A 72,089-nucleotide genomic window follows, 5' to 3' on the forward strand; every position below is an offset into this window, starting at 1 on the left:
TGAGGCCACAAAAACAATCATCTTTTAATTGCAAAACTGCTTGTAAGGTGTTTAGCAAATAGACCTTTTTTAGTAGCTAAAAACCGAACGCAGGTGAACTACTCAGCTGCTAATTTCTGGGTCATACAATCAATTAGCTAACAATTTTTTTGGGGGGGGCTTTTAAAATATTTGTGTTTCTTTTTAAGGGAAACAATATTGTACGCCTTTTTTTTGTTTTCTTAATTTTTGGGGGGACAAGAAACCAATCGTCCTTTTGTTTTTGGCTAAGTGTTAATTAAAACTCATAAATTGTTTTTAACCCTTTTTTTTTCCAAAAATGAAATGTTTCTATTTCCGTTGTATTGTTTCTAAGTTTGTTTGAGGGATTACCTTTTATCCCGTTTTTGAATAAATCAACAATAGAATTTTGCAGATTTTTTTCTGAATTTTATTAAATGATTGTGTCCATTTTTTTATTTTTAATTTTTAATTTTTTCCATAAACATATTTTTTATAAGGTAAAAAATTTTAAAAATAGTATTTTCCTCCAGGGCGTCCGCCACCCGTTGCAGATTGGCCTCCATCATCAGCAGAATCTCGGTGTGCTGATCCATTTTAACATTGAGATCAGTGAGGAGGGCCACTGCCTGCAAGGGGGAATGGCCTGGACTGTCTGCCACAGGGTCCCCAGCCGGATCTACTGCTTCCTCCCCTGCAGAGCCAGAAGAAATTCTGCGGCTAAAGCTCACCTCTGGAGCAGACTCATCCACCTGTGTCTCTGTGAGAAAAAAGAGAAAAGATTAAATTTCTAATCGAGATATTTTACAAAACACATTTCTGAGTTGTTAACATTACAACATTTACCTGGGGCAACATGAGGAGCCGCAAAGTCTGGCATGTCGGTATCCATGTTCGACACGCCAAACACCTCCTCATCCTGCACACACCCCTGGGCCAGCTCCTCCAAATCCGTGAGCTCAAGTGACACAGGGGTGGGACCCCCACCTGTTCCCCCTGCATGCCTAGCCCTATCAGCCAGTTTTTGTTTAAGCTGATATTTGAAGTCGCTCCATCTGTTGGTTAAAAAGTTGGCATTATTACTGCAGTATTTGGAGCTGTAAACACTTTTTAGTCAAATGTAGTTTTTACGTTCCGGCGTTTGACCTCCAGGGTTGAGCGTTCAAACTCACCCACCCCATTGACAGCACTGGCTATGTCGTCCCACAGTTTCCATCTCTGGGTTGCACCCATATTCCTTGGTGCCTGTGCCAGATTGTCGTTGCACATTTGCACCAAAACCTCCATCTCCTTCCTTGTGAATTGTGGCTGCCTTTTTTTTTGGCCCTAGTTTGCCTACTAGGCCCAGCAGCCACTTCCAAGGCATCCTCCACACCTTTTTTTAAAATGGTATAAAAATGTTTAAAGTTAAATGTTTCAAAATGTAATGTTAAACATAAGCATTTTCACATAATTTAACAAATAATTACATGGCGCCTCTTGGCTAGTACTTTGCTGCTCTGTACTCATTGTCTTTTCTCAATGTAGCAGACCGATTTGGTCCTTCAGTGACGTTTTTATACATGCGTCAGCATTATTCGGCTGCATGATTCCTTGTGCGCTCCTATTGTCCGTCCTTAATTTGAGCGGGAAAATAAAGACTATTTATGGCTTGGTGTGACTCCATTCGAGGTGGCATTTTTGGATTGTTGGAGGTTTCTCGGTGTAGTGGTTGGTTCTTTGTTTGTTGGTTCGTGAAGGAGTAGTTGGTATTTTTTTGAAGGAGCATTTTTTTATTACTTTCTTTGTTTACGTTAGCATTTTTTTTTTTTGTATTTTTGAGTATTTCAATAATTCCCATATATATTTATTATTACATTTTTTTACAAAATTTTATCTTATAAATTTATTTTTGTTTAACAGTTATTTTGGCTGTGACCAAGTCACCTTTTCGAACTTTGGGATATTTGTCTGTTTTTGGTAAGTGTTTTTGGTTTGATTAATGAACAAATTAGATGTGTTGGTCTTAGCATATGTTTCGCTAAGTAATGTGTGCTTGTTCTGTGTAAAATCCTGTCTTAACTCTAAATGTAGCGTACTATTTTCGAACTAATGTGTGCTTATTCTGTGTAAAATCCTGTCTTAACTCTAAATGTAGCGTACTATTTTGCGAACTAATGTGTGCTTGTTCTGTGTAAAATCATGTCTTAACTCTAAATGTAGTGTACTATTTTGCGAATTAATGTGTGCTCCCTTCTCTAAATTTTCGACAACTATATTTGGCTTAATTCCTAGTTTATTAAATTAATCTTAAAAATATTTTCTACTTATGAAATGTAGGTGGATTTTCACATGACACGACCCAGGCCTGTAAGAATCTTTGGTTTTCTTTGAAAAGATAAGTATATTTTTCTTAACACATTTGTCTAAAACAATAACTACCTGGCTTAACATTTCAGGTTGATGTTGGTCGTATTATATTGGCCCTGGTTCCAGAACCCGACCAACCTCAACTTTGTCCCAGGCATAGGCCTTGTAGACGTGCAAGGCCCCAGATATATAGAACACATGTCACCCTTTTTGGAATGCCAGATGATGAGGTGTTAAGGCGCTACCATCTTCCGCCACAAATCATCATAGACACTCTCATTAATAGAGAGTGATCTTGAACAGCAAATTGACAGTCCTACAGCAATACCACCACTTACGCAATTAATGTCGGTGTTACATTTTTGTGCCTCAGGATCCTTTCAAACCACAGTGGGAATAGTGGCAGGAATCTCCCAATCCTCCTTTTCAAGGATCCTGAGGGCAGTGATGGATGCACATTTTTAAACACCTCCATCATTTTATTAAAATGCCATTGGATATGGGTTCCCTTAATGTGGTGAAGGCTAATTTTTACCAAATTGCTGGCTTCCCACACATCATAGGGGTTGTGGATGGCACTCACATACCACTTCAGCCTCCAGCAAGTTTGGAGGCAATATTTAGGAACCGCAAGCACTTTCATTCGAAGAATGTAATGGTGGTATGTGATGCCTCCCTCCAGATCCTGTCCCTGAATGCCAAATTCCCAGGCAGTGCACATGAGTCCTTCATCATCCGGCAATCAGGGATTTGGCACAAATTAAACAACCTACAAGTTGGTGATGCGTGGCTTCTGGGTAAGTTGACACCTTCTGTTGAAACCAATGCAAAGCTTGGTACACAATGGTCCTGATGTTGTTTTTTATATTTTCACAGGAGACAGTGGTTACCCTTGTACGCCCTGGCTGCTCACTCCTTATTTGGTTCCCACACCAGGGCCACAAAGTATAATTCCACACTTACAGCCACCAGGCAGGTGGTGGAATGCTGTATTGGCCTTTTAAAAGGCCGAATCAGATGCCTCCACCGCTCTGGTGGCGACCTCATGTATTTGCCGGCTATGGTTTTGAAAATTGTGGTCCTGTGTGGGATATTTCACAACATCGCCATAAGGAGTGGTGTCCCAATGCAGCCAGAGGATGCCTTGCCTGAGGACGGCCCCCCCCGAGGTTGGTCAGTATGTGGGGGGGCCATACGTGATGAAGTTGTTGCAAGATTTATTAGGTAATTATTTCCACAAATTAATTTAATTTACACAATGTAGACATGTAATATTTTAATGTAAACTTTTAATTTTTTTTTTGTTTGTTTTTGTTTTATTCCCTAAAATGACCATAAAAATCCATGCATACTACCTGGTCAACCCAAATGACTTTATGTGGACACATTGGATATAACTTCGGGAACAATGATTTCTTCTCCTCATTTGTGGATTCATGTTGGCATGCTACTTCTTCAAACAGTTCCTGATTTATTTTTATTTTGGGTGGATTTTGGTGTTGTTTGGACTTTTGTGTGTGTTTTCAATGTGTGAATTTATTGTGTCAATTCACTTGGTGTTTATTATTTGTGTGCATTAATTTTTTTTTTTACATTAACCAACCATTTCCTTCGTAAATTACAACCAAGTGTAACCTGTTCCAAAAAATGAAAACTTGCTTAATGCCTAATACTGTAATTTCTAAATTTGTAAACTTTTGTACCCTGCTTTGTTGCTAAAACCAAACACCAAAGGTATTATGGTGAATCAGTATGTTTTCAATTCTAGGCCTAAGCAGGCTTCTTTAATTTTTGCATTACCCCTACCCCCCCAAAAAAAAGAGTTTGGAGGTTAATTCTACAAACCTAATGGTATTGTTATGTGTTTAATGTGCAAGCTTACATACTTACTTGAGCTTTCTACAAACAAATTTACATTACTTAAAAACTCAGGGACAAATAGTAGACTTATGTAAGGTTCAGCAATCTAAGATTTACAGATAAGGAATGAGACTTAAATAACTCTTACAAAACTTTATTTTTGTTTTGGGTTTTTTTGGATAGTAAAAAACGTAGTGGTGCAGGATCGCCAAAAGGTGGTCCAATGCCACCAGCATGGCAAGGACATGTCCCCTGAGATCCAGCAATACACCAGCAATTGCCTCATTACGCCTCTGGTCCTCTGTGGGTTTAAAAAATGTGCGGATTACTAAAATTACACCTTCATTTAGATTTTAAAAAACATCAAAAAATTCTGACTAGCCCCAAAAAAAACATCAGTTACCAAAACATGTCCAAAACAAAAGGAATGCAAAACAAAAAGATTTAAAACAAATAAGGGTCCAAAATGAAGAAATAAAATCGAAAAATAAAACAAAAAAACTAAGCCAAACTACGACATTTGTTGGTACCGTAAAAAAAAGAAAAACACAAGTGTGAGTGTTTGGACATGTGTCATATGTGTAAGGGGAAAGCATCCTTGACATTGTTTCCCACAGATATAGATAAAAAACATTTGAACTACTTTACTATTTTGAACTGCACAGGCAAAAGGACAACATCAACCAAAATATAAAAAAATTTCAAAAAAGCATAGTTTAAAATGTAAACATACCGGGCACACTGCAGACTGGCCCTGGAACCCAGAATTCCTCCTCATCTGACGTGGGCCAGTGGATCATGGTGAGGAAAAGAGAGGGGGGGTTTGAGGGGAGGGGGAAGTTGGAGGGATGGTAATGTGAGGAGAGGGAGGGGACTGACGGTTGGCAAGGTCTGGGGTGGAGGGGGAATTTGGGTAAGAGTGGGCAGAGGATGTTTGGGTGGGAGTGGGGGATAGGGGATGAGCCACCCGTCGGTGATGTCGGTGTCTCCGCTCTGCCCCTAAATGATGGTGAAAATAATTTTTAATTATAAAATACCTTTTTTTTAGGTTTTAATCCAAAAAAAAAAACAGGGCTATACTGTAAACATGCACATGCAGGTATGTTCAAAATAAACCAACAGGGATATACTGTAAACATGCACATGCAGGTATGTCCACAATAAACCAACAGGGTTATACTGTAAACATGCACACGCAGGTATGTCCAAAATAAACCAACAGGGATATACTGTAAACATGCACACGCAGGTATGTCCAAAATAAACCAACAGGGCTATACTGTAAACATGCACACGCAGGTATGTCCAAAATAAACCAACAGGGCTATACTGTAAACATGCACACGCAGGTATGTCCAAAAAAAACCAACAGGGATATACTGTAAACATGCACACGCAGGTATGTCCAAAATAAACCAACAGGGATATACTGTAAACATGCACACGCAGGTATGTCCAAAATAAACCAACAGGGCTATACTGTAAACATGCACACGCAGGTATGTCCAAAATAAACCAACAGGGATATACTGTAAACATGCATACGCAGTTATGAGCCAAAAAAAAAAAAAAATGAAACTTAAAAAGATACACAGAAAGACTTACTTTGGGCAATCCGGAGATGCAAAAGGGCCAGCAGGCGTGGTGATCTGCACCGCAGATCCGACCACCTGCGTTCCAATTGGCTTATATTTCGGCGATAGCCGAGGGAACGCAGGTGGCGGCGCACCTCCGCGTAGGCCCTCTGCTTCAGGAGGTTGGTGATGGGGGGCGGATGGTCCGTTATTCAGTGGTCCATCACCTCAGTGAGGACCAGTAGCTCACGCCTACAAAAAGCGGTGGCTCTCATGATGGCAATGATTTTTTTTACACAAAACAGTTTTAATAAAGGTCCTAGAAAAAATATGATTGGCTAATGTACTTTGTAAATTAACAGGAACAATTCTATTGGTTATTGTATGAGTCATGTGACCTACACCCTCACAAATATAATGTGAGTTATGATAGGCTTGATGCAGTGACATGCATAAGCTAATTTAAATATAAAAATTAAAGAAGTAAAATCTGCCTATAAAAAAAATGCAAAACAACAGTAGCATTCAAACCAACTTTTAATTTAGAAAAACCATCCCATTGGTCAAACCGTATGTATTCTGCGGAAAAAATGACACACACTAACAAGAATAAAGTTTATTGACATTGAAAAAAAAAACAGGATTGCAAACATGTGAATAACAATTAAGGTAATTAATATAGTGATTGCCAGTAATCGATTCAAGTATGTTTGCAGAATTAAATAGAAGGCAATCGAAAACTGACAGGGCCACTTCCGGAAATGACTTGTGCGAGCGCTCAATGCAACCAAAGAGGAGACGGACGCTCGCTATTTTGAACGTTCGCTAGCTAGAGGAGGGGTTGGGAGAATATGGGGCGGAAGGTTAGCTACGAGCGAACATGTGAGCGAGCGCTTGAATTTAAATTTTTCCGCTCGTACGGCGGACAAGCGAACGGCCACTTGCGTCCGGGTCTGAATCAGGCCCCCAGTCCTCAGGACCCCAAACAGTGCATGTTTTCCAGGTCTCCTCATTGAATCACAAGTGAAATAATTAACTCCACCTGTGGACCTTTTAAAATGTGTCAGTGAGAATGACTACAACTGTGCACCTGCTGGATGACCTGGAAACCGTGACCAGTGTGGGGTTCTGGGGACAGAGTTTGAGATCTAACCAGGCGAGTGCAATCCTCTAACCAATCTCACAGCGAGCCTAGGCATGTGCAATCACTAACCAATCTCACAGCGAGCCTAGGCGAGTGCAATCTCTAACCAATCTCACAGCGAGCCCAGGCGTGTGCAATCTCTAACCAATCTCACACCGAGCCCATGCGAGTGCAATCTCTAACCAATCACACAGCGAGTCTAGACATGTGCAATCTCTAACCAATCTCACAATGAGCCTAGGCGTGTGCAATCTGTAACTAATCTCACAACGAGCCTAGGCGAGTGCAATCTCTAACCAATCTCACAGCAAGCCTAGGCGTGTGCAATCTCTAACCAATCTCACAGCGAGCCCAGGCGAGTGCAATCTCTAACCAATCTCACAGCGAGCCCAGGCGAGTGCAATCTCTAACCAATCTCACAGCGAGCCCAGGCGAGTGCAATCTCTAACCAATCTCACAGGGAGCCCAGGCGTGTGCAATCTCTAACCAATCTCACAGCGAGCCTAGGCGTGTGCAATCTCTAACCAATCCCACAGCGAGCCTAGGCGTGTGCAAGCTCTAACCAATCTCACAGCGAGCCTAGGTGTGTGCAATCTCTAACCAATCTCACAGCGAGCCTAGGCGAGTCCAATCTCTAACCAATCTCACAGCGAGCCTAGGCGAGTGCAATCTCTAACCAATCTCACAGCGAGCCTAGGCGTGTGCAATCTCTAACCAATCTCACAGCGAGCCCAGGCGAGTGCAATCTCTAACCAATCTCACAGCGAGCCCAGGCGAGTGCAATCTCTAACCAATCTCACAGCGAGCCCAGGCGTGTGCAATCTCTAACCAATCTCACAGCGAGCCTAGGCGTGTGCAATCTCTAACCAATCTCACAGCGAGCCTAGGCGTGTGCAATCTCTAACCAATCTCACAGCGAGCCTAGGCGTGTGCAATCCTCTAACCAATCTCACAGCGAGCCTAGGCGAGTGCAAACTCTAACCAATCTCACAGCGAGCCTAGGCGAGTGCAAACTCTAACCAATTTCACAGCGAGCCTAGGCGTGTGCAATCTCTAACCAATCTCACAGCGAGCCTAGGCGAGTGCAATCTCTAACCAATCTCACAGCGAGCCTAGGCGATTGCAATCTCTAACCAATCTCACAGCGAGCCTAGGCAAGTGCAATCTCTTACCAATCTCACAGCGAGCCTAGACAAGTGCAATCTCTAACCAATCTCACAGCGAGCCTAGGCGTGTGCAATCTCTAATAAATCTCACAGCGAGCCTAGGCGTGTGCAATCTCTAACCAATCTCACAGCGAGCCTAGGCAAGTGCAATCTCTAACCAATCTCACAGCGAGCCTAGGCGAGTGCAATCTCTAACCAATCTCGCAGCGAACCTAGGCGTGTGCAATCTCTAACCAATCTCACAGCGAGCCTAGGCGTGTGCAATCTCTAACCAATCTCACTGCGAGCCTAGGCGTGTGCAATCTCTAACCAATCTCACAGCAAGCCTAGGCGTGTGCAATCTCTAACCAATCTCACAGCGAGCCTAGGCGTGTGCAATCTCTAACCAATCTCACAGCGAGCCTAGGCGTGTGCAATCTCTAACCAATCTCACAGCGAGCCTAGGCGAGTGCAATCTCTAACCAATCTCACGGCGAGCCTAGGCGAGTGCAATCTCTAACCAATCTCACAGCGAGCCTAGGCGAGTGCAATCTCTAACCAATCTCAGAGCGAGCCTAGGCGTGTGCTATCTCTAACCAATCTCACAGCGAGCCTAGGCGTGTGCAATCTCTAACCAATCTCACAGCGAGCCTAGACAAGTGCAATCTCTAACCAATCTCACAGCGAGCCTAGACGAGTGCAATCTCTAACCAATCTCACGGCGAGTGCAATCTATAACCAATCTCACAGCGAGCCTAGGCGAGTGCAATCTCTAACCAATCTCACAGCGAGCCTAGGCGTGTGCAATCTCTTATTATCAGAAGCGCAGTGCTTAGCATTACTGACCAAGTGCCTGATTCACTACCAATCGCAACTGCGATTACGCACGCAATCGGCCAGTTGTTGCGTTCTTCGCATGTGTATGCATCACAGTGTATGTGCGAACACTCCACTGCGATCAGCACTGCAAATGCAGTGACTACGCAGACCCATCACAGAGTGATTGACAGGAAGTACCATTTGGGGTTGGTGACATGGGGGCATGGTCGGTGAGTCGCAGGCGAGCCAGTGTATTTGAACGCCGTTACAGGTGAGTGCATAAATTAGCCACTACGATGCCATACACAGTTTGTGTACTCAGGGCCTGATTCAGACCTGGACGCTATTTGCGTTTGCTCGCTGGCTAAATGGGGCCGGCTATTTAAATCATGAGTTCGCACTGCGTCATGTAAAGCCGCCCACTAAGTAATAGTGAGCGGCCGCACTATGCATTCACACCTGTATAAAGACGCCCTTTTGCCACTCACAACACACGTCATCTCCGGCAGTTGTAGGATTAATCGGGAACAACGAGAGCCATCGGAGCTGCTCGCAGCGCTTGTGGCAGCCTTTTCACACCACAACATTGCGAACAGTTCAGGCTAAAATACAACCCAGTCACGTGTGTAATGACGCAACTTTGCTAATTATGCACACCCATTAAACGCCGTTCTGACGGTCGGGCACGCCTGCGTTCACACATCCTCACCCCCGTTTACACGCACCTTCCCCTGTCAACACTCACAAACAGCACTGTCACTCACAATAGCGGGCCGACTGCGGGCACTTTCCCATCGCAATGAGTGGTTCGTACATGCGCATTGCGAATCATGCGCAGATTGCGAAAAATCGCTCAATGTGAGCGGGCGCAGCATAGCATGCGGGTCTGAATCTGGCTCTCAGTGCGTGCAAGGAAGTTAGCAATTCCTGAGTAAGGTCAGAGCCTGTGTAAGTGTGTGTGAGGCTGTGATGGTACTCCATGTTACTGATGGTCTCTCAGTCTTGTGTAATCACTGCCTGTGATGAGGTTAGTAATTCCTGAGTAAGGTCAGAGCCTGTGTGAGTGTGTGTGAGGCTGTGATGGTACTCCATGTTACTGATGGTATCTCAGTCTTGTGTAATCACTGTGTGTGATGAGGTTAGTAATTCCAGAGTAAGGTCAGAGCCTGTGTAAGTGTGTGTGAGGATGTGATGGTACTCCATGTTACTGATGGTGTCTCAGTCTTGTGTAATCACTGCATGCACTGAGGTTAGTAATTCCTGAGTAAGGTCAGAGCCTGTGTGAGTGTGTGTGAGGCTGTGATGGTACTCTATTTTACTGATGGTTTCTCAGTCTTGTGTAATCACTGCGTGTGATGAGGTTAGTAATTCCTGAGTAAGGTCAGAGCCTGTGTAAGTGTGTGTGAGGCTGTGATGGTACTCCATGTTACTGATGGTATCTCAGTCTTGTGTAATCACTGCCTGTGATGAGGTTAGTAATTCCTGAGAAAGGTCAGAGCCTGTGTCAGTGTGTGTGAGGCTGTGATGGTACTCCATGTTACTGATGGTTTCTCAGTCTTGTGTAATCACTGCGTGTGATGAGGTTAGTAATTCCTGAGTAAGGTCAGAGCCTGTGTAAGTGTGTGTGAGGCTGTGATGGTACTCCATGTTACTGATGGTATCTCAGTCTTGTGTAATCACTGTGTGTGATGAGGTTAGTAATTCCAGAGTAAGGTCAGAGCCTGTGTAAGTGTGTGTGAGGATGTGATGGTACTCCATGTTTCTGATGGTGTCTCAGTCTTGTGTAATCACTACGTGTGATGAGGTTAGTAATTCCTGAGTAAGGTCAGAGCCTGTGTAAGTGTGTGTGAGGATGTGATGGTGCTCCATGGTACTGATGGTATCTTAGTCTTGTGTAATCACTGTGTGTGATGAGGTTAGTAATTCCTGAGTAAGGTCAGAGCCTGTGTAAGTGTGTGTCAGGCTGTGATGGTACTCCATGTTACTGATGGTTTGTCAGTTTTGTGTAATCACTGCGTGTGATGAGGTTAGTTATTCCTGAGTAAGGTCAGAGCCTGTGTAAGTGTGTGTGAGGCTGTGATGGTACTCCATGTTACTGATGGTATCTCAGTCTTGTGTAATCACTGCCTGTGATGAGGTTAGTAATTCCTGAGTAAGGTCAGAGCCTGTGTGAGTGTGTGTGAGGCTGTGATGGTACTCCATGTTACTGATGGTATCTCAGTCTTGTGTAATCACTGTGTGTGATGAGGTTAGTAATTCCAGAGTAAGGTCAGAGCCTGTGTAAGTGTGTGTGAGGATGTGATGGTACTCCATGTTACTGATGGTATCTCAGTCTTGTGTAATCACTGCATGCGCTGAGGTTAGTAATTCCTGTGTAAGGTCAGAGCCTGTGTAAGTGTGTGTGAGGCTGTGATGGTACTCTATTTTACTGATGGTTTCTCAGTCTTGTGTAATCACTGCGTGTGATGAGGTTAGTAATTCCTGAGTAAGGTCAGAGCCTGTGTAAGTGTGTGTGAGGCTGTGATGGTTCTCCATGTTACTGATGGTATCTCAGTCTTGTGTAATCACTGCCTGTGATGAGGTTAGTAATTCCTGAGTAAGGTCAGAGCCTGTGTCAGTGTGTGTGAGGCTGTGATGGTACTCCATGTTACTGATGGTTTCTCAGTCTTGTGTAATCACTGCGTGTGATGAGGTTAGTAATTCCAGAGTAAGGTCAGAGCCTGTGTAAGTGTGTGTGAGGCTGTGATGGTACTCCATGTTACTGATGGTATCTCAGTCTTGTGTAATCACTGCGTGTGATGAGGTTAGTAATTCCTGTGTAAGGTCAGAGCCTGTGTAAGTGTGTGTGAGGCTGTGATGGTACTCCATGTTACTGATGGTTTCTCAGTCTTGTGTAATCACTGTGTGTGATGAGGTTAGTAATTCCTGAGTAAGGTCAGAGCCTGTGTAAGTGTGTGTGTGTGGCTGTGATGGTACTCCATGTTACTGATGGACTCTCAGTCTTGTGTAATCACTGTGTGTGATGAGGTTAGTAATTCCTGTGTAAGGTCAGAGCCTGTGTAAGTGTGTGTGAGGTTGTGATGGTGCTCCATGTTACTGATGGTATCTTAGACTTGTGTAATCACTGCGTGTGATGAGGTTAGTAATTCCTGTGTAAGGTCAGAGCCTGTGTAAGTGTGTGTGAGGTTGTGATGGTGCTCCATGTTACTGATGGTATCTTAGTCTTGTGTAATCACTGCGTGTGATGAGGTTAGTAATTCCTGTGTAAGGTCAGAGCCTGTGTAAGTGTGTGTGAGGATGTGATGGTGCTCCATGTTACTGATGGTATCTTAGTCTTGTGTAATCACTGTGTGTGATGAGGTTAGTAATTCCTGAGTAAGGTCAGAGCCTGTGTGAGGCTGTGATGGTACTCCATGTTACTGATGGTATCTCAGTCTTGTGTAATCACTGTGTGTGATGAGGTTAGTAATTCCAGAGTAAGGTCAGAGCCTGTGTAAGTGTGTGTGAGGATGTGATGGTACTCCATGTTTCTGATGGTGTCTCAGTCTTGTGTAATCACTACGTGTGATGAGGTTAGTAATTCCTGAGTAAGGTCAGAGCCTGTGTAAGTGTGTGTGAGGATGTAATGGTGCTCCATGTTACTGATGGTATCTTAGTCTTGTGTAATCACTGTGTGTGATGAGGTTAGTAATTCCTGAGTAAGGTCAGAGCCTGTGTAAGTGTGTGTCAGGCTGTGATGGTACTCCATGTTACTGATGGTTTGTCAGTTTTGTGTAATCACTGCGTGTGATGAGGTTAGTTATTCCTGAGTAAGGTCAGAGCCTGTGTAAGTGTGTGTGAGGCTGTGATGGTTCTCCATGTTACTGATGGTATCTCAGTCTTGTGTAATCACTGCCTGTGATGAGGTTAGTAATTCCTGAGTAAGGTCAGAGCCTGTGTGAGTGTGTGTGAGGCTGTGATGGTACTCCATGTTACTGATGGTATCTCAGTCTTGTGTAATCACTGTGTGTGATGAGGTTAGTAATTCCAGAGTAAGGTCAGAGCCTGTGTAAGTGTGTGTGAGGATGTGATGGTACTCCATGTTACTGATGGTATCTCAGTCTTGTGTAATCACTGCATGCGCTGAGGTTAGTAATTCCTGAGTAAGGTCAGAGCCTGTGTAAGTGTGTGTGAGGCTGTGATGGTACTCTATTTTACTGATGGTTTCTCAGTCTTGTGTAATCACTGCGTGTGATGAGGTTAGTAATTCCTGAGTAAGGTCAGAGCCTGTGTAAGTGTGTGTGAGGCTGTGATGGTTCTCCATGTTACTGATGGTATCTCAGTCTTGTGTAATCACTGCCTGTGATGAGGTTAGTAATTCCTGAGTAAGGTCAGAGCCTGTGTCAGTGTGTGTGAGGCTGTGATGGTACTCCATGTTACTGATGGTTTCTCAGTCTTGTGTAATCACTGCGTGTGATGAGGTTAGTAATTGCAGAGTAAGGTCAGAGCCTGTGTAAGTGTGTGTGAGGCTGTGATGGTACTCCATGTTACTGATGGTATCTCAGTCTTGTGTAATCACTGCGTGTGATGAGGTTAGTAATTCCTGTGTAAGGTCAGAGCCTGTGTAAGTGTGTGAGGATGTGATGGTGCTCCATGTTACTGATGGTATCTTAGTCTTGTGTAATCACTGCGTGTGATGAGGTTAGTAATTCCTGTGTAAGGTCAGAGCCTGTGTAAGTGTGTGTGAGGATGTGATGGTGCTCCATGTTACTGATGGTCTCTCAGTCTTGTGTAATCACTGTGTGTGATGAGGTTAGTAATTCCTGAGTAAGGTCAGAGCCTGTGTAAGTGTGTGTGAGGCTGTGATGGTACTCCATGTTACTGATGGTTTCTCAGTCTTGTGTAATCACTGCGTGTGATGAGGTTAGTTATTCCTGAGTAAGGTCAGAGCCTGTGTAAGTGTGTGTGAGGCTGTGATGGTTCTCCATGTTACTGATGGTATCTCAGTCTTGTGTAATCACTGCCTGTGATGAGGTTAGTAATTCCTGAGTAAGGTCAGAGCCTGTGTGAGTGTGTGTGAGGCTGTGATGGTACTCCATGTTACTGATGGTTTCTCAGTCTTGTGTAATCACTGTGTGTGATGAGGTTAGTAATTCCAGAGTAAGGTCAGAGCCTGTGTAAGTGTGTGTGAGGATGTGATGGTACTCCATGTTACTGATGGTATCTCAGTCTTGTGTAATCACTGCATGCGCTGAGGTTAGTAATTCCTGTGTAAGGTCAGAGCCTGTGTAAGTGTGTGTGAGGCTGTGATGGTACTCTATTTTACTGATGGTTTCTCAGTCTTGTGTAATCACTGCGTGTGATGAGGTTAGTAATTCCTGAGTAAGGTCAGAGCCTGTGTAAGTGTGTGTGAGGCTGTGATGGTTCTCCATGTTACTGATGGTATCTCAGTCTTGTGTAATCACTGCCTGTGATGAGGTTAGTAATTCCTGAGTAAGGTCAGAGCCTGTGTCAGTGTGTGTGAGGCTGTGATGGTACTCCATGTTACTGATGGTTTCTCAGTCTTGTGTAATCACTGCGTGTGATGAGGTTAGTAATTCCAGAGTAAGGTCAGAGCCTGTGTAAGTGTGTGTGAGGCTGTGATGGTACTCCATGTTACTGATGGTATCTCAGTCTTGTGTAATCACTGCGTGTGATGAGGTTAGTAATTCCTGTGTAAGGTCAGAGCCTGTGTAAGTGTGTGTGAGGCTGTGATGGTACTCCATGTTACTGATGGTTTCTCAGTCTTGTGTAATCACTGTGTGTGATGAGGTTAGTAATTCCTGAGTAAGGTCAGAGCCTGTGTAAGTGTGTGTGTGTGGCTGTGATGGTACTCCATGTTACTGATGGACTCTCAGTCTTGTGTAATCACTGTGTGTGATGAGGTTAGTAATTCCTGTGTAAGGTCAGAGCCTGTGTAAGTGTGTGTGAGGTTGTGATGGTGCTCCATGTTACTGATGGTATCTTAGTCTTGTGTAATCACTGTGTGTGATGAGGTTAGTAATTCCTGTGTAAGGTCAGAGCCTGTGTAAGTGTGTGTGAGGTTGTGATGGTGCTCCATGTTACTGATGGTATCTTAGTCTTGTGTAATCACTGCGTGTGATGAGGTTAGTAATTCCTGTGTAAGGTCAGAGCCTGTGTAAGTGTGTGTGAGGATGTGATGGTGCTCCATGTTACTGATGGTATCTTAGTCTTGTGTAATCACTGTGTGTGATGAGGTTAGTAATTCCTGAGTAAGGTCAGAGCCTGTGTAAGTGTGTGTGAGGCTGTGATGGTACTCCATGTTACTGATGGTGTCTCAGTCTTGTGTAGTCACTGCATGTGATGAGGTTAGTAATTCCTGAGTAAGGTCAGAGCCTGTGTAAGTGTGTGAGGCTGTGATGGTACTCCATGTTAATGATGGTTTCTCAGTCTTGTGTAATCACTGTGTGTGTGATGAGGTTAGTAATTCCTGAGTAAGGTCAGAGCCTGTGTAAGTGTGTGTGAGGATGTGATGGTACTCCATGTTACTGATGGTTTCTCAGTCTTGTGTAATCACTGTGTGTGATGAGGTTAGTTATTCCTGAGTAAGGTCAGAGCCTGTGTAAGTGTGTGTGAGGCTGTGATGGTACTCCATGTTACTGATGGTATCTCAGTCTTGTGTAATCACTGCCTGTGATGAGGTTAGTAATTCCTGAGTAAGGTCAGAGCCTGTGTGAGTGTGTGTGAGGCTGTGATGGTACTCCATGTTACTGATGGTATCTCAGTCTTGTGTAATCACTGTGTGTGATGAGGTTAGTAATTCCAGAGTAAGGTCAGAGCCTGTGTAAGTGTGTGTGAGGATGTGATGGTACTCCATGTTTCTGATGGTGTCTCAGTCTTGTGTAATCACTACGTGTGATGAGGTTAGTAATTCCTGAGAAAGGTCAGAGCCTGTGTAAGTGTGTGTGAGGATGTGATGGTGCTCCATGTTACTGATGGTATCTTAGTCTTGTGTAATCACTGTGTGTGATGAGGTTAGTAATTCCTGAGTAAGGTCAGAGCCTGTGTAAGTGTGTGTCAGGCTGTGATGGTACTCCATGTTACTGATGGTTTGTCAGTTTTGTGTAATCACTGCGAGTGATGAGGTTAGTTATTCCTGAGTAAGGTCAGAGCCTGTGTAAGTGTGTGTGAGGCTGTGATGGTTCTCCATGTTACTGATGGTATCTCAGTCTTGTGTAATCACTGCCTGTGATGAGGTTAGTAATTCCTGAGTAAGGTCAGAGCCTGTGTGAGTGTGTGTGAGGCTGTGATGGTACTCCATGTTACTGATGGTATCTCAGTCTTGTGTAATCACTGTGTGTGATGAGGTTAGTAATTCCTGAGTAAGGTCAGAGCCTGTGTAAGTGTGTGTGAGGATGTGATGGTACTCCATGTTACTGATGGTATCTCAGTCTTGTGTAATCACTGCATGCGCTGAGGTTAGTAATTCCTGAGTAAGGTCAGAGCCTGTGTAAGTGTGTGTGAGGCTGTGATGGTACTCTATTTTACTGATGGTTTCTCAGTCTTGTGTAATCACTGCGTGTGATGAGGTTAGTAATTCCTGAGTAAGGTCAGAGCCTGTGTAAGTGTGTGTGAGGCTGTGATGGTTCTCCATGTTACTGATGGTATCTCAGTCTTGTGTAATCACTGCCTGTGATGAGGTTAGTAATTCCTGAGTAAGGTCAGAGCCTGTGTCAGTGTGTGTGAGGCTGTGATGGTACTCCATGTTACTGATGGTTTCTCAGTCTTGTGTAATCACTGCGTGTGATGAGGTTAGTAATTCCAGAGTAAGGTCAGAGCCTGTGTAAGTGTGTGTGAGGCTGTGATGGTACTCCATGTTACTGATGGTATCTCAGTCTTGTGTAATCACTGCGTGTGATGAGGTTAGTAATTCCTGTGTAAGGTCAGAGCCTGTGTAAGTGTGTGAGGATGTGATGGTGCTCCATGTTACTGATGGTATCTTAGTCTTGTGTAATCACTGCGTGTGATGAGGTTAGTAATTCCTGTGTAAGGTCAGAGCCTGTGTAAGAGTGTGTGAGGTTGTGATGGTGCTCCATGTTACTGATGGTATCTTAGTCTTGTGTAATCACTGCGTGTGATGAGGTTAGTAATTCCTGTGTTAGGTCAGAGCCTGTGTAAGTGTGTGTGAGGATGTGATGGTGCTCCATGTTACTGATGGTCTCTCAGTCTTGTGTAATCACTGTGTGTGATGAGGTTAGTAATTCCTGAGTAAGGTCAGAGCCTGTGTAAGTGTGTGTGAGGCTGTGATGGTACTCCATGTTACTGATGGTTTCTCAGTCTTGTGTAATCACTGCGTGTGATGAGGTTAGTTATTCCTGAGTAAGGTCAGAGCCTGTGTAAGTGTGTGTGAGGCTGTGATGGTTCTCCATGTTACTGATGGTATCTCAGTCTTGTGTAATCACTGCCTGTGATGAGGTTAGTAATTCCTGAGTAAGGTCAGAGCCTGTGTGAGTGTGTGTGAGGCTGTGATGGTACTCCATGTTACTGATGGTATCTCAGTCTTGTGTAATCACTGTGTGTGATGAGGTTAGTAATTCCAGAGTAAGGTCAGAGCCTGTGTAAGTGTGTGTGAGGATGTGATGGTACTCCATGTTACTGATGGTATCTCAGTCTTGTGTAATCACTGCATGCGCTGAGGTTAGTAATTCCTGAGTAAGGTCAGAGCCTGTGTAAGTGTGTGTGAGGCTGTGATGGTACTCTATTTTACTGATGGTTTCTCAGTCTTGTGTAATCACTGCGTGTGATGAGGTTAGTAATTCCTGAGTGAGGTCAGAGCCTGTGTAAGTGTGTGTGAGGCTGTGATGGTACTCCATGTTACTGATGGTATCTCAGTCTTGTGTAATCACTGCCTGTGATGAGGTTAGTAATTCCTGAGTAAGGTCAGAGCCTGTGTCAGTGTGTTTGAGGCTGTGATGGTACTCCATGTTACTGATGGTTTCTCAGTCTTGTGTAATCACTGCGTGTGATGAGGTTAGTAATTCCTGAGTAAGGTCAGAGCCTGTGTAAGTGTGTGTGAGACTGTGATGGTACTCCATGTTACTGATGGTATCTCAGTCTTGTGTAATCACTGTGTGTGATGAGGTTAGTAATTCCTGTGTAAGGTCAGAGCCTGTGTAAGTGTGTGTGAGGTTGTGATGGTGCTCCATGTTACTGATGGTATTTCTGTCTTGTGTAATCACTGCGTGTGATGAGGTTAGTAATTCCTGTGTAAGGTCAGAGCCTGTGTAAGTGTGTGTGAGGATGTGATGGTACTCCATGTTACTGATGGTCTCTCAGTCTTGTGTAATCACTGTGTGTGATGAGGTTAGTAATTCCTGTGTAAGGTCAGAGCCTGTGTAAGTGTGTGTGAGGATGTGATGGTGCTCCATGTTACTGATGGTATCTTAGTCTTGTGTAATCACTGTGTGTGATGAGGTTAGTAATTCCTGAGTAAGGTCAGAGCCTGTGTAAGTGTGTGTGAGGCTGTGATGGTACTCCATGTTACTGATGGTTTCTCAGTCTTGTGTAATCACTGTGTGTGATGAGGTTAGTAATTCCTGAGTAAGGTCAGAGCCTGTGTAAGTGTGTGTGTGTGGCTGTGATGGTACTCCATGTTACTGATGGACTCTCAGTCTTGTGTAATCACTGTGTGTGATGAGGTTAGTAATTCCTGTGTAAGGTCAGAGCCTGTGTAAGTGTGTGTGAGGTTGTGATGGTGCTCCATGTTACTGATGGTATCTTAGTCTTGTGTAATCACTGCGTGTGATGAGGTTAGTAATTCCTGTGTAAGGTCAGAGCCTGTGTAAGTGTGTGTGAGGTTGTGATGGTGCTCCATGTTACTGATGGTATCTTAGTCTTGTGTAATCACTGCGTGTGATGAGGTTAGTAATTCCTGTGTAAGGTCAGAGCCTGTGTAAGTGTGTGTGAGGATGTGATGGTGCTCCATGTTACTGATGGTATCTTAGTCTTGTGTAATCACTGTGTGTGATGAGGTTAGTAATTCCTGAGTAAGGTCAGAGCCTGTGTAAGTGTGTGTGAGGCTGTGATGGTACTCCATGTTACTGATGGTGTCTCAGTCTTGTGTAGTCACTGCATGTGATGAGGTTAGTAATTCCTGAGTAAGGTCAGAGCCTGTGTAAGTGTGTGAGGCTGTGATGGTACTCCATGTTACTGATGGTTTCTCAGTCTTGTGTAATCACTGTGTGTGTGATGAGGTTAGTAATTCCTGAGTAAGGTCAGAGCCTGTGTAAGTGTGTGTGAGGATGTGATGGTACTCCATTTTACTGATGGTTTCTCAGTCTTGTGTAATCACTGCGTGTGATGAGGTTAGTTATTCCTGAGTAAGGTCAGAGCCTGTGTAAGTGTGTGTGAGGCTGTGATGGTACTCCATGTTACTGATGGTATCTCAGTCTTGTGTAATCACTGCCTGTGATGAGGTTAGTAATTCCTGAGTAAGGTCAGAGCCTGTGTGAGTGTGTGTGAGGCTGTGATGGTACTCCATGTTACTGATGGTATCTCAGTCTTGTGTAATCACTGTGTGTGATGAGGTTAGTAATTCCAGAGTAAGGTCAGAGCCTGTGTAAGTGTGTGTGAGGATGTGATGGTACTCCATGTTTCTGATGGTGTCTCAGTCTTGTGTAATCACTACGTGTGATGAGGTTAGTAATTCCTGAGTAAGGTCAGAGCCTGTGTAAGTGTGTGTGAGGATGTGATGGTGCTCCATGTTACTGATGGTATCTTAGTCTTGTGTAATCACTGTGTGTGATGAGGTTAGTAATTCCTGAGTAAGGTCAGAGCCTGTGTAAGTGTGTGTCAGGCTGTGATGGTACTCCATGTTACTGATTGTTTGTCAGTTTTGTGTAATCACTGCGTGTGATGAGGTTAGTTATTCCTGAGTAAGGTCAGAGCCTGTGTAAGTGTGTGTGAGGCTGTGATGGTTCTCCATGTTACTGATGGTATCTCAGTCTTGTGTAATCACTGCCTGTGATGAGGTTAGTAATTCCTGAGTAAGGTCAGAGCCTGTGTGAGTGTGTGTGAGGCTGTGATGGTACTCCATGTTACTGATGGTATCTCAGTCTTGTGTAATCACTGTGTGTGATGAGGTTAATAATTCCAGAGTAAGGTCAGAGCCTGTGTAAGTGTGTGTGAGGATGTGATGGTACTCCATGTTACTGATGGTATCTCAGTCTTGTGTAATCACTGCATGCGCTGAGGTTAGTAATTCCTGAGTAAGGTCAGAGCCTGTGTAAGTGTGTGTGAGGCTGTGATGGTACTCTATTTTACTGATGGTTTCTCAGTCTTGTGTAATCACTGCATGTGATGAGGTTAGTAATTCCTGAGTAAGGTCAGAGCCTGTGTAAGTGTGTGTGAGGCTGTGATGGTTCTCCATGTTACTGATGGTATCTCAGTCTTGTGTAATCACTGCCTGTGATGAGGTTAGTAATTCCTGAGTAAGGTCAGAGCCTGTGTCAGTGTGTGTGAGGCTGTGATGGTACTCCATGTTACTGATGGTTTCTCAGTCTTGTGTAATCACTGCGTGTGATGAGGTTAGTAATTCCAGAGTAAGGTCAGAGCCTGTGTAAGTGTGTGTGAGGCTGTGATGGTACTCCATGTTACTGATGGTATCTCAGTATTGTGTAATCACTGCGTGTGATGAGGTTAGTAATTCCTGTGTAAGGTCAGAGCCTGTGTAAGTGTGTGAGGATGTGATGGTGCTCCATGTTACTGATGGTATCTTAGTCTTGTGTAATCACTGCGTGTGATGAGGTTAGTAATTCCTGTGTAAGGTCAGAGCCTGTGTAAGAGTGTGTGAGGTTGTGATGGTGCTCCATGTTACTGATGGTATCTTAGTCTTGTGTAATCACTGCGTGTGATGAGGTTAGTAATTCCTGTGTAAGGTCAGAGCCTGTGTAAGTGTGTGTGAGGATGTGATGGTGCTCCATGTTACTGATGGTCTCTCAGTCTTGTGTAATCACTGTGTGTGATGAGGTTAGTAATTCCTGAGTAAGGTCAGAGCCTGTGTAAGTGTGTGTGAGGCTGTGATGGTACTCCATGTTACTGATGGTTTCTCAGTCTTGTGTAATCACTGCGTGTGATGAGGTTAGTTATTCCTGAGTAAGGTCAGAGCCTGTGTAAGTGTGTGTGAGGCTGTGATGGTTCTCCATGTTACTGATGGTATCTCAGTCTTGTGTAATCACTGCCTGTGATGAGGTTAGTAATTCCTGAGTAAGGTCAGAGCCTGTGTGAGTGTGTGTGAGGCTGTGATGGTACTCCATGTTACTGATGGTATCTCAGTCTTGTGTAATCACTGTGTGTGATGAGGTTAGTAATTCCAGAGTAAGGTCAGAGCCTGTGTAAGTGTGTGTGAGGATGTGATGGTACTCCATGTTACTGATGGTATCTCAGTCTTGTGTAATCACTGCATGCGCTGAGGTTAGTAATTCCTGAGTAAGGTCAGAGCCTGTGTAAGTGTGTGTGAGGCTGTGACGGTACTCTATTTTACTGATGGTTTCTCAGTCTTGTGTAATCACTGCGTGTGATGAGGTTAGTAATTCCTGAGTAAGGTCAGAGCCTGTGTAAGTGTGTGTGAGGCTGTGATGGTACTCCATGTTACTGATGGTATCTCAGTCTTGTGTAATCACTGCCTGTGATGAGGTTAGTAATTCCTGAGTAAGGTCAGAGCCTGTGTCAGTGTGTTTGAGGCTGTGATGGTACTCCATGTTACTGATGGTTTCTCAGTCTTGTGTAATCACTGCGTGTGATGAGGTTAGTAATTCCTGAGTAAGGTCAGAGCCTGTGTAAGTGTGTGTGAGGCTGTGATGGTACTCCATGTTACTGATGGTTTCTCAGTCTTGTGTAATCACTGCGTGTGATGAGGTTAGTTATTCCTGAGTAAGTTCAGAGCCTGTGTAAGTGTGTGTGTGGCTGTGATGGTTCTCCAAGTTACTGATGGTATCTCAGTCTTGTGTAATCACTGCCTGTGATGAGGTTAGTAATTCCTGAGTAAGGTCAGAGCCTGTGTGAGTGTGTGTGAGGCTGTGATGGTACTCCATGTTACTGATGGTATCTCAGTCTTGTGTAATCACTTTGTGTGATGAGGTTAGAAATTCCAGAGTAAGGTCAGAGCCTGTGTCAGTGTGTGTGAGGATGTGATGGTACTCCATATTACTGATGGTATCTCAGTCTTGTGTAATCACTGCATGCGCTGAGTTTAGTAATTCCTGAGTAAGGTCAGAGCCTGTGTAAGTGTGTGTGAGGCTGTGATGGTACTCTATTTTACTGATGGTTTCTCAGTCTTGTGTTATCACTGCGTGTGATGAGGTTAGTAATTCCTGAGTAAGGTCAGAGCCTGTGTAAGTGTGTGTGAGGCTGTGATGGTTCTCCATGTTACTGATGGTATCTCAGTCTTGTGTAATCACTGCCTGTGATGAGGTTAGTAATTCCTGAGTAAGGTCAGAGCCTGTGTCAGTGTGTGTGAGGCTGTGATGGTACTCCATGTTACTGATGGTTTCTCAGTCTTGTGTAATCACTGCGTGTGATGAGGTTAGTAATTCCAGAGTAAGGTCAGAGCCTGTGTAAGTGTGTGTGAGGCTGTGATGGTACTCCATGTTACTGATGGTATCTCAGTATTGTGTAATCACTGCGTGTGATGAGGTTAGTAATTCCTGTGTAAGGTCAGAGCCTGTGTAAGTGTGTGAGGATGTGATGGTGCTCCATGTTACTGATGGTATCTTAGTCTTGTGTAATCACTGCGTGTGATGAGGTTAGTAATTCCTGTGTAAGGTCAGAGCCTGTGTAAGAGTGTGTGAGGTTGTGATGGTGCTCCATGTTACTGATGGTATCTTAGTCTTGTGTAATCACTGCGTGTGATGAGGTTAGTAATTCCTGTGTAAGGTCAGAGCCTGTGTAAGTGTGTGTGAGGATGTGATGGTGCTCCATGTTACTGATGGTCTCTCAGTCTTGTGTAATCACTGTGTGTGATGAGGTTAGTAATTCCTGAGTAAGGTCAGAGCCTGTGTAAGTGTGTGTGAGGCTGTGATGGTACTCCATGTTACTGATGGTTTCTCAGTCTTGTGTAATCACTGCGTGTGATGAGGTTAGTTATTCCTGAGTAAGGTCAGAGCCTGTGTAAGTGTGTGTGAGGCTGTGATGGTTCTCCATGTTACTGATGGTATCTCAGTCTTGTGTAATCACTGCCTGTGATGAGGTTAGTAATTCCTGAGTAAGGTCAGAGCCTGTGTGAGTGTGTGTGAGGCTGTGATGGTACTCCATGTTACTGATGGTATCTCAGTCTTGTGTAATCACTGTGTGTGATGAGGTTAGTAATTCCAGAGTAAGGTCAGAGCCTGTGTAAGTGTGTGTGAGGATGTGATGGTACTCCATGTTACTGATGGTATCTCAGTCTTGTGTAATCACTGCATGCGCTGAGGTTAGTAATTCCTGAGTAAGGTCAGAGCCTGTGTAAGTGTGTGTGAGGCTGTGACGGTACTCTATTTTACTGATGGTTTCTCAGTCTTGTGTAATCACTGCGTGTGATGAGGTTAGTAATTCCTGAGTAAGGTCAGAGCCTGTGTAAGTGTGTGTGAGGCTGTGATGGTACTCCATGTTACTGATGGTATCTCAGTCTTGTGTAATCACTGCCTGTGATGAGGTTAGTAATTCCTGAGTAAGGTCAGAGCCTGTGTCAGTGTGTTTGAGGCTGTGATGGTACTCCATGTTACTGATGGTTTCTCAGTCTTGTGTAATCACTGCGTGTGATGAGGTTAGTAATTCCTGAGTAAGGTCAGAGCCTGTGTAAGTGTGTGTGAGGCTGTGATGGTACTCCATGTTACTGATGGTTTCTCAGTCTTGTGTAATCACTGCGTGTGATGAGGTTAGTTATTCCTGAGTAAGTTCAGAGCCTGTGTAAGTGTGTGTGTGGCTGTGATGGTTCTCCAAGTTACTGATGGTATCTCAGTCTTGTGTAATCACTGCCTGTGATGAGGTTAGTAATTCCTGAGTAAGGTCAGAGCCTGTGTGAGTGTGTGTGAGGCTGTGATGGTACTCCATGTTACTGATGGTATCTCAGTCTTGTGTAATCACTTTGTGTGATGAGGTTAGAAATTCCAGAGTAAGGTCAGAGCCTGTGTCAGTGTGTGTGAGGATGTGATGGTACTCCATATTACTGATGGTATCTCAGTCTTGTGTAATCACTGCATGCGCTGAGTTTAGTAATTCCTGAGTAAGGTCAGAGCCTGTGTAAGTGTGTGTGAGGCTGTGATGGTACTCTATTTTACTGATGGTTTCTCAGTCTTGTGTTATCACTGCGTGTGATGAGGTTAGTAATTCCTGAGTAAGGTCAGAGCCTGTGTAAGTGTGTGTGAGGCTGTGATGGTACTCCTTGTTACTGATGGTATCTCAGTCTTGTGTAATCACTGCCTGTGATGAGGTTAGTAATTCCTGAGTAAGGTCAGAGCCTGTGTCAGTGTGTGTGAGGCTGTGATGGTACTCCATGTTACTGATGGTTTCTCAGTCTTGTGTAATCACTGCGTGTGATGAGGTTAGTAATTCCTGAGTAAGGTCAGAGTCTGTGTAAGTGTGTGTGAGGCTGTGATGGTACTCCATGTTACTGATGGTATCTCAGTCTTGTGTAATCACTGTGTGTGATGAGGTTAGTAATTCCTGTGTAAGGTCAGAGCCTGTGTAAGTGTGTGTGAGGATGTGATGGTGCTCCATGTTACTGATGGTATCTTAGTCTTGTGTAATCACTGCGTGTGATGAGGTTAGTAATTCCTGTGTAAGGTCAGAGCCTGTGTAAGTGTGTGTGAGGTTGTGATGGTGCTCCATGTTACTGATGGTATCTTAGTCTTGTGTAATCACTGCGTGTGATGAGGTTAGTAATTCCTGTGTAAGGTCAGAGCCTGTGTAAGTGTGTGTGAGGATGTGATGGTACTCCATGTTACTGAAGGTCTCTCAGTCTTGTGTAATTACTGTGTGTGATGAGGTTAGTAATTCCTGTGTAAGGTCAGAGCCTGTGTAAGTGTGTGTGAGGATGTGATGGTGCTCCATGTTACTGATGGTATCTTAGTCTTGTGTAATCACTGTGTGTGATGAGGTTAGTAAATCCTGAGTAAGGTCAGAGCCTGTGTAAGTGTGTGTGAGGCTGTTATGGTACTCCATGTTACTGATGGTTTCTCAGTCTTGTGTAATCACTGCGTGTGATGAGGTTAGTTATTCCTGAGTAAGGTCAGAGCCTGTGTAAGTGTGTGTGAGGCTGTGATGGTACTCCATGTTACTGATGGTATCTCAGTCTTGTGTAATCACTGCCTGTGATGAGGTTAGTAATTCCTGAGTAAGGTCAGAGCCTGTGTGAGTGTGTGTGAGGCTGTGATGGTACTCCATGTTACTGATGGTATCTCAGTCTTGTGTAATCACTGTGTGTGATGAGGTTAGTAATTCCAGAGTAAGGTCAGAGCCTGTGTAAGTGTGTGTGAGGATGTGATGGTACTCCATGTTACTGATGGTGTCTCAGTCTTGTGTAATCACTACGTGTGATGAGGTTAGTAATTCCTGAGTAAGGTCAGAGCCTGTGTAAGTGTGTGTGAGGATGTGATGGTGCTCCATGTTACTGATGGTATCCTAGTCTTGTGTAATGACTGTGTGTGATGAGGTTAGTTATTCCTGAGTAAGGTCAGAGCCTGTGTAAGTGTGTGTGAGGCTGTGATGGTTCTCCATGTTACTGATGGTATCTCAGTCTTGTGTAATCACTGCCTGTGATGAGGTTAGTAATTCCTGAGTAAGGTCAGAGCCTGTGTGAGTGTGTGTGAGGCTGTGATGGTACACCATGTTACTGATGGTATCTCAGTCTTGTGTAGTCACTGTGTGTGATGAGGTTAGTAATTCCAGAATAAGGTCAGAGCTGTGTAAGTGTGTGTGAGGATGTGATCGTACTCCATGTTACTGATGGTATCTCAGTCTTGTGTAGTCACTGTGTGTGATGAGGTTAGTAATTCCTGAGTTAGGTCAGAGCCTGTGTAAGTGTGTGTGAGGCTGTGATGGTACTCCATGTTACTGATGGTATCTCAGTCTTGTGTAATCACTGTGTGTGATGAGGTTAGTAATTCCTGAGTAAGGTCAGAGCCTGTGTAAGTGTGTGTGAGGCTGTGATGGTACTCCATGTTACTGATGGTTTCTCAGTCTTGTGTAATCACTCTGTGTGATGAGGTTAGTAATTCCTGAGTAAGGTCAGAGCTCTGTAAGTGTGTGTGAGGATGTGATCGTACTCCATGTTACTGATGGTATCTCAGTCTTGTGTAGTCACTGTGTGTGATGAGGTTAGTAATTCCTGAGTTAGGTCAGAGCCTGTGTAAGTGTGTGTGAGGCTGTGATGGTACTCCATCTTACTGATGGTATCTCAGTCTTGTGTAATCACTGTGTGTGATGAGGTTAGTAATTCCTGAGTAAGGTCAGAGCCTGTGTAAGTGTGTGTGAGGCTGTGATGGTACTCCATGTTACTGATGGTTTCTCAGTCTTGTGTAATCACTCTGTGTGATGAGGTTAGTAATTCCTGAGTAAGGTCATAGCCTGTGTAAGTGTGTGTGAGGCTGCGATGGTACTCCATGTTACTGATGGTTTCTCAGTCTTGTGTAATCACTGTGTGTGATGAGGTTAGTAATTCCTGAGTAAAGTCAGTGCCTGTGTAAGTGTGTGTGAGGCTGCGATGGTACTCCATGTTACCGATGGTATCGCAGTCTTCCTAAGTATTACGGATGTGTGTAAGGTAATGGGGGCATCCTTATGTTAGGCTGCATGTGGCATTGCGATTGCAATCATTAGCATGTCTTCGTAGTGAGACTGCGTGCGTAATCGTTTTTGCAATCGCATTAGCGATCCTTTCTGAATCAGGCCCCAAGGCCCTATCTGTGTGGAATTTAATTGGCTTTTGGCAAAAAATATGTTTTTGAGTCCATGCAACAAGGAAAATAGGGCCCGATTCAGACCCGCTCGCTAAGATGCATACTCTCGCTGCTGCCGATGGTATGGGTTGTGCGCATGTGCATACCTTAGCGAAAGCTCACAATGCATTTGCTCGCTGCGCATAGACAGCCCAGCAGAGTGAGTGACAGGAGAGGCCGTTTGTAGGTGGTAACAGGGGCTGGCCATTAAAAATGGGGGAGAGGAGGTGTAAACGCAGGCGTGCCTGAGCATCTCAACGGCGTATTAGAGGTGTGCATAATTATAAGATAGCATCACAGTACACGTCACCTGGCTTGTTTTTACACTGAAGTGCTCGCAATGCTTGCGGCAGGGTATGGTCACCCTCAAGCGCTGTGATCACATCCGATGTTACCCGATGTGCCGATGGTTGCATACACTTCCTGGAGATGACGTGCACAAGTGGGCGTCTTAAGACCGGCTGGTGGGCATCTGCATACACAATGTGATCACGCTCTAAGAAATACTGGGTGTGCTAATGCATTGCTGTGTGGTAGCAGTACTTACGCAATTTGCATACACATCGTGCGAGCGATCGCATCTAGCAAGTGGCTCTGGATCAGGCCCATAGAGTGTAAGCTCCACTGGGACAGGGACTGATGGCGATGAATGAAAGTTTCTTTGTACAGCACTGCAGAAACTGTGGGCCTGATTCAGACCCACTCGCGAGCGCTGAGCGCTCACAAGCGGGTCGATGTTGCCCTAGTGCGCATGCGCACGACGGAGGGAGCTTCGTCGTGCGCATGCGCGAGACCCGATAGAGCCAAAAGCACTCCTGGGCTTGCAGCAGCGAGACCCTACCGAAGTTTCTCGTCGCAAGCCCTATGGTCGCGATGGTCTTGACCATCGCGACCATCTTCTTGGGCGATCGCATAAGCTGTGGGTGGGGCCAAGAGGCCGCTCCAATAATAGGTAGGACGGCCGTGATTCAGAGCGAGCGCTCTTGTCAGAGCCTCCGGCTCTGAATCAGGCCCAGTATGCGCTATATATATATATATATATATATATATGTAACTAGTAATAAACACATAGATACATTTTATGTTTCTTATACATTTTTCAGTTTCACCTCTGAACACATCCGACTTTCCCCCAATAAACCTCTGACTAGTACATACTTGTATCGTGGTGGACGAGTCTGGCTGTGTCCTGTCAGGAGCATCTACGGTCACAGCTTCTTGGAAGCAAATAACGACTCTACATGGTTCAGTTATTATAACGCGGCTTATAATGGGCATTCCTCATAAAGTAGCTTATTCCGCACAGCTGTCCTCCATTAAATAATCGTTTCATCATGTGTAAAGTGTTTAACGTGACATCTTCAGGGTTTCATGTATCTTAAATGTAATAACCCTTTATGCAGTCTGCTCTGATGAAGAGACAGAAGTCTCACATCCGTACATATGAGATGTCTCTATGGGTGATAACAATAACAGCGGTGTTTGTCCTTCTTCCTCAGTATTAGTAATGTGGCTCCTGTTGTGTGTTCATGTCTCTTTGTAATGATGCAGACGCGATAATTAGCACAATCCAGGCCTCGCTTTATTTCTCCAACATAATGACTATATTGCAGTACTTATACGATACAGGAATCATTATAGTGACTGATGTACAATACAGGGAGCATTCTAAGAACCAATATAGAATATAGGAACCAATGTACAATACAAGAAACATTCAAATGACTGATATACAATAAAGTGGCCAAAATACATTACGATACAGAGACTAATCTAGTTATCAATATACTGTACAGGGACTATTCTAGTGATCAATATACTGTACAGGGACCATTCTAGTGATCAATATACTGTACAGGGACCATTCTAGTGATCGATATACAGTACAGGGACCATGCTAGTGATCGATATACAGTACAGGGACCATGCTAGTGATCGATATACAATACTGGAAGCAATCTACTGGCCAATAAACAATTCTGGGGCCACACTAATGACCAACATATATTACAGAGAGCATTATAGTGACCTCGCATTCTGGTGCTTTGTACATATGGGGAATGCTGTAGAAAACCCACAATAACTGCATTTTCAGGGGTATTACTGCATTAACTATTTAGTACATCGCGGCCAAAATGTCTTTCAGACTGACACACATTTTATTGGACAAGCTTAAGTTGGGTATACAGTGGGCGATATATCAGACTTTCGTTCGAACAGCTGATAGATCATGAGTGCGTGGTCAGGTGTGTGCCCCCTTTGGGATGCCACTGTTGGTGTCGTGACCATCAGCATTCTGGCGGTCGGGATCCTGACTACATCCTCCTCAGTAGGGTGCGAGCAGAAATACCGGCACCAGTGGCTATCGTGACACTTGCCCGACATCTTCTAGTGTGTATCCGGCTTTAAAGTAGAGAACAGGTGACAGCGGGGAGGAGAGCGGCTCTGTATAATGTTACATTTATCAAAGTTTATAGTCCACAATATTCAATAGGGTTCTTGTTGCCGAAGAGCTCAGTACTAAGCTTGAATCCGAGTTTAATTCATTACTGACAGCTGCTACATTGATATAAAGTTACTGTTACAGTGTTACAGCTGTCTCCCAGCCTTTATACAATGTAATAGGCTTCAGCAAACAACTGTACAAGAGCAGTTTAATTACCCCACTGTGATGACGGGTTAGGTATGGGATGCCGGCAGTCGGGATTCCGGCAGTAACGACAGGGTTAGCATACCGGCGCTTGTTGGTCAGTATGCTAACTCTCCCCCTCTCCCTAACCTAACCCTCACTATTTGGTGCCTAACCCTAACCTCCCCCTCTAGTGCGTGAACCTAACCTCCCCCTCCCCACACCCCTACCCCTCTCCCTAGTGCCTAACCCTAACCCCTAAAACTAACCATCCGACTGGATCCCTCCCAAGGAAGTACGTCCCGATAAGAGGTTCATAGGCTTCTATAGGGTAACGCCACCTGTATGCATCACATTCTGGTGCTTTGTACATATGGGGAAAGCAGTAAAACACCCAAAAATGCAATTTTCGGGGATTTTACCGCATTTTCGCCCTTAGTACATCCCGTCCACAGCCTGGAAAGTGACATTTAGGAGCTGATCGGTTGGTACTTTATCGCTCTCCACTTTTTCTCTCTCCAAGGCTTAGTACATATAATCTCCCACATCTGACTCTATAATGGATCTGGCTGGTGGCCAGGAGGTAGGTAGGTAGAGGATGCTGCCTGGCTGCTAAAACAAAAATCAGAGTGGCCATGGAGCGTTCTCCGCCTGCCATCTGGCCACCAGGCATGCAAATGTATAGTATCCTGCGGCCCCAAATGTCAGAATTCTAGCGGCTGGGGGGGGGGGGGGTAAATGCCACCCTGCCCCCGGCTAACCCTGCCCCTGATTTTCTAACCCATGCCTAATCTGAACCCTGCCTTTAAGTTCTTAATAACCTATATCTGCCCTTACCTTAATCTCCAGTCCAGCATGAGATCAGAGTATGACCTCCCCTGCCCCCCGACACTACACAAAGTCTGCAGTTGTACAGTAGGTATATTCTTGCGCACTCTTTCCCCCATTACACACATTGGGCCCCTTATATTGAATTGCTGAGAATCAGCCTATTCTACATGATTAATGTAAACCTGCAGTCCCACCTGTCCCATCACATCACACATGTTGTTCTTGGAACAGAATATGCCTTCTATGCATCACTGTACATTCAGTCTTATGGAACAAACTGAACTGATAAATTACCATCGAGCTCAGATTAATCATGAAAGAAAAAAATATATTCTGTTTACAATGAGTTTATTTACTATTTCCAAGCACAAGCTTATGGGGACCCGGCTGAAAGTTCGACAATGTTTAGGTCGATAGTCAATAGGTTGACACCAGATTGTCAATGGCAAAAGGTCAACAGGTACACAAGGTTGTCCGATAAAAAAGGGCGAAAGGTACAAATGGTTGACAACAAATGTTCAACACAAAAATGGTGAACCTGTTGACCCTTTAACTATGTCGCCCTTTTGCACCGTCGACCTTTGTCCATGTCGACAAACTGATGTCAATCTTTTGACTGCCGACCCTCTTACTGTTGATCCTTTATATTACACCCAAGTTTATGGACAAAAAGCATAAGAGAATGGTGAAAATGGTTTAAATCACATACAATATAAGACATACAACTGCGTAGACTTACACCTCACTATAGCACAGAGGCACAGCCTGACAGTATCAGTGATAAAGGCAAAAGTTGAGCATTTTGTTACACAATTTATATAGCGTAATGGAATGTCATGTATAAGGGATATAGTCACAACTTTGTGGGCCATGGCGCAAAGTAACATTTTGAAGGGGCCCCTCCCCAATGCATCTCAAGAGACCCCTCTGTCCACAGCTGTTGTTAATTTTGTACTCCATAGTAGTGCCTTAGTTATTGTTACAGTATGCCCATAGTAGTGCCTTAGTTAATGTTACAGTATGCCCATAGTAGTGCCTTAGCTATTGTTACAGTATGCCCATAGTAGTGCCTTAGTTAATGTTACAGTATGCCCATAGTAGTGCCTTAGTTATTGTTACAGTATACCCATAGTAGTGCCTTAGTTAATGTTACAGTATGCCCATAGTAGTGCCTTAGTTAATGTTACAGTATGCCCATAGTAGTGCCTTAGTTATTATTACAGTGTGCCCATAGTAGTGCCTTAGTTATTGTTACAGTATGCCCATAGTAGTGCCTTAGTTAATGTTACAGTATGCCCATAGTAGTGCCTTAGTTAATGTTACAGTATGCCCATAGTAGTGCCTTAGTTATTGTTACAGTATGCCGATAGTAGTGCCTTAGTTAATGTTACAGTATGGCCATAGTAGTGCCTTAGTTATTGTTACAGTATACCCATAGTAGTGCCTTAGTTAATGTTACAGTATGCCCATAGTAGTGCCTTAGTTAATGTTACAGTATGCCCATAGTAGTGCCTTAGTTATTGTTACAGTATGCCCATAGTAGTGCCTTAGTTATTGTTACAGTATGGCCATAGTAGTGCCTTAGTTATTGTTACAGTATACCCATAGTAGTGCCTTAGTTAATGTTACAGTATGCCCATAGTAGTGCCTTAGTTAATGTTACAGTATGCCCATAGTAGTGCCTTAGTTATTGTTACAGTATGCCCATAGTAGTGCCTTAGTTATTGTTACAGTATGCCCATAGTAGTGCCTTAGTTATTGTTACAGTATGCCCATAGTAGTGCCTTAGTTAATGTTACAGTATGCCCATAGTAGTGCCTTAGTTATTGTTACAGTATGCCCATAGTAGTGCCTTAGTTAATGTTACAGTATGGCCATAGTAGTGCCTTAGTTATTGTTACAGTATACCCATAGTAGTGCCTTAGTTAATGTTACAGTATGCCCATAGTAGTACCTTAGTTAATGTTACAGTATGCCCATAGTAGTGCCTTAGTTATTATTACAGTGTGCCCATAGTAGTGCCTTAGTTATTGTTACAGTATGCCCATAGTAGTGCCTTAGTTAATGTTACAGTATGCCCATAGTAGTGCCTTAGTTAATGTTACAGTATGCCCATAGTAGTGCCTTAGTTATTGTTACAGTATGCCCATAGTAGTGCCTTAGTTAATGTTACAGTATGGCCATAGTAGTGCCTTAGTTATTGTTACAGTATACCCATAGTAGTGCCTTAGTTAATGTTACAGTATGCCCATAGTAGTGCCTTAGTTAATGTTACAGTATGCCCATAGTAGTGCCTTAGTTATTGTTACAGTATGCCCATAGTAGTGCCTTAGTTATTTTTACAGTATGGCCATAGTAGTGCCTTAGTTATTGTTACAGTATACCCATAGTAGTGCCTTAGTTAATGTTACAGTATGCCCATAGTAGTGCCTTAGTTAATGTTACAGTATGCCCATAGTAGTGCCTTAGTTATTGTTACAGTATGCCCATAGTAGTGCCTTAGTTAATGTTACAGTATGCCCATAGTAGTGCCTTAGTTATTGTTACAGTATGGCCATAGTAGTGCCTTAGTTATTGTTACAGTATACCCATAGTAGTGCCTTAGTTAATGTTACAGTATGCCCATAGTAGTGCCTTAGTTATTGTTACAGTATGCCCATAGTAGTGCCTTAGTTAATGTTACAGTATGCCCATAGTAGTGCCTTAGTTATTGTTACAGTATGCCCATAGTAGTGCCTTAGTTATTATTACAGTATGCCCATAGTAGTGCCTTAGTTATTGTTACAGTATGCCCATAGTAGTGCCTTAGTTATTGTTACAGTATGCCCATAGTAGTGCCTTAGTTATTGTTACAGTGTGCCCATAGTAGTGCCTTAGTTATTGTTACAGTATGCCCATAGTAGTGCCTTAGTTAATGTTACAGTATGCCCATAGTAGTGCCTTAGTTATTGTTACAGTATGCCCATAGTAGTGCCTTAGTTAATGTTACAGTATGCCCATAGTAGTGCCTTAGTTATTGTTACAGTATACCCATAGTAGTGCCTTAGTTAATGTTACAGTATACCCATAGTAGTGCCTTAGTTATTGTTACAGTATACCCATAGTAGTGCCTTAGTTAATGTTACAGTATGCCCATAGTAGTGCCTTAGTTAATGTTACAGTATACCCATAGTAGTGCCTTAGTTAATGTTACAGTATGCCCATAGTAGTGCCTTAGTTAATGTTACAGTGTGCCCATAGTAGTGCCTTAGTTATTATTACAGTATGCCCATAGTAGTGCCTTAGTTATTATTACAGTATGCCCATAGTAGTGCCTTAGTTATTATTACAGTATGCCCATAGTAGTGCCTTAGTTAATGTTACAGTATGCCCATAGTAGTGCCTTAGTTATTGTTACAGTATGCCCATAGTAGTGCCTTAGTTATTATTACAGTGTGCCCATAGTAGTGCCTTAGTTATTGTTACAGTATGCCCATAGTAGTGCCTTAGTTATTGTTACAGTATGCCCATAGTAGTGCCTTAGTTAATGTTACAGTATGCCCATAGTAGTGCCTTAGTTAATGTTACAGTATGCCCATAGTAGTGCCTTAGTTAATGTTACAGTATGGCCATAGTAGTGCCTTAGTTAATGTTACAGTATGCCCATAGTAGTGCCTTAGTTAATGTTACAGTATGCCCATAGTAGTGCCTTAGTTAATGTTACAGTGTGCCCATAGTAGTGCCTTAGTTAATGTTACAGTGTGCCCATAGTAGTGCCTTAGTTAATGTTACAGTATGCCCATAGTAGTGCCTTAGTTAATGTTACAGTATGGCCATAGTAGTGCCTTAGTTAATGTTACAGTATGCCCATAGTAGTGCCTTAGTTATTATTACAGTATGCCCATAGTAGTGCCTTAGTTATTATTACAGTATGCCCATAGTAGTGCCTTAGTTAATGTTACAGTGTGCCCATAGTAGTGCCTTAGTTATTATTACAGTATGCCCATAGTAGTGCCTTAGTTATTGTTACAGTATGCCCATAGTAGTGCCTTAGTTAATGTTACAGTATGCCCATAGTAGTGCCTTAGTTATTGTTACAGTATGCCCATAGTAGTGCCTTAGTTAATGTTACAGTATGCCCATAGTAGTGCCTTAGTTAATGTTACAGTATGCCCATAGTAGTGCCTTAGTTATTATTACAGTATGCCCATAGTAGTGCCTTAGTTATTGTTACAGTATGCCCATAGTAGTGCCTTAGTTATTGTTACAGTATGCCCATAGTAGTGCCTTAGTTATTGTTACAGTGTGCCCATAGTAGTGCCTTAGTTATTGTTACAGTGTGCCCATAGTAGTGCCTTAGTTAATGTTACAGTATGCCCATAGTAGTGCCTTAGTTATTGTTACAGTATGCCCATAGTAGTGCCTTAGTTAATGTTACAGTATGCCCATAGTAGTGCCTTAGTTATTGTTACAGTATACCCATAGTAGTGCCTTAGTTAATGTTACAGTATACCCATAGTAGTGCCTTAGTTATTGTTACAGTATACCCATAGTAGTGCCTTAGTTAATGTTACAGTATGCCCATAGTAGTGCCTTAGTTAATGTTACAGTATACCCATAGTAGTGCCTTAGTTAATGTTACAGTATGCCCATAGTAGTGCCTTAGTTAATGTTACAGTGTGCCCATAGTAGTGCCTTAGTTATTGTTACAGTATGCCCATAGTAGTGCCTTAGTTATTATTACAGTATGCCCATAGTAGTGCCTTAGTTATTGTTACAGTATGCCCATAGTAGTGCCTTAGTTATTGTTACAGTATGCCCATAGTAGTGCCTTAGTTAATGTTACAGTATGCCCATAGTAGTGCCTTAGTTATTGTTACAGTATGGCCATAGTAGTGCCTTAGTTATTGTTACAGTATACCCATAGTAGTGCCTTAGTTAATGTTACAGTATGCCCATAGTAGTGCCTTAGTTATTGTTACAGTATGCCCATAGTAGTGCCTTAGTTAATGTTACAGTATGCCCATAGTAGTGCCTTAGTTATTGTTACAGTATGCCCATAGTAGTGCCTTAGTTATTATTACAGTATGCCCATAGTAGTGCCTTAGTTATTGTTACAGTATGCCCATAGTAGTGCCTTAGTTATTGTTACAGTATGTCCATAGTAGTGCCTTAGTTATTGTTACAGTGTGCACATAGTAGTGCCTTAGTTATTGTTACAGTATGCCCATAGTAGTGCCTTAGTTAATGTTACAGTATGCCCATAGTAGTGCCTTAGTTATTGTTACAGTATGCCCATAGTAGTGCCTTAGTTAATGTTACAGTATGCCCATAGTAGTGCCTTAGTTATTGTTACAGTATACCCATAGTAGTGCCTTAGTTAATGTTACAGTATACCCATAGTAGTGCCTTAGTTATTGTTACAGTATACCCATAGTAGTGCCTTAGTTAATGTTACAGTATGCCCATAGTAGTGCCTTAGTTAATGTTACAGTATACCAATAGTAGTGCCTTAGTTAATGTTACAGTATGCCCATAGTAGTGCCTTAGTTAATGTTACAGTGTGCCCATAGTAGTGCCTTAGTTATTATTACAGTATGCCCATAGTAGTGCCTTAGTTATTATTACAGTATGCCCATAGTAGTGCCTTAGTTATTATTACAGTATGCCCATAGTAGTGCCTTAGTTATTATTACAGTATGCCCATAGTAGTGCCTTAGTTAATGTTACAGTATGCCCATAGTAGTGCCTTAGTTATTGTTACAGTATACCCATAGTAGTGCCTTAGTTATTATTACAGTGTGCCCATAGTAGTGCCTTAGTTATTGTTACAGTATGCCCATAGTAGTGCCTTAGTTAATGTTACAGTATGCCCATAGTAGTGCCTTAGTTAATGTTACAGTATGCCCATAGTAGTGCCTTAGTTAATGTTACAGTATGCCCATAGTAGTGCCTTAGTTAATGTTACAGTATGGCCATAGTAGTGCCTTAGTTAATGTTACAGTATGCCCATAGTAGTGCCTTAGTTAATGTTACAGTATGCCCATAGTAGTGCCTTAGTTAATGTTACAGTATGCCCATAGTAGTGCCTTAGTTAATGTTACAGTGTGCCCATAGTAGTGCCTTAGTTAATGTTACAGTGTGCCCATAGTAGTGCCTTAGTTAATGTTACAGTATGCCCATAGTAGTGCCTTAGTTAATGTTACAGTATGGCCATAGTAGTGCCTTAGTTAATGTTACAGTATGCCCATAGTAGTGCCTTAGTTATTATTACAGTATGCCCATAGTAGTGCCTTAGTTATTATTACAGTATGCCCATAGTAGTGCCTTAGTTAATGTTACAGTGTGCCCATAGTAGTGCCTTAGTTATTATTACAGTATGCCCATAGTAGTGCCTTAGTTATTGTTACAGTATGCCCATAGTAGTGCCTTAGTTAATGTTACAGTATGCCCATAGTAGTGCCTTAGTTATTGTTACAGTATGCCCATAGTAGTGCCTTAGTTAATGTTACAGTATGCCCATAGTAGTGCCTTAGTTAATGTTACAGTATGCCCATAGTAGTGCCTTAGTTATTGTTACAGTATGCCCATAGTAGTGCCTTAGTTATTGTTACAGTATGCCCATAGTAGTGCCTTAGTTATTGTTACAGTATGCCCATAGTAGTGCCTTAGTTATTGTTACAGTGTGCCCATAGTAGTGCCTTAGTTATTGTTACAGTATGCCCATAGTAGTGCCTTAGTTAATGTTACAGTATGCCCATAGTAGTGCCTTAGTTATTGTTACAGTATGCCCATAGTAGTGCCTTAGTTAATGTTACAGTATGCCCATAGTAGTGCCTTAGTTATTGTTACAGTATACCCATAGTAGTGCCTTAGTTAATGTTACAGTATACCCATAGTAGTGCCTTAGTTATTGTTACAGTATACCCATAGTAGTGCCTTATTTAATGTTACAGTATGCCCATAGTAGTGCCTTAGTTAATGTTACAGTATACCCATAGTAGTGCCTTAGTTAATGTTACAGTATGCCCATAGTAGTGCCTTAGTTAATGTTACAGTGTGCCCATAGTAGTGCCTTAGTTATTGTTACAGTATGCCCATAGTAGTGCCTTAGTTATTATTACAGTATGCCCATAGTAGTGCCTTAGTTATTGTTACAGTATGCCCATAGTAGTGCCTTAGTTATTGTTACAGTATGCCCATAGTAGTGCCTTAGTTAATGTTACAGTATGCCCATAGTAGTGCCTTAGTTATTGTTACAGTATGGCCATAGTAGTGCCTTAGTTATTGTTACAGTATACCCATAGTAGTGCCTTAGTTAATGTTACAGTATGCCCATAGTAGTGCCTTAGTTATTGTTACAGTATGCCCATAGTAGTGCCTTAGTTAATGTTACAGTATGCCCATAGTAGTGCCTTAGTTATTGTTACAGTATGCCCATAGTAGTGCCTTAGTTATTATTACAGTATGCCCATAGTAGTGCCTTAGTTATTGTTACAGTATGCCCATAGTAGTGCCTTAGTTATTGTTACAGTATGCCCATAGTAGTGCCTTAGTTATTGTTACAGTGTGCCCATAGTAGTGCCTTAGTTATTGTTACAGTATGCCCATAGTAGTGCCTTAGTTATTGTTACAGTATGCCCATAGTAGTGCCTTAGTTAATGTTACAGTATGCCCATAGTAGTGCCTTAGTTATTGTTACAGTATGCCCATAGTAGTGCCTTAGTTAATGTTACAGTATGCCCATAGTAGTGCCTTAGTTATTGTTACAGTATACCCATAGTAGTGCCTTAGTTAATGTTACAGTATACCCATAGTAGTGCCTTAGTTATTGTTACAGTATACCCATAGTAGTGCCTTAGTTAATGTTACAGTATGCCCATAGTAGTGCCTTAGTTAATGTTACAGTATACCCATAGTAGTGCCTTAGTTAATGTTACAGTATGCCCATAGTAGTGCCTTAGTTAATGTTACAGTGTGCCCATAGTAGTGCCTTAGTTATTATTACAGTATGCCCATAGTAGTGCCTTAGTTATTATTACAGTATGCCCATAGTAGTGCCTTAGTTATTATTACAGTATGCCCATAGTAGTGCCTTAGTTATTATTACAGTATGCCCATAGTAGTGCCTTAGTTAATGTTACAGTATGCCCATAGTAGTGCCTTAGTTATTGTTACAGTATACCCATAGTAGTGCCTTAGTTAATGTTACAGTATACCCATAGTAGTGCCTTAGTTATTGTTACAGTATACCCATAGTAGTGCCTTAGTTAATGTTACAGTATGCCCATAGTAGTGCCTTAGTTAATGTTACAGTATACCCATAGTAGTGCCTTAGTTAATGTTACAGTATGCCCATAGTAGTGCCTTAGTTAATGTTACAGTGTGCCCATAGTAGTGCCTTAGTTATTATTACAGTATGCCCATAGTAGTGCCTTAGTTATTATTACAGTATGCCCATAGTAGTGCCTTAGTTAATGTTACAGTATACCCATAGTAGTGCCTTAGTTAATGTTACAGTATACCCATAGTAGTGCCTTAGTTAATGTTACAGTATGCCCATAGTAGTGCCTTACTTAATGTTACAGTATGCCCATAGTAGTGCCTTAGTTATTATTACAGTATGCCCATAGTAGTGCCTTAGTTATTATTACAGTATGCCCATAGTAGTGCCTTAGTTATTATTACAGTATGCCCATAGTAGTGCCTTAGTTATTATTACAGTATGCCCATAGTAGTGCCTTAGTTAATGTTACAGTATGCCCATAGTAGTGCCTTAGTTATTATTACAGTATGCCCATAGTAGTGCCTTAGTTATTATTACAGTATGCCCATAGTAGTGCCTTAGTTATTATTACAGTATGCCCATAGTAGTGCCTTAGTTATTGTTACAGTATGCCCATAGTAGTGCCTTAGTTATTGTTACAGTATGCCCATAGTAGTGCCTTAGTTAATGTTACAGTATGCCCATAGTAGTGCCTTAGTTATTATTACAGTATACCCATAGTAGTGCCTTAGTTATTATTACAGTATGCCCATAGTAGTGCCTTAGTTATTATTACAGTATGCCCATAGTAGTGCCTTAGTTAATGTTACAGTATGCCCATAGTAGTGCCTTAGTTATTGTTACAGTATGCCCATAGTAGTGCCTTAGTTAATGTTACAGTATGCCCATAGTAGTGCCTTAGTTATTATTACAGTATGCCCATAGTAGTGCCTTAGTTAATGTTACAGTATGCCCATAGTAGTGCCTTAGTTATTGTTACAGTATGGCCATAGTAGTGCCTTAGTTAATGTTACAGTATGCCCATAGTAGTGCCTTAGTTATTATTACAGTATACCCATAGTAGTGCCTTAGTTATTATTACAGTATGCCCATAGTAGTGCCTTAGTTATTATTACAGTATGCCCATAGTAGTGCATTAGTTAATGTTACAGTATGCCCATAGTAGTGCCTTAGTTATTGTTACAGTATGCCCATAGTAGTGCCTTAGTTATTATTACAGTGTGCCCATAGTAGTGCCTTAGTTATTGTTACAGTATGCCCATAGTAGTGCCTTAGTTATTGTTACAGTATGCCCATAGTAGTGCCTTAGTTAATGTTACAGTATGCCCATAGTAGTGCCTTAGTTAATGTTACAGTATGCCCATAGTAGTGCCTTAGTTATTGTTACAGTATGGCCATAGTAGTGCCTTAGTTAATGTTACAGTATGCCCATAGTAGTGCCTTAGTTAATGTTACAGTATGGCCATAGTAGTGCCTTAGTTAATGTTACAGTATGGCCATAGTAGTGCCTTAGTTAATGTTACAGTATGCCCATAGTAGTGCCTTAGTTATTATTACAGTATGCCCATAGTAGTGCCTTAGTTATTATTACAGTATGCCCATAGTAGTGCCTTAGTTAATGTTACAGTGTGCCCATAGTAGTGCCTTAGTTATTGTTACAGTATGCCCATAGTAGTGCCTTAGTTATTGTTACAGTATGCCCATAGTAGTGCCTTAGTTAATGTTACAGTATGCCCATAGTAGTGCCTTAGTTATTGTTACAGTATGCCCATAGTAGTGCCTTAGTTAATGTTACAGTATGCCCATAGTATTGCCTTAGTTATTGTTACAGTATGCCCATAGTAGTGCCTTAGTTATTGTTACAGTATGCCCATAGTAGTGCCTTAGTTATTGTTACAGTATGCCCATAGTAGTGCCTTAGTTATTGTTACAGTATGCCCATAGTAGTGCCTTAGTTATTGTTACAGTATGCCCATAGTAGTGCCTTAGTTAATGTTACAGTATGGCCATAGTAGTGCCTTAGTTAATGTTACAGTATGCCCATAGTAGTGCCTTAGTTAATGTTACAGTATGCCCATAGTAGTGCCTTAGTTAATGTTACAGTATGCCCATAGTAGTGCCTTAGTTATTGTTACAGTATGCCCATAGTAGTGCCTTAGTTAATGTTACAGTATGCCCATAGTAGTGCCTTAGTTATTGTTACAGTATGCCCATAGTAGTGCCTTAGTTAATGTTACAGTATGGCCATAGTAGTGCCTTAGTTATTGTTACAGTATGCCCATAGTAGTGCCTTAGTTAATGTTACAGTGTGCCCATAGTAGTGCCTTAGTTATTATTACAGTATGCCCATAGTAGTGCCTTAGTTATTATTACAGTATGCCCATAGTAGTGCCTTAGTTAATGTTACAGTATGCCCATAGTAGTGCCTTAGTTATTGTTACAGTATGCCCATAGTAGTGCCTTAGTTAATGTTACAGTATGCCCATAGTAGTGCCTTAGTTATTGTTACAGTATGCCCATAGTTGTGCCTTAGTTATTGTTACAGTATGCCCATAGTAGTGCCTTAGTTAATGTTACAGTATGGCCATAGTAGTGCCTTAGTTATTGTTACCGTATGCCCATAGTAGTGCCTTAGTTAATGTTACAGTGTGCCCATAGTAGTGCCTTAGTTATTATTACAGTATGCCCATAGTAGTGCCTTAGTTATTATTACAGTATGCCCATAGTAGTGCCTTAGTTAATGTTACAGTATGGCCATAGTAGTGCCTTAGTTATTGTTACAGTATGCCCATAGTAGTGCCTTAGTTAATGTTACAGTATGCCCATAGTAGTGCCTTAGTTATTATTACAGTATGCCCATAGTAGTGCCTTAGTTATTGTTACAGTATACCCATAGTAGTGCCTTAGTTATTGTTACAGTATGCCCATAGTAGTGCCTTAGTTAATGTTACAGTATGCCCATAGTAGTGCCTTAGTTATTGTTACAGTGTGCCCATAGTAGTGCCTTAGTTATTGTTACAGTATGCCCATAGTAGTGCCTTAGTTAATGTTACAGTATGCCCATAGTAGTGCCTTAGTTATTGTTACAGTATGCCCATAGTAGTGCCTTAGTTAATGTTACAGTATGCCCATAGTAGTGCCTTAGTTATTGTTACAGTATACCCATAGTAGTGCCTTAGTTAATGTTACAGTATACCCATAGTAGTGCCTTAGTTATTGTTACAGTATACCCATAGTAGTGCCTTAGTTAATGTTACAGTATGCCCATAGTAGTGCCTTAGTTAATGTTACAGTATACCCATAGTAGTGCCTTAGTTAATGTTACAGTATGCCCATAGTAGTGCCTTAGTTAATGTTACAGTGTGCCCATAGTAGTGCCTTAGTTATTATTACAGTATGCCCATAGTAGTGCCTTAGTTATTATTACAGTATGCCCATAGTAGTGCCTTAGTTATTATTACAGTATGCCCATAGTAGTGCCTTAGTTAATGTTACAGTATACCCATAGTAGTGCCTTAGTTAATGTTACAGTATACCCATAGTAGTGCCTTAGTTAATGTTACAGTATGCCCATAGTAGTGCCTTAGTTAATGTTACAGTATGCCCATAGTAGTGCCTTAGTTATTATTACAGTATGCCCATAGTAGTGCCTTAGTTATTATTACAGTATGCCCATAGTAGTGCCTTAGTTATTATTACAGTATGCCCATAGTAGTGCCTTAGTTATTATTACAGTATGCCCATAGTAGTGCCTTAGTTAATGTTACAGTATGCCCATAGTAGTGCCTTAGTTAATGTTACAGTATGCCCATAGTAGTGCCTTAGTTATTATTACAGTATGCCCATAGTAGTGCCTTAGTTATTATTACAGTATGCCCATAGTAGTGCCTTAGTTATTATTACAGTATGCCCATAGTAGTGCCTTAGTTATTGTTACAGTATGCCCATAGTAGTGCCTTAGTTATTGTTACAGTATGCCCATAGTAGTGCCTTAGTTAATGTTACAGTATGCCCATAGTAGTGCCTTAGTTATTATTACAGTATACCCATAGTAGTGCCTTAGTTATTATTACAGTATGCCCATAGTAGTGCCTTAGTTATTATTACAGTATGCCCATAGTAGTGCCTTAGTTAATGTTACAGTATGCCCATAGTAGTGCCTTAGTTATTGTTACAGTATGCCCATAGTAGTGCCTTAGTTAATGTTACAGTATGCCCATAGTAGTGCCTTAGTTATTATTACAGTATGCCCATAGTAGTGCCTTAGTTAATGTTACAGTATGCCCATAGTAGTGCCTTAGTTATTGTTACAGTATGGCCATAGTAGTGCCTTAGTTAATGTTACAGTATGCCCATAGTAGTGCCTTAGTTATTATTACAGTATGCCCATAGTAGTGCCTTAGTTATTATTACAGTATGCCCATAGTAGTGCCTTAGTTATTATTACAGTATGCCCATAGTAGTGCCTTAGTTAATGTTACAGTATGCCCATAGTAGTGCCTTAGTTATTGTTACAGTATGCCCATAGTAGTGCCTTAGTTATTGTTACAGTGTGCCCATAGTAGTGCCTTAGTTATTGTTACAGTATGCCCATAGTAGTGCCTTAGTTATTGTTACAGTATGCCCATAGTAGTGCCTTAGTTAATGTTACAATATGCCCATAGTAGTGCCTTAGTTAATGTTACAGTATGCCCATAGTAGTGCCTTAGTTAATGTTACAGTATGGCCATAGTAGTGCCTTAGTTAATGTTACAGTATGCCCATAGTAGTGCCTTAGTTAATGTTACAGTATGCCCATAGTAGTGCCTTAGTTAATGTTACAGTGTGCCCATAGTAGTGCCTTAGTTAATGTTACATTGTGCCCATAGTAGTGCCTTAGTTAATGTTACAGTGTGCCCATAGTAGTGCCTTAGTTATTGTTACAGTGTGCCCATAGTAGTGCCTTAGTTATTATTACAGTATGCCCATAGTAGTGCCTTAGTTATTATTACAGTATGCCCATAGTAGTGCCTTAGTTAATGTTACAGTATACCCATAGTAGTGCCTTAGTTCATGTTACAGTATACCCATAGTAGTGCCTTAGTTCATGTTACAGTATGCCCATAGTAGTGCCTTAGTTAATGTTACAGTATGCCCATAGTAGTGCCTTAGTTATTGTTACAGTATGCCCATAGTAGTGCCTTAGTTATTATTACAGTATGCCCATAGTAGTGCCTTAGTTATTATTACAGTATGCCCATAGTAGTGCCTTAGTTATTATTACAGTATGCCCATAGTAGTGCCTTAGTTAATGTTACAGTATGCCCATAGTAGTGCCTTAGTTAATGTTACAGTATGCCCATAGTAGTGCCTTAGTTAATGTTACAGTGTGCCCATAGTAGTGCCTTAGTTAATGTTACATTGTGCCCATAGTAGTGCCTTAGTTAATGTTACAGTGTGCCCATAGTAGTGCCTTAGTTATTATTACAGTATGCCCATAGTAGTGCCTTAGTTATTATTACAGTATGCCCATAGTAGTGCCTTAGTTAATGTTACAGTATACCCATAGTAGTGCCTTAGTTAATGTTACAGTATACCCATAGTAGTGCCTTAGTTAATGTTACAGTATGCCCATAGTAGTGCCTTAGTTAATGTTACAGTATGCCCATAGTAGTGCCTTAGTTATTGTTACAGTATGCCCATAGTAGTGCCTTAGTTATTATTACAGTATGCCCATAGTAGTGCCTTAGTTATTATTACAGTATGCCCATAGTAGTGCCTTAGTTATTATTACAGTATGCCCATAGTAGTGCCTTAGTTAATGTTACAGTATGCCCATAGTAGTGCCTTAGTTAATGTTACAGTATGCCCATAGTAGTGCCTTAGTTATTATTACAGTATGCCCATAGTAGTGCCTTAGTTATTATTACAGTATGCCCATAGTAGTGCCTTAGTTATTATTACAGTATGCCCATAGTAGTGCCTTAGTTATTGTTACAGTATGCCCATAGTAGTGCCTTAGTTATTGTTACAGTATGCCCATAGTAGTGCCTTAGTTATTGTTACAGTATACCCATAGTAGTGCCTTAGTTATTATTACAGTATGCCCATAGTAGTGCCTTAGTTATTATTACAGTATGCCCATAGTAGTGCCTTAGTTATTATTACAGTATGCCCATAGTAGTGCCTTAGTTAATGTTACAGTATGCCCATAGTAGTGCCTTAGTTATTATTACAGTGTGCCCATAGTAGTGCCTTAGTTATTGTTACAGTATGCCCATAGTAGTGCCTTAGTTATTGTTACAGTATGCCCATAGTAGTGCCTTAGTTAATGTTACAGTATGCCCATAGTAGTGCCTTAGTTAATGTTACAGTATGCCCATAGTAGTGCCTTAGTTAATGTTACAGTATGGCCATAGTAGTGCCTTAGTTAATGTTACAGTATGGCCATAGTAGTGCCTTAGTTAATGTTACAGTATGCCCATAGTAGTGCCTTAGTTAATGTTACAGTATGCCCATAGTAGTGCCTTAGTTAATGTTACAGTGTGCCCATAGTAGTGCCTTAGTTAATGTTACAGTGTGCCCATAGTAGTGCCTTAGTTAATGTTACAGTGTGCCCATAGTAGTGCCTTAGTTAATGTTACAGTATGCCCATAGTAGTGCCTTAGTTATTGTTACAGTATGCCCATAGTAGTGCCTTAGGTATTGTTACAGTATGCCCATAGTAGTGCCTTAGTTATTGTTACAGTATGCCCATAGTAGTGCCTTAGTTATTGTTACAGTATGCCCATAGTAGTGCCTTAGTTATTGTTACAGTATGCCCATAGTAGTGCCTTAGTTAATGTTACAGTATGCCCATAGTAGTGCCTTAGTTAATGTTACAGTATGGCCATAGTAGTGCCTTAGTTAATGTTACAGTATGCCCATAGTAGTGCCTTAGTTAATGTTACAGTATGCCCATAGTAGTGCCTTAGTTAATGTTACAGTATGCCCATAGTAGTGCCTTAGTTATTGTTACAGTATGCCCATAGTAGTGCCTTAGTTAATGTTACAGTATGCCCATAGTAGTGCCTTAGTTATTGTTACAGTATGCCCATAGTAGTGCCTTAGTTAATGTTACAGTATGCCCATAGTAGTGCCTTAGTTATTGTTACAGTATGCCCATAGTAGTGCCTTAGTTAATGTTACAGTGTGCCCATAGTAGTGCCTTAGTTATTATTACAGTATGCCCATAGTAGTGCCTTAGTTATTATTACAGTATGCCCATAGTAGTGCCTTAGTTAATGTTACAGTATGCCCATAGTAGTGCCTTAGTTATTGTTACAGTATGCCCATAGTAGTGCCTTAGTTAATGTTACAGTATGCCCATAGTAGTGCCTTAGTTATTATTACAGTATGCCCATAGTAGTACCTTAGTTATTGTTACAGTATGCCCATAGTAGTGCCTTAGTTAATGTTACTGTATGGCCATAGTAGTGCCTTAGTTATTGTTACAGTATGCCCATAGTAGTGCCTTAGTTAATGTTACAGTGTGCCCATAGTAGTGCCTTAGTTATTATTACAGTATGCCCATAGCAGTGCCTTAGTTATTATTACAGTATGCCCATAGTAGTGCCTTAGTTAATGTTACAGTATGGCCATAGTAGTGCCTTAGTTATTGTTACAGTATGCCCATAGTAGTGCCTTAGTTAATGTTACAGTATGCCCATAGTAGTGCCTTAGTTATTATTACAGTATGCCCATAGTAGTGCCTTAGTTATTGTTACAGTATACCCATAGTAGTGCCTTAGTTATTATTACAGTATGCCCATAGTAGTGCCTTAGTTAATGTTACAGTATGCCCATAGTAGTGCCTTAGTTATTGTTACAGTGTGCCCATAGTAGTGCCTTAGTTATTGTTACAGTATGCCCATAGTAGTGCCTTAGTTAATGTTACAGTATGCCCATAGTAGTGCCTTAGTTATTGTTACAGTATGCCCATAGTAGTGCCTTAGTTAATGTTACAGTATGCCCATAGTAGTGCCTTAGTTATTGTTACAGTATACCCATAGTAGTGCCTTAGTTAATGTTACAGTATACCCATAGTAGTGCCTTAGTTATTGTTACAGTATACCCATAGTAGTGCCTTAGTTAATGTTACAGTATGCCCATAGTAGTGCCTTAGTTAATGTTACAGTATACCCATAGTAGTGCCTTAGTTAATGTTACAGTATGCCCATAGTAGTGCCTTAGTTAATGTTACAGTGTGCCCATAGTAGTGCCTTAGTTATTATTACAGTATGCCCATAGTAGTGCCTTAGTTATTATTACAGTATGCCCATAGTAGTGCCTTAGTTATTATTACAGTATGCCCATAGTAGTGCCTTAGTTAATGTTACAGTATACCCATAGTAGTGCCTTAGTTAATGTTACAGTATACCCATAGTAGTGCCTTAGTTAATGTTACAGTATGCCCATAGTAGTGCCTTAGTTAATGTTACAGTATGCCCATAGTAGTGCCTTAGTTATTGTTACAGTATGCCCATAGTAGTGCCTTAGTTATTATTACAGTATGCCCATAGTAGTGCCTTAGTTATTATTACAGTATGCCCATAGTAGTGCCTTAGTTAATGTTACAGTATGCCCATAGTAGTGCCTTAGTTATTATTACAGTATGCCCATAGTAGTGCCTTAGTTATTATTACAGTATGCCCATAGTAGTGCCTTAGTTATTATTACAGTATGCCCATAGTAGTGCCTTAGTTATTGTTACAGTATGCCCATAGTAGTGCCTTAGTTATTGTTACAGTATGCCCATAGTAGTGCCTTAGTTAATGTTACAGTATGCCCATAGTAGTGCCTTAGTTATTGTTACAGTATACCCATAGTAGTGCCTTAGTTATTATTACAGTATGCCCATAGTAGTGCCTTAGTTATTATTACAGTATGCCCATAGTAGTGCCTTAGTTAATGTTACAGTATGCCCATAGTAGTGCCTTAGTTATTGTTACAGTATGCCCATAGTAGTGCCTTAGTTAATGTTACAGTATGCCCATAGTAGTGCCTTAGTTATTATTACAGTATGCCCATAGTAGTGCCTTAGTTAATGTTACAGTATGCCCATAGTAGTGCCTTAGTTATTGTTACAGTATGGCCATAGTAGTGCCTTAGTTAATGTTACAGTATGCCCATAGTAGTGCCTTAGTTATTGTTACAGTATACCCATAGTAGTGCCTTAGTTATTATTACAGTATGCCCATAGTAGTGCCTTAGTTATTATTACAGTATGCCCATAGTAGTGCCTTAGTTAATGTTACAGTATGCCCATAGTAGTGCCTTAGTTATTGTTACAGTATGCCCATAGTAGTGCCTTAGTTATTATTACAGTGTGCCCATAGTAGTGCCTTAGTTATTGTTACAGTATGCCCATAGTAGTGCCTTAGTTAATGTTACAGTGTGCCCATAGTAGTGCCTTAGTTATTGTTACAGTATGCCCATAGTAGTGCCTTAGTTATTATTACAGTATGCCCATAGTAGTGCCTTAGTTAATGTTACAGTATGCCCATAGTAGTGCCTTAGTTAATGTTACAGTATGCCCATAGTAGTGCCTTAGTTAATGTTACAGTATGCCCATAGTAGTGCCTTAGTTATTATAACAGTATGCCCATAGTATTGCCTTAGTTATTGTTACAGTATACCCATAGTAGTGCCTTAGTTAATGTTACAGTATGCCCATAGTAGTGCCTTAGTTATTATTACAGTATGCCCATAGTAGTGCCTTAGTTAATGTTACAGTATGCCCATAGTAGTGCCTTAGTTATTGTTACAGTATGCCCATAGCAGTGCCTTAGTTATTGTTACAGTATACCCATAGCAGTGCCTTAGTTAATGTTACAGTGTGCCCATAGCAGTGCCTTAGTTATTATTACAGTATGCCCATAGTAGTGCCTTAGTTATTATTACAGTGTGCCCATAGTTGTGCCTTAGTTAATGTTACAGTATGGCCATAGTAGTGCCTTAGTTATTGTTACAGTATGCCCATAGTAGTGCCTTAGTTAATGTTACAGTATGCCCATAGTAGTGCCTTAGTTATTATTACAGTATGCCCATAGTAGTGCCTTAGTTATTGTTACAGTATGCCCATAGTAGTGCCTTAGTTAATGTTACAGTATGCCCATAGTAGTGCCTTAGTTATTGTTACAGTATGCCCATAGTAGTGCCTTAGTTAATGTTACAGTGTGCCCATAGTAGTGCCTTAGTTATTGTTACAGTATGCCCATAGTAGTGCCTTAGTTATTATTACAGTATGCCCATAGTAGTGCCTTAGTTAATGTTACAGTATGGCCATAGTAGTGCCTTAGTTATTGTTACAGTATGCCCATAGTAGTGCCTTAGTTAATGTTACAGTATGCCCATAGTAGTGCCTTAGTTATTATTACAGTATGCCCATAGTAGTGCCTTAGTTATTGTTACAGTATACCCATAGTAGTGCCTTAGTTATTATTACAGTATGCCCATAGTAGTGCCTTAGTTAATGTTACAGTATGCCCATAGTAGTGCCTTAGTTATTGTTACAGTATGCCCATAGCAGTGCCTTAGTTATTGTTACAGTATACCCATAGCAGTGCCTTAGTTAATGTTACAGTGTGCCCATAGTAGTGCCTTAGTTATTGTTACAGTATGCCCATAGTAGTGCCTTAGTTATTATTACAGTATGCCCATAGTAGTGCCTTAGTTAATGTTACAGTGTGCCCATAGTAGTGCCTTAGTTATTATTACAGTATGCCCATAGTAGTGCCTTAGTTATTATTACAGTATGCCCATAGTAGTGCCTTAGTTATTATTACAGTATGCCCATAGTAGCGCCTTAGTTAATGTTACAGTATACCCATAGTAGTGCCTTAGTTAATGTTACAGTATACCCATAGTAGTGCCTTAGTTAATGTTACAGTATGCCCATAGTAGTGCCTTAGTTAATGTTACAGTATGCCCATAGTAGTGCCTTAGTTATTGTTACAGTATGCCCATAGTAGTGCCTTAGTTATTATTACAGTATGCCCATAGTAGTGCCTTAGTTATTATTACAGTATGCCCATAGTAGTGCCTTAGTTAATGTTACAGTATGCCCATAGTAGTGCCTTAGTTATTATTACAGTATGCCCATAGTAGTGCCTTAGTTATTATTACAGTATGCCCATAGTAGTGCCTTAGTTATTATTACAGTATGCCCATAGTAGTGCCTTAGTTATTGTTACAGTATGCCCATAGTAGTGCCTTAGTTATTGTTACAGTATGCCCATAGTAGTGCCTTAGTTAATGTTACAGTATGCCCATAGTAGTGCCTTAGTTATTATTACAGTATACCCATAGTAGTGCCTTAGTTATTATTACAGTATGCCCATAGTAGTGCCTTAGTTATTATTACAGTATGCCCATAGTAGTGCCTTAGTTAATGTTACAGTATGCCCATAGTAGTGCCTTAGTTATTGTTACAGTATGCCCATAGTAGTGCCTTAGTTAATGTTACAGTATGCCCATAGTAGTGCCTTAGTTATTATTACAGTATGCCCATAGTAGTGCCTTAGTTAATGTTACAGTATGCCCATAGTAGTGCCTTAGTTATTGTTACAGTATGGCCATAGTAGTGCCTTAGCTAATGTTACAGTATGCCCATAGTAGTGCCTTAGTTATTATTACAGTATACCCATAGTAGTGCCTTAGTTATTATTACAGTATGCCCATAGTAGTGCCTTAGTTATTATTACAGTATGCCCATAGTAGTGCCTTAGTTAATGTTACAGTATGCCCATAGTAGTGCCTTAGTTATTGTTACAGTATGCCCATAGTAGTGCCTTAGTTATTATTACAGTGTGCCCATAGTAGTGCCTTAGTTATTGTTACAGTATGCCCATAGTAGTGCCTTAGTTAATGTTACAGTGTGCCCATAGTAGTGCCTTAGTTATTGTTACAGTATGCCCATAGTAGTGCCTTAGTTATTATTACAGTATGCCCATAGTAGTGCCTTAGTTAATGTTACAGTATGCCCATAGTAGTGCCTTAGTTATTGTTACAGTATGCCCATAGTAGTGCCTTAGTTAATGTTACAGTATGCCCATAGTAGTGCCTTAGTTATTATAACAGTATGCCCATAGTATTGCCTTAGTTATTGTTACAGTATACCCATAGTAGTGCCTTAGTTAATGTTACAGTATGCCCATAGTAGTGCCTTAGTTATTATTACAGTATGCCCATAGTAGTGCCTTAGTTAATGTTACAGTATGCCCATAGTAGTGCCTTAGTTATTGTTACAGTATGCCCATAGCAGTGCCTTAGTTATTGTTACAGTATACCCATAGCAGTGCCTTAGTTAATGTTACAGTGTGCCCATAGCAGTGCCTTAGTTATTATTACAGTATGCCCATAGTAGTGCCTTAGTTATTATTACAGTGTGCCCATAGTTGTGCCTTAGTTAATGTTACAGTATGGCCATAGTAGTGCCTTAGTTATTGTTACAGTATGCCCATAGTAGTGCCTTAGTTAATGTTACAGTATGCCCATAGTAGTGCCTTAGTTATTATTACAGTATGCCCATAGTAGTGCCTTAGTTATTGTTACAGTATGCCCATAGTAGTGCCTTAGTTAATGTTACAGTATGCCCATAGTAGTGCCTTAGTTATTGTTACAGTATGCCCATAGTAGTGCCTTAGTTAATGTTACAGTGTGCCCATAGTAGTGCCTTAGTTATTATTACAGTATGCCCATAGTAGTGCCTTAGTTATTATTACAGTATGCCCATAGTAGTGCCTTAGTTAATGTTACAGTATGGCCATAGTAGTGCCTTAGTTATTGTTACAGTATGCCCATAGTAGTGCCTTAGTTAATGTTACAGTATGCCCATAGTAGTGCCTTAGTTATTATTACAGTATGCCCATAGTAGTGCCTTAGTTATTGTTACAGTATACCCATAGTAGTGCCTTAGTTATTATTACAGTATGCCCATAGTAGTGCCTTAGTTAATGTTACAGTATGCCCATAGTAGTGCCTTAGTTATTGTTACAGTATGCCCATAGCAGTGCCTTAGTTATTGTTACAGTATACCCATAGCAGTGCCTTAGTTAATGTTACAGTGTGCCCATAGTAGTGCCTTAGTTATTGTTACAGTATGCCCATAGTAGTGCCTTAGTTATTATTACAGTATGCCCATAGTAGTGCCTTAGTTAATGTTACAGTATGGCCATAGTAGTGCCTTAGTTATTGTTACAGTATGCCCATAGTAGTGCCTTAGTTAATGTTACAGTGTGCCCATAGTAGTGCCTTAGTTATTATTACAGTATGCCCATAGTAGTGCCTTAGTTATTATTACAGTATGCCCATAGTAGTGCCTTAGTTAATGTTACAGTATGGCCATAGTAGTGCCTTAGTTATTGTTACAGTATGTCAATAGTAGTGCCTTAGTTAATGTTACAGTATGCCCATAGTAGTGCCTTAGTTATTATTACAGTATGCCCATAGTAGTGCCTTAGTTATTGTTACAGTATACCCATAGTAGTGCCTTAGTTAATGTTACAGTATGCCCATAGTAGTGCCTTAGTTATTATTACAGTATGCCCATAGTAGTGCCTTAGTTAATGTTACAGTATGCCCATAGTAGTGCCTTAGTTATTGTTACAGTATGCCCATAGTAGTGCCTTAGTTATTGTTACAGTATACCCATAGCAGTGCCTTAGTTAATGTTACAGTGTGCCCATAGTAGTGCCTTAGTTATTATTACAGTATGCCCATAGCAGTGCCTTAGTTATTATTACAGTATGCCCATAGTAGTGCCTTAGTTAATGTTACAGTATGGCCATAGTAGTGCCTTAGTTATTGTTACAGTATGCCCATAGTTGTGCCTTAGTTAATGTTACAGTGTGCCCATAGTAGTGCCTTAGTTATTATTACAGTATGCCCATAGTAGTGCCTTAGTTATTATTACAGTATGCCCATAGTAGTGCCTTAGTTAATGTTACAGTATGGCCATAGTAGTGCCTTAGTTATTGTTACAGTATGCCCATAGTAGTGCCTTAGTTAATGTTACAGTATGCCCATAGTAGTGCCTTAGTTATTATTACAGTATGCCCATAGTAGTGCCTTAGTTAATGTTACAGTATGCCCATAGTAGTGCCTTAGTTATTGTTACAGTATGCCCATAGTAGTGCCTTAGTTAATGTTACAGTATGCCCATAGTAGTGCCTTAGTTATTATTACAGTATGCCCATAGTAGTGCCTTAGTTATTGTTACAGTATGCCCATAGTAGTGCCTTAGTTAATGTTACAGTATGCCCATAGTAGTGCCTTAGTTATTGTTACAGTATGCCCATAGTAGTGCCTTAGTTATTGTTACAGTATGCCCATAGTAGTGCCTTAGTTAATGTTACAGTGTGCCCATAGTAGTGCCTTAGTTATTATTACAGTATGCCCATAGTAGTGCCTTAGTTAATGTTACAGTGTGCCCATAGTAGTGCCTTAGTTATTATTACAGTATGCCCATAGTAGTGCCTTAGTTATTATTACAGTATGCCCATAGTAGTGCCTTAGTTAATGTTACAGTATGGCCATAGTAGTGCCTTAGTTATTGTTACAGTATGCCCATAGTAGTGCCTTAGTTAATGTTACAGTATGCCCATAGTAGTGCCTTAGTTATTATTACAGTATGCCCATAGTAGTGCCTTAGTTATTGTTACAGTATACCCATAGTAGTGCCTTAGTTATTATTACAGTATGCCCATAGTAGTGCCTTAGTTAATGTTACAGTATGCCCATAGTAGTGCCTTAGTTATTGTTACAGTATGCCCATAGTAGTGCCTTAGTTATTGTTACAGTATACCCATAGCAGTGCCTTAGTTAATGTTACAGTGTGCCCATAGTAGTGCCTTAGTTATTATTACAGTATGCCCATAGCAGTGCCTTAGTTATTATTACAGTATGCCCATAGTAGTGCCTTAGTTAATGTTACAGTATGGCCATAGTAGTGCCTTAGTTATTGTTACAGTATGCCCATAGTAGTGCCTTAGTTAATGTTACAGTGTGCCCATAGTAGTGCCTTAGTTATTATTACAGTATGCCCATAGTAGTGCCTTAGTTATTATTACAGTATGCCCATAGTAGTGCCTTAGTTAATGTTACAGTATGGCCATAGTAGTGCCTTAGTTATTGTTACAGTATGCCCATAGTAGTGCCTTAGTTAATGTTACAGTATGCCCATAGTAGTGCCTTAGTTATTATTACAGTATGCCCATAGTAGTGCCTTAGTAATTGTTACAGTATACCCATAGTAGTGCCTTAGTTAATGTTACAGTATGCCCATAGTAGTGCCTTAGTAATTATTACAGTATGCCCATAGTAGTGCCTTAGTTAATGTTACAGTATGCCCATAGTAGTGCCTTAGTTATTGTTACAGTATGCCCATAGTAGTGCCTTAGTTATTGTTACAGTATACCCATAGCAGTGCCTTAGTTAATGTTACAGTGTGCCCATAGTAGTGCCTTAGTTATTGTTACAGTATGCCCATAGTAGTGCCTTAGTTAATGTTACAGTGTGCCCATAGTAGTGCCTTAGTTATTATTACAGTATGCCCATAGTAGTGCCTTAGTTATTATTACAGTATGCCCATAGTAGTGCCTTAGTTAATGTTACAGTATGGCCATAGTAGTGCCTTAGTTATTGTTACAGTATGCCCATAGTAGTGCCTTAGTTAATGTTACAGTGTGCCCATAGTAGTGCCTTAGTTATTATTACAGTATGCCCATAGTAGTGCCTTAGTTATTGTTACAGTATGCCCATAGTAGTGCCTTAGTTAATGTTACAGTATGGCCATAGTAGTGCCTTAGTTATTGTTACAGTATGCCCATAGTAGTGCCTTAGTTAATGTTACAGTATGCCCATAGTAGTGCCTTAGTTATTATTACAGTATGCCCATAGTAGTGCCTTAGTTATTGTTACAGTATACCCATAGTAGTGCCTTAGTTAATGTTACAGTATGCCCATAGTAGTGCCTTAGTTATTGTTACAGTATGCCCATAGTAGTGCCTTAGTTAATGTTACAGTATGCCCATAGTAGTGCCTTAGTTATTGTTACAGTATGCCCATAGCAGTGCCTTAGTTATTGTTACAGTATACCCATAGCAGTGCCTTAGTTAATGTTACAGTGTGCCCATAGTAGTGCCTTAGTTATTATTACAGTATGCCCATAGTAGTGCCTTAGTTATTATTACAGTATGCCCATAGTAGTGCCTTAGTTAATGTTACAGTATGGCCGTAGTAGTGCCTTAGTTATTATTACAGTATGCCCATAGTAGTGCCTTAGTTAATGTTACAGTATGCCCATAGTAGTGCCTTAGTTAATGTTACAGTATGCCCATGGTAGTGCCTTAGTTATTGTTACAGTATACCCATAGTAGTGCCTTAGTTAATGTTACAGTATGCCCATAGTAGTGCCTTAGTTAATGTTACAGTATGCCCATAGTAGTGCCTTAGTTATTATTACAGTATGCCCATAGTAGTGCCTTAGTTAATGTTACAGTATGCCCATAGTAGTGCCTTAGTTATTATTACAGTATGCCCATAGTAGTGCCTTAGTTAATGTTACAGTATGCCCATAGTAGTGCCTTAGTTAATGTTACAGTATGCCCATAGTAGTGCCTTAGTTATTGTTACAGTATACCCATAGTAGTGCCTTAGTTAATGTTACAGTATGCCCATAGTAGTGCCTTAGTTAATGTTACAGTATGCCCATAGTAGTGCCTTAGTTATTGTTACAGTATGCCCATAGTAGTGCCTTAGTTAATGTTACAGTATGCCCATAGTAGTGCCTTAGTTAATGTTACAGTATGCCCATAGTAGTGCCTTAGTTAATGTTACAGTATGCCCATAGTAGTGCCTTAGTTATTGTTACAGTATACCCATAGTAGTGCCTTAGTTAATGTTACAGTATGCCCATAGTAGTGCCTTAGTTATTGTTACAGTATGCCCATAGTAGTGACTTAGTTAATGTTACAGTATGCCCATAGTAGTGCCTTAGTTAATGTTACAGTATGCCCATAGTAGTGCCTTAGTTATTGTTACAGTATGCCCATAGTAGTGCCTTAGTTAATGTTACAGTATGCCCATAGTAGTGCCTTAGTTAATTTTACAGTATGCCCATAGTAGTGCCTTAGTTAATGTTACAGTATGCCCATAGTAGTGCCTTAGTTATTGTTACAGTATGCCCATAGTAGTGCCTTAGTTATTATTACAGTATGCCCATAGTAGTGCCTTAGTTATTGTTACAGTATGCCCATAGTAGTGCCTTAGTTATTGTTACAGTATGCCCATAGTAGTGCATTAGTTAATGTTACAGTGTGCCCATAGTAGTGCCTTAGTTATTGTTACAGTGTGCCCATAGTAGTGCCTTAGTTATTGTTACAGTGTGCCCATAGTAGTGCCTTAGTTATTGTTACAGTATGCCCATAGTAGTGCCTTAGTTAATGTTACAGTATGCCCATAGCAGTGCCTTAGTTATTGTTACAGTATGCCCATAGCAGTGCCTTAGTTAATGTTACAGTATGGCCATAGTAGTGCCTTAGTTATTGTTACAGTATGCCCATAGTAGTGCCTTAGTTAATGTTACAGTATGCCCATAGTAGTGCCTTAGTTAATGTTACAGTATGCCCATAGTAGTGCCTTAGTTAATGTTACAGTATACCCATAGTAGTGCCTTAGTTAATGTTACAGTATGCCCATAGTAGTGCCTTAGTTATTGTTACAGTATGCCCATAGTAGTGCCTTAGTTATTGTTACAGTATGCCCATAGTAGTGCCTTAGTTATTGTTACAGTATGCCCATAGTAGTGCCTTAGTTATTGTTACAGTATGCCCATAGTAGTGCCTTAGTTAATGTTACAGTGTGCCCATAGTAGTGCCTTAGTTATTGTTACAGTGTGCCCATAGTAGTACCTTAGTTATTGTTACAGTGTGCCCATAGTAGTGCCTTAGTTATTGTTACAGTGTGCCCATAGCAGTGCCTTAGTTAATATTACAGTATGCCCATAGCAGTGCCTTAGTTAATGTTACAGTATGCCCATAGCAGTGCCTTAGTTAATGTTACAGTATGCCCATAGCAGTGCCTTAGTTAATGTTACAGTATGCCCATAGCAGTGCCTTAGTTATTGTTACAGTATGCCAATAGCAGTGCCTTAGTTAATGTTACAGTATGGCCATAGTAGTGCCTTAGTTAATGTTACAGTATGCCCATAGTAGTGCCTTAGTTAATGTTACAGTGTGCCCATAGTAGTGCCTTAGTTATTGTTACAGTATACCCATAGTAGTGCCTTAGTTAATGTTACAGTATACCCATAGTAGTGCCTTAGTTAATGTTACAGTGTGCCCATAGTAGTGCCTTAGTTATTGTTACAGTGTGCCCATAGTAGTGCCTTAGTTATTGTTACAGTGTGCCCATAGTAGTGCCTTAGTTATTGTTACAGTATGCCCATAGTAGTGCCTTAGTTAATGTTACAGTATGCCCATAGTAGTGCCTTAGTTAATGTTACAGTATGCCCATAGTAGTGCCTTAGTTATTGTTACAGTATGCCCATAGTAGTGCCTTAGTTATTGTTACAGTATGCCCATAGTAGTGCCTTAGTTATTGTTACAGTATGCCCATAGTAGTGCCTTAGTTATTGTTACAGTATGCCCATAGTAGTGCCTTAGTTATTGTTACAGTATACCCATAGTAGTGCCTTAGTTAATGTTACAGTATACCCATAGTAGTGAATTAGTTAATGTTACAGTGTGCCCATAGTAGTGCCTTAGTTATTGTTACAGTGTGCCCATAGTAGTGCCTTAGTTATTGTTACAGTGTGCCCATAGTAGTGCCTTAGTTATTGTTACAGTATGCCCATAGCAGTGCCTTAGTTAATGTTACAGTATGCCCATAGCAGTGCCTTAGTTAATGTTACAGTATGCCCATAGCAGTGCCTTAGTTATTGTTACAGTATGGCCATAGTAGTGCCTTAGTTATTGTTACAGTATGCCCATAGTAGTGCCTTAGTTATTGTTACAGTATGCCCATAGTAGTGCCTTAGTTAATGTTACAGTATGCCCATAGTAGTGCCTTAGTTAATGTTACAGTATACCCATAGTAGTGCCTTAGTTAATGTTACAGTATACCCATAGTAGTGCCTTAGTTAATGTTACAGTATGCCCATAGTAGTGCCTTAGTTATTGTTACAGTATGCCCATAGTAGTGCCTTAGTTATTGTTACAGTATGCCCATAGTAGTGCCTTAGTTATTGTTACAGTATGCCCATAGTAGTGCCTTAGTTATTGTTACAGTATACCCATAGTAGTGCCTTAGTTAATGTTACAGTGTGCCCATAGTAGTGCCTTAGTTATTGTTACAGTGTGCCCATAGTAGTGCCTTAGTTATTGTTACAGTGTGCCCATAGTAGTGCCTTAGTTATTGTTACAGTATGCCCATAGTAGTGCCTTAGTTAATGTTACAGTATGCCCATAGCAGTGCCTTAGTTAATGTTACAGTATGCCCATAGCAGTGCCTTAGTTAATGTTACAGTATGCCCATAGCAGTGCCTTAGTTATTGTTACAGTATGCCCATAGCAGTGCCTTAGTTAATGTTACAGTATGGCCATAGCAGTGCCTTAGTTAATGTTACAGTATGGCCATAGCAGTGCCTTAGTTAATGTTACAGTATGCCCATAGTAGTGCCTTAGTTAATGTTACAGTATGGCCATAGTAGTGCCTTAGTTAATGTTACAGTATGCCCATAGTAGTGCCTTAGTTAATGTTACAGTATACCCATAGTAGTGCCTTAGTTATTGTTACAGTATGCCCATAGTAGTGCCTTAGTTATTGTTACAGTATGCCCATAGTAGTGCCTTAGTTATTGTTACAGTATGCCCATAGTAGTGCCTTAGTTATTGTTACAGTATGCCCATAGTAGTGCCTTAGTTATTGTTACAGTATGCCCATAGTGGTGCCTTAGTTATTGTTACAGTATACCCATAGTAGTGCCTTAGTTAATGTTACAGTGTGCCCATAGTAGTGCCTTAGTTATTGTTACAGTGTGCCCATAGTAGTGCCTTAGTTATTGTTACAGTGTGCCCATAGTAGTGCCTTAGTTATTGTTACAGTATGCCCATAGTAGTGCCTTAGTTAATGTTACAGTATGCCCATAGTAGTGCCTTAGTTATTGTTACAGTATGCCCATAGCAGTGCCTTAGTTAATGTTACAGTATGCCCATAGCAGTGCCTTAGTTAATGTTACAGTATGCCCATAGCAGTGCCTTAGTTATTGTTACAGTATGCCCATAGCAGTGCCTTAGTTAATGTTACAGTATGGCCATAGTAGTGCCTTAGTTAATGTTACAGTATGGCCATAGTAGTGCCTTAGTTAATGTTACAGTATGCCCATAGTAGTGCCTTAGTTAATGTTACAGTATACCCATAGTAGTGCCTTAGTTATTGTTACAGTATGCCCATAGTAGTGCCTTAGTTATTGTTACAGTATGCCCATAGTAGTGCCTTAGTTATTGTTACAGTATGCCCATAGTAGTGCCTTAGTTATTGTTACAGTATGCCCATAGTAGTGCCTTAGTTATTGTTACAGTATACCCATAGTAGTGCCTTAGTTAATGTTACAGTGTGCCCATAGTAGTGCCTTAGTTATTGTTACAGTGTGCCCATAGTAGTGCCTTAGTTATTGTTACAGTGTGCCCATAGTAGTGCCTTAGTTATTGTTACAGTATGCCCATAGTAGTGCCTTAGTTAATGTTACAGTATGCCCATAGTAGTGCCTTAGTTAATGTTACAGTATGCCCATAGTAGTGCCTTAGTTAATGTTACAGTATGCCCATAGCAGTGCCTTAGTTATTGTTACAGTATGCCCATAGCAGTGCCTTAGTTAATGTTACAGTATGGCCATAGTAGTGCCTTAGTTATTGTTACAGTATGCCCATAGCAGTGCCTTAGTTATTGTTACAGTATACCCATAGTAGTGCCTTAGTTAATGTTACAGTATACCCATAGTAGTGCCTTAGTTAATGTTACAGTGTGCCCATAGTAGTGCCTTAGTTATTGTTACAGTGTGCCCATAGTAGTGCCTTAGTTATTGTTACAGTGTGCCCATAGTAGTGCCTTAGTTATTGTTACAGTGTGCCCATAGTAGTGCCTTAGTTAATGTTACAGTATGCCCATAGTAGTGCCTTAGTTAATGTTACAGTAGGCCCATAGCAGTGCCTTAGTTAATGTTACAGTGTGCCCATAGCAGTGCCTTAGTTATTGTTACAGTGTGCCCATAGCAGTGCCTTAGTTAATGTTACAGTATGGCCATAGTAGTGCCTTAGTTATTGTTACAGTATGCCCATAGTAGTGCCTTAGTTATTGTTACAGTATGCCCATAGCAGTGCCTTAGTTATTGTTACAGTATGCCCATAGTAGTGCCTTAGTTAATGTTACAGTATGCCCATAGTAGTGCCTTAGTTAATGTTACAGTATGCCCATAGTAGTGCCTTAGTTAATGTTACAGTATACCCATAGTAGTGCCTTAGTTAATGTTACAGTATACCCATAGTAGTGCCTTAGTTAATGTTACAGTATGCCCATAGTAGTGCCTTAGTTATTGTTACAGTATGCCCATAGTAGTGCCTTAGTTATTGTTACAGTATGCCCATAGTAGTGCCTTAGTTATTGTTACAGTATGCCCATAGTAGTGCCTTAGTTATTGTTACAGTATGCCCATAGTAGTGCCTTAGTTATTGTTACAGTATACCCATAGTAGTGCCTTAGTTAATGTTACAGTGTGCCCATAGTAGTGCCTTAGTTATTGTTACAGTATGCCCATAGTAGTGCCTTAGTTATTGTTACAGTATGCCCATAGTAGTGCCTTAGTTAATGTTACAGTATGCCCATAGTAGTGCCTTAGTTAATGTTACAGTATGCCCATAGTAGTGCCTTAGTTAATGTTACAGTAAGCCCATAGCAGTGCCTTAGTTATTGTTACAGTATGCCCATAGCAGTGCCTTAGTTAATGTTACAGTATGGCCATAGCAGTGCCTTAGTTAATGTTACAGTATGGCCATAGTAGTGCCTTAGTTATTGTTACAGTATGCCCATAGTAGTGCCTTAGTTATTGTTACAGTATGGCCATAGTAGTGCCTTAGTTATTGTTACAGTATGCCCATAGTAGTGCCTTAGTTATTATTACAGTATGCCCATAGTAGTACCTTAGTTATTGTTACAGTATGCCCATAGTAGTGCCTTAGTTATTGTTACAGTATGCCCATAGTAGTGCCTTAGTTATTGTTACAGTATGCCCATAGTAGTGCCTTAGTTATTGTTACAGTATGCCCATAGTAGTGCCTTAGTTATTGTTACAGTATGCCCATAGTAGTGCCTTAGTTAATGTTACAGTATACCCATAGTAGTGCCTTAGTTAATGTTACAGTGTGCCCATAGTAGTGCCTTAGTTATTGTTACATTGTGCCCATAGTAGTGCCTTAGTTATTGTTACAGTATGCCCATAGTAGTGCCTTAGTTATTGTTACAGTATGCCCATAGTAGTGCCTTAGTTAATGTTACAGTATGCCCATAGTAGTGCCTTAGTTAATGTTACAGTATGCCCATAGCAGTGCCTTAGTTATTGTTACAGTATGCCCATAGCAGTGCCTTAGTTAATGTTACAGTATGGCCATAGTAGTGCCTTAGTTATTGTTACAGTATGCCCATAGTAGTGCCTTAGTTATTGTTACAGTATGCCCATAGTAGTGCCTTAGTTAATGTTACAGTATGCCCATAGTAGTGCCTTAGTTAATGTTACAGTATGCCCATAGTAGTGCCTTAGTTAATGTTACAGTATACCCATAGTAGTGCCTTAGTTAATGTTACAGTATGCCCATAGTAGTGCCTTAGTTATTGTTACAGTATGCCCATAGTAGTGCCTTAGTTATTGTTACAGTGTGCCCATAGTAGTGCCTTAGTTATTGTTACAGTATGCCCATAGTAGTGCCTTAGTTATTGTTACAGTATACCCATAGTAGTGCCTTAGTTAATGTTACAGTGTGCCCATAGTAGTGCCTTAGTTATTGTTACAGTGTGCCCATAGTAGTGCCTTAGTTAATTTTCAGTGTGCCCATAGTAGTGCCTTAGTTAATGTTACAGTATACCCATAGTAGTGCCTTAGTTAATGTTACAGTATACCCATAGTAGTGCCTTAGTTAATGTTACAGTATACCCATAGTAGTGCCTTAGTTAATGTTACAGTATGCCCATAGTAGTGCCTTAGTTATTGTTACAGTATGCCCATAGTAGTGCCTTAGTTAATTTTCAGTGTGCCCATAGTAGTGCCTTAGTTAATGTTACAGTATACCCATAGTAGTGCCTTAGTTAATGTTACAGTATGCCCATAGTAGTGCCTTAGTTAATGTTACAGTATGCCCATAGTAGTGCCTTAGTTAATGTTACAGTATGCCCATAGTAGTGCCTTAGTTATTGTTACAGTATGCCCATAGTAGTGTCTTAGTTAATGTTACAGTATGCCCATAGTAGTGCCTTAGTTATTGTTACAGTATGCCCATAGTAGTGCCTTAGTTAATTTTCAGTGTGCCCATAGTAGTGCCTTAGTTAATGTTACAGTATACCCATAGTAGTGCCTTAGTTAATGTTACAGTATGCCCATAGTAGTGCCTTAGTTAATGTTACAGTATGCCCATAGTAGTACCTTAGTTAATTTTCAGTGTGCCCATAGTAGTGCCTTAGTTAATGTTACAGTATACCCATAGTAGTGCCTTAGTTAATGTTACAGTATGCCCATAGCAGTGCCTTAGTTAATGTTACAGTATGCCCATAGTAGTGCCTTAGTTATTGTTACAGTATGCCCATAGTAGTGCCTTAGTTATTATTACAGTATGCCCATAGTAGTGCCTTAGTTAATGTTACAGTATGGCCATAGTAGTGCCTTAGTTAATGTTACAGTATGCCCATAGTAGTGCCTTAGTTATTGTTACAGTATGCCCATAGTAGTGCCTTAGTTATTGTTACAGTATGCCCATAGTAGTGCCTTAGTTAATTTTCAGTGTGCCCATAGTAGTGCCTTAGTTAATGTTACAGTATACCCATAGTAGTGCCTTAGTTAATGTTACAGTATGCCCATAGTAGTGCCTTAGTTAATGTTACAGTATGCCCATAGTAGTGCCTTAGTTAATTTTCAGTGTGCCCATAGTAGTGCCTTAGTTAATGTTACAGTATACCCATAGTAGTGCCTTAGTTAATGTTACAGTATGCCCATAGCAGTGCCTTAGTTAATGTTACAGTATGCCCATAGTAGTGCCTTAGTTATTGTTACAGTATGCCCATAGTAGTGCCTTAGTTATTATTACAGTATGCCCATAGTAGTGCCTTAGTTAATGTTACAGTATGGCCATAGTAGTGCCTTAGTTAATGTTACAGTATGCCCATAGTAGTGCCTAAGTTAATGTTACAGTATGCCCATTGTAGTGCCCTAGTTATTTTTATGCTCCATAGTTGTGCCCTAGTTCTCATTATACCACACAGTGCCCTCAGTTCATACTATGGCACATAATATTCCCACTACATATAATACCGCATTGTAATGATCATTAGGTTATATTATACCATTTTTATGTGTGCCCCAGTACATATAATGCCACATTGCATTACCCCCAGTTTACATTATGCCACATTGCGGTACCTCCAGTTCACATTATGACACATTACGTTACCTCCAGTTCACATTATGACACATTACAGTACCCCCAGTTCACATTATGCCACATTACAGTACCCCCAGTTCACATTATGGCACATTACAGTACCCCCAGTTCACATTATGACAAATTACATTACCTCCAGTTGACATTATGACACATTACAGTACCCCCAGTTCACATTGACACATTACGTTACCTCCAGTTCACATTATGACACATTACAGTACAGTTCACATTATGACACATTACAGTACCCCCAGTTCACATTATGACACATTACAGTACCCCCAGTTCACATTATGACACATTACAGTGCTCCCAATTCATAATATGCCACACTATGTGCCTGATTCAGAGATGCACGTAATGTCAGAGTCGAACATTGTTGAAGGATTTTTTGTAGCTGCACCTGAGCCGATGCCGCACCGCGCAGATGCAGAGATTGGTAAGCGATGCCGGTCACAGAGAATATTTATTTGCAAAGTGAGTGACAGGTAATCAGTGTTTGGTTACTGTGTGTGGCTAACGCATGCATTTTGGGAATGTATTCTGGGTGTGTCCTAGTGAGCCTGGGAAAATTCGTACACAGCAGGAGAGGCCCCGGCATCTAATGTGAGACTCTCGTTCTGAGACAGCATAGGCTTGCTCAGAGGTTCCGTCATGACGTCTCTCCCATGATGCAAAACGGCCCGGGAGGACGGACGGAGGAGCTGATAGCAGCGGCGGATCAGGATTCAGGAGCAGGGTTTCAGGTAAGTGTTTTTTTATTTTATTTTTGCTACGTGTGTCTCTACTGGGGGCACTACAAGGGGGATTACTACTGGGGGCACTACAAGGGGGGATTACTACTGGAGACACTACAAGGGGGGATTACTACTGGGGGCACTACAAGGGGGGATTACTACTGGAGACACTACAAGGGGGGATTACTACTGGAGACACTACAAGGGGGTATTACTACTGGGGTCACTACAAGGGGGGGCTACTACTGGGGACACTACAAGGGGGGATTACTGCTGGGGACACTACAAGGGGGGATTACTACTGGGGGCACTACAAGGGGGGATTACTACTGGGGGCACTACAAGGGGGGATTACTACTGGGGGCACTACAAGGGGGGGATTACTACAGGGGGCACTACAAGGGGGGGCTACTACTGGGGGCACTACAAGGGGGATTACTACTGGGGGCACTACAAGGGGGGGCTACTACTGGGGGCACTACAAGGGGGGATTACTACTGGGGGCACTACAAGGGGGGATTATTACTGGGGGCACTACAAGGGGGGATTACTACTGGGGCACTACAAGGGGGATTATTACTGGGGGCACTACAAGGGGGGATTATTACTGGGGGCACTACAAGGGGGTATTACTACTGGGGGCACTACAAGGGGGGATTACTACTGGGGGCACTACAAGGGGGATTTACTACTGGGGGCACTACAAGGGGGGGGACCACTACTGGGGACACTATATCAAGGGCAATACTGGGGTATTGCATAGGGAGAGGCAACTACAACTGGGGCCACTGTTTAAAGGGCACTGCATAAGGGGTACCACTATTGGGGGCATTGCATGGGGACTACTACTGGGGGCACTATATAAGGGGCTTACTACTGGGGGCACAAGGGGCACTGCACAGGGGGAACACTACCAGGGGCACTGTAAAAGGGGTACTGCATAGGGGGGCGCCAAAAATGATACTCGCTTACCAAAAAATTTGGGCTAGGGCCGACCCTGCGTCCAGTTCATATTATGATACATGATAGTACCCTCCAGTTCATAATCATATTGTGCCAAATTTTACCTCTTACCAGTGTAACATGTGCTAGACACACCGTCTTACCATTGTAACATCCTCTACACACATCACGCACTGAAAATGGAATGTCACCCCATTAGGCAACCATTACATAGAAGTCAGGTTAAAGATTATATTCCATTGACCTCTTACCTTTTCTCACCTTCTTTTCCAATGACAACGCTTGTAGTGCTCCATCCCTATTGGCAGTAGGGCCATCAGGGCTGAGAAGTCTGCAGTATCCTGTAAGTGTAAGGACGGGAGGAGGGGACAGGAGCCAGCAAGCTCCTTCTTCCTAATGCAGGATATTACACTTCGAGTGGAGATCTTAATTTCAGCACAATGTTCTTATTTGGGACAGTCCTAATATCAGTGCTCAATCCCCAATCACTTCACAAAGGCTGTAATCAAAGAGAAGCCTAGTCTCTGATAGTGCCGGGCTCACTGATTATCTCAGCTGTGGCTGTGAGTGTAACATGGAGCTTTACTGAGGGAGAGCCAGAGACCACCACCTAAATGAGCACTGATCAGCCCCCCGTTTTAGGCCGGCCAACAGGCCATGCCCAATTGCTTAGTGATAATAGTATCATTTATAAATTCATTACATGTAATTACATTTATGACTTTACAGCTTGAAACGGGACTCTCCCGCAAGATCCGTGAGGGTAGGCAACTATGGTATCATCTGGAAGAGTCCATATGTAAACAGCCAATCAGAAGCAGCAGGATAATATTGCGGCTGTCATTATCATGTTTGTGTCTCTTTACTATGGGCCTCCAGTATCTGCAAAAGTCACTGGAGGCCTGGCAATGGGCGCTCATGTGCAGTTCCGTGGATGGATCCCAAAACAGAAAGTAAAGTGATCGCATTAGGAGGACAGGCTCCTGATGCGTAACAGGCTACCTGTCCTTGCCTTTGTGTTTTTAGTACTTCTTGTCAACCTTAATATCTTGTTGCTGCAATAAGAAATTATAATTGTCAGACCTAAAATCCAATAAGTAAAATACACGCATCATAGAGCGTGAGCTCTGGGGATCAAGGCCCTGTCATCTTCTCTATTAGGGCCTGATTCAGAGGTGGACGCTGCTGCGTCCGCTGGTGCATCTGTCTGCGGAGTCGCGGTGAAAGTAATCGGCAAATGCTGGTGTCAGCCTTCCCCTTGTGCACTAGCCAGCATCTGTACATCCGAACTCTGAAACGCCCACTGTCAGTGTCTCTGCATCCTGCAACACCGTTATACTGTTATATAACCCTAACCCTCCCCTCCCACAGTCTAACCCTCCCCTCTCACAGCCTAACCCTAACCCCCTTCTGCAGCCTAACCCACCCGCAGCCTAGCTCTCCCCTCCCACCGGCTAACCCTCCACTCCCACAGCCTAACCCTAACCCTTCTGCAGTCTAACCCTAACCCCCTTCTGCAGACTAACCCTCCCCTCCCGCAGCCTAACCCTAACCCCCTTCTGCAGCCTAACCCTAACCCTCCGCTCCCGCAGCCTAGCCCTAACCTTTCCACAGCCTAGCCCTAACCTTTCCACAGCCTAGCCCTAACCTCCACTCCTGCAACCTAACTCTAACCCTCCCCCTAGTGCCTAACCCAACCGCAGCTTAACCCTAACCCCCTTCTGCAACCTAACCCTACTCTCCTTTCCCACAGCCTAACCCTAGCCTCTCCTCCCGCAGCCTAACCCTAACCCTCCCCTCTCGCAGCCTAACCTTATCACTCCCCCTAGTGCCTAACCCTCACCTTAATACTCACCATCGGATGTTCACAGCCGACGAGGTTCTGGAGCCAGGAATCTGACTGCTGTGGGGATTCCATCACCGGGAGTCTAACTTTTGGCATTGTGTGCATCAGGATGCCGACTACATCTCCACTGGGAGAGCTGTTGCCCCTTCCTCCAGTAACACCATGTGGCAGCCCAAGTAGCATAGGAGGCTCGGGTCTGCTCTGTAAAACACCCTGACAACAAAAACAATTCAAGTAATGCAAACATGCAAAGTCCATGATCTTGTACTGCAATAACTCTTAGGTATAATCGAAATAAGAAGAGAATATGAAATATGGAGTGAAATGACCACATCTATTAGGAGATTAAAACGTCTCTCTGAGATGTACACTGATCCATTACTGTGACTTAGTGGGTCATTCAGACCCGCTCGCGAGCGCAGGACGCTCGCAGGCGGGTCGATGTTGCCCCACTGCGCATGCGCACGGTGGAGGGAGCTCCATCGTGCGCATGCCCGAGACCCGGATAGTGACGGGCTCTCCGTCGTTCCAGGTCTCGCACCAAAGGGGGCGTGCTGTCAAGGTTGATTGGGAACGCCTACCATCTGAAGCCGGCCCCACTGACATCAGTAGTGATGTCAGTGGGAGTGATTTTGGCTCTGATAGTGCCAAAATCACTCCAGGGCTTGTGGCAGCGAAACCCTACCGCAGGGTCTCCATCGCAAGCCCGATGGTCGCGAGCGTCCATAAGGCCGCTCCGTTTTCAGGGAGGAGGGCCCTGATTCAAAGCGAGCGCTCTGGTCAGAGCGAGCGGCTCTGAATCAGGCCCTTAGATCACACTTTCTGTACGAGTCCTCTCATAGTGCTCACAGCCTGCAAGTCATTAGTGTAGAATGTTCCCCGGCGGACGGGCCCAGAACAATCATCCGCGTTACACCATGTTCTATGGTTCTTTGTACTAAATCCCTGATGCTGATATTTGGATGCAGTTTATTAATTATGTTTAATTTTCATTTTTAATTTTCCTTTAGGCAAACTGTTCCCAACCTAAGTCTGACCTGAAAGGGCAATATCAGGCAGTAACTCATAGACGGGCTAACACAAAGGGGATATCATATATCTCCAGGAGATCCCAGATGTGGGTGAGTTACAGGGCAAGACTGGATAGGGAGCCTGATACTGATGAACGATGTAGGGAATTGCATTCAGGAAACATGATCTAGCTAACATGCAACCTTCTGTAACATACAATATATATAGCATGTATAGTCTATGTATGCAAAGCATTTTATGAAAAAAAAAAAAATATATATATATATAATATAAACATTAAATCCTTTATTATATTGTCATAACAAGATTAATTATTTTAAATTACATATTGGAGCAATGTTTCACCCGTCTTTTATTTAATTGTTTATTATTTAATTGCGAGATATCCCCAGAAAACACCCATTTTCGGAGGCTAACCGCAAATAGGATCCTCTGGATGCGCTGTATGTATGAGGTACCATAGTATATAGCGGAGATATCTGCTGCAGGGCCATGTTTTCCATCGCAACAGTAGCCCCCCTAGGCCTCTATAGTTCCCCAAGCTCTGGAATGTGGAGCTCGGCCCCGGTAGCTAAACGCCATCGCCAGAAGCCATTAGCTGTTGCAGCCTAAGGCAACATTTAGCGATGGTTTTTGGAAGAGGGATCCGTAGAATCCCTCCCTGGCAATGGCTGCTCATGAATGAGTAATCTGATGACCGCACATGCGCAGTAGCACGGCCGGGTCCCGAACGCTGAAGTAAAGTGATGGCATTAGCGAGGGGATGCGCTCTGCCTCTGTTGTTAGAGGTGCGCTCCACGCTGCCTTCGATTACTAGCACCAGGAGCCGGCGCAGCCCTGAACGGAGATGCGACCCCTCACCTGCACCGGTTTATAGCATATATTAAGCATCCCACTGCCACTGCATACATCCCAGCAGTACAGATTGTGTATACAACCTGTTGCACTTTAAGACCCAGCATACCTTGTACAATCCTGGCTGTAACTGGGATATCTCTGCTTCCTGTACCTGTTATTAAACCTGTGTTATACTGTTCCAGTTTCTGCCTAGTTAGATGAGACGCAAGCTGATTAAGCATAAGGCTATATAAGAGTCCTTCGTTTTTTGTAATTGGCTAGAATTTTGCTCAACTGTTGCTAGGTAGAGTAGTTTGGGGGGTTTGTTTGGTTGGTTGATTTCGGACCATGTGTGATATATTGGGAGTGGCTATATGTGGGCTTTATAAGGCTGGTGTACACCCAGCAACTTCCTTTCTGGTTGTGTCATCTGGCGTGTGGACGAATCTCCATTTGCACACCGCTGCCACCTACTACCATAGTGTCTGCCAACACATGCATGGTAACTGCAGACGATCCTTAGGGGTCTATTTACCAATGGTGCGTACACACGGTACGATCAGTCAGCGATAACAATATCGCTGACCGATCTCCCTGCACCTTCCCGGTGTGCTGGATGATCGTTATCATTCATCCACCGCAACACCAACCCACCAACGATGGGCCAGCGTCATGTAACCTGGTCAATATAGTTATTGTCCATACGTGCTCGCGCATCGCTGGTCATTTGTGGGTTGGAAGGCACCAAAAAATAAACGATGTGAACATTAATGATATGAACAATATCATTATCGTACATATCGTGCATTTTTATCGCGCAGTGTGAGATAAAGTGAACAGAGATAAAGTACCAGCCAATCAGCTCCTAACTGCCATGTCACAGGCTGTGTTTGAAAAATGACAGTTAGGAGCTGGTTGGCTGGTACTTTATCTCCATTCACTTTATCTTCATCCAGACCCCCTAATTCCTTATTGCCGCAATAATAATAACAAAAACTAATTATTTTTATAGGGGCCAAATCCCAATACTTCGTAAATAACCCTCATACTGTATATGTAGGTAGCACGCCATGGTCATAACGCTTCCTCTCCTATTCTAGTTTATGCTACACGACCATCTAACAAAGTACAGTAATACAGGGGCTCTACCAGTTCCTTGTTCCTCCCCGGCCAATATACAGAATGTGCGCAAAAGGTGGAGATTGTGAGAGCGGGAGGACCAATCATAAGCCGCAATCAAGAGATTGAGCCAATGGCTCTAGTATGTAAATCAAATTACCTTAGGGGGTACTAACTAACAGACTTGCTAAACACTTTCATTGTTACATAATGCTAAATATAATAATGTTGTTTATATAGCACTTATCTCCAATAGGACTCAAGGCACTTTACAGATACCTTGAAAAAAATACAGAGGATTATATTTGCATAAAAAACAGAAACTGTCACACATCGGGGCTGTTGCCGGGCCTGGCAGTGTCACCTTTTTGCCATCTGTGTCCCCGCTGACTGCCTGCAACGTCCCAGGGACCTGTGGTCACTTCTCTGTAAACGTGGCTGACGTTCCGCTGCCGACAGTTCCAGCTGTTCTGAATCATGGGCACCATCATCTTGGACTGTACCACATGATCCATTCTGTCTAACCAGCTACCAGCACTCTGATCCCATGTCTCACCCAACCTATCAGTTTCAGTATCCGTTCCAGTATTGCTTCACAGCATTCTGCTTCAGTGCTATCAGGAAAACCTGCTTCAGTATTTTCTTCCAAAGCATTCTGCCTAAGTGTGTTCAAGCAACCTGCTCCAGTATTGCTTCACAACATTCTCTCCAATATAATCCAGCAACCCTGCTCCAGTATTGCTTCACAGCATTCTCTCCAGTATAATCCAGCAACCCTGCTCCAGTATTGCTTCACAGCATTCTCTCCAGTATAATCCAGTAACCCTGCTCCAGCATTGCTTCACAACATTCTCTCCAATATAATCCAGCAACCCTGCTCCAGTATTGCTTCACAGCATTCTCTCCAGTATAATCCAGCAACCCTGCTCCAATATTGCTTCACAACATTCTCTCCAATATAATCCAGCAACCCTGCTCCAGTATTGCTTCACGGCATTCTCTCCAGTATAATCCAGCAACCCTGCTCCAGTATTGCTTCACAGCATTCTCTAGAGTATAATCCAGCAACCCTGCTCCAGTATTGCTTCACGGCATTCTCTCCAGTATAATCCAGTAAACCTGCTCCAGTATTGCTTCACAGCATTCTCTCCAGTATAATCCAGCAACCCTGCTCCAGTATTGCTTCACAACATTCTCTCCAATATAATCCAGCAAACCTGCTCCAGTATTGCTTCACAGCATTCTCTAGAGTATAATCCAGCAACCCTGCTCCAGTATTGCTTCACGGCATTCTCTCCAGTATAATCCAGTAAACCTGCTCCAGTATTGCTTCACAGCATTCTCTCCAGTATAATCCAGCAACCCTGCTCCAGTATTGCTTCACGGCATTCTCTCCAGTATAATCCAGTAAACCTGCTCCAGTATTGCTTCATGGCATTCTCTCCAGTATAATCCAGTAAACCTGCTCCAGTATTGCTTCACAGTATTCTCTACAGTATAATCCAGCAACCCTGCTCCAGTATTGCTTCACAGTATTCTCTACAGTATAATCAAGCAACCCTGCTCCAGTATTGCTTCACAGCATTCTCTCCAGTATAATCCAGCAACCCTGCTCCAGTATTGCTTCACGGCATTCTCTCCAGTATAATCCAGTAAACCTGCTCCAGTATTGCTTCACAGTATTCTCTACAGTATAATCCAGCAACCCTGCTCCAGTATTGCTTCACAGTATTCTCTACAGTATAATCCAGCAACCCTGCTCCAGTATTGCTTCACAGCATTAGCGCCAGTATAATCCAGCAAACCTACTTCAGTCTTGCTTCACAGCATTTCAGTGCAGCCTGCTCCATTAGTGCTCCAGCTCTCAGATCCAGTATTCCCTGCAGCCTACTTCGGTTGTGCTCCCAGCACCCAGTTCCAGGATAATGTCTACTCCAAGATATACTACTTACTGCTACAGCCATAGGCTATCCTGCTATCCTGCATCTGTTCTCAATAACTGTCCTGCTAATGCCTCTGCAGCATCAGTCCTCTGCTACTACTAGTGGCCCACATGAGGATTAGCATTATTAAACCATCCAGCATCATGCAGACTCCAACACATACAGCTAGCCCAATGCATCCTGCAGGTCACACATGTGCACTTGTCTCGGAGCAGTGAAAACAACTCATGGAGACAGATGATTTTCAGAACAGCTGTTTCCGCTCACGTCGAGAAGGTACATTAATTATTAATTAATAATTAAAATGTTGAATGGAGCCCTT

This window comes from Taudactylus pleione, unplaced genomic scaffold, assembly GCF_031769625.1.
Source record: "Taudactylus pleione unplaced genomic scaffold, aTauple2 ptg000830l, whole genome shotgun sequence".
Taxonomy (NCBI): Eukaryota; Metazoa; Chordata; class Amphibia; order Anura; family Myobatrachidae; genus Taudactylus; species Taudactylus pleione.